The sequence below is a fragment of the Mytilus edulis genome, chromosome 7 (assembly GCF_963676685.1).
Source record: "Mytilus edulis chromosome 7, xbMytEdul2.2, whole genome shotgun sequence".
Classification (NCBI taxonomy): domain Eukaryota; kingdom Metazoa; phylum Mollusca; class Bivalvia; order Mytilida; family Mytilidae; genus Mytilus; species Mytilus edulis.
In genome coordinates, this window is record NC_092350.1 from 50,607,362 (window position 1) to 50,679,450 (window position 72,089).

The 72,089-nt window shown below is 32.2% G+C and overlaps 1 protein-coding gene and 3 long non-coding RNA genes across 5 annotated transcripts; all 4 read right to left on the reverse strand.

The window, feature by feature from the left end:
* Nucleotides 1–1,632: 1,632 nt before the first annotated feature.
* On the reverse strand, nt 1,633–9,370 carry LOC139482900 (sulfotransferase 1C4-like). Its single transcript, XM_071266929.1, has 6 exons — nt 9,289–9,370; nt 7,802–8,008; nt 6,936–7,259; nt 5,499–5,599; nt 3,539–3,701; nt 1,633–1,936 (listed from the first exon to the last, which is right to left on the reverse strand). Exons 2-6 carry the CDS (start codon nt 7,992–7,994, stop codon nt 1,827–1,829), a joined length of 891 nt encoding a protein of 296 aa, XP_071123030.1. The 5' UTR covers nt 7,995–8,008; nt 9,289–9,370; the 3' UTR covers nt 1,633–1,826.
* Nucleotides 9,371–13,534: 4,164 nt separating this feature from the next.
* On the reverse strand, nt 13,535–15,516 carry LOC139482901 (uncharacterized). Of its 2 annotated transcripts, none has more exons than XR_011654995.1 (5): nt 15,420–15,516; nt 15,047–15,190; nt 14,537–14,696; nt 13,994–14,042; nt 13,535–13,608 (listed from the first exon to the last, which is right to left on the reverse strand). It is a non-coding gene; the product is annotated as an uncharacterized lncRNA (long non-coding RNA). The 2 variants fall into 2 exon arrangements; XR_011654996.1 differs by having other exon boundaries at nt 15,342–15,426.
* Nucleotides 15,517–18,453: 2,937 nt separating this feature from the next.
* LOC139482902 (uncharacterized) lies at nt 18,454–20,110 on the reverse strand. The gene is made up of 3 exons (XR_011654997.1): nt 19,957–20,110; nt 19,125–19,284; nt 18,454–18,509 (listed from the first exon to the last, which is right to left on the reverse strand). It is a non-coding gene; the product is annotated as an uncharacterized lncRNA (long non-coding RNA).
* Nucleotides 20,111–42,853: 22,743 nt separating this feature from the next.
* On the reverse strand, nt 42,854–49,360 carry LOC139481727 (uncharacterized). Its single transcript, XR_011654671.1, has 5 exons — nt 49,262–49,360; nt 45,381–45,542; nt 44,272–44,431; nt 43,622–43,670; nt 42,854–42,952 (listed from the first exon to the last, which is right to left on the reverse strand). It is a non-coding gene; the product is annotated as an uncharacterized lncRNA (long non-coding RNA).
* Nucleotides 49,361–72,089: the final 22,729 nt, after the last annotated feature.

Below are 72,089 nucleotides of genomic sequence, written 5' to 3' on the forward strand. Positions count from 1 at the left end.
TCCGCCCTGTCGGGTGAATTTTACAACGTTTGTTTACGCAATAAGTGGTAGTATGTAGTGACCATAATGTATTACTATGTATTGATGAATTACATACATTTAACTTTCTCAAAAAAAACCTTGAGTCTTTTATTAAAATTTTGTCTGCCATACATGTAATTTTCAAAAACTTTTTGTATACGAACTATTATAAACCAGCAAACGTGTCGAGTTGTTATTTATCGTTATACAATTTAAATTGAACATTTTATTTTGCTTAATCTATAACAATAATCCACTTTCCTCCTATCTTGAAATTGAAGCATATATATTTTTCATAAAGGAACTAGTATTGAAAATACAGGTACAGCCGAATAAGAAAAACTTTACTTTAGTGTATTTAAATATTTATAAAAAAGTTCTGGGGGAAACGACAATTGACAGCCAGCATCAGATTATTTAGTTATGCCTCAAATTTGTTCGTGTCATAATGTACATTCGGCATTATGTGTCTGCTAACTCATACTACTGTGGATTCATTAATATTCGTTGGATACCAATTTTCGTGGATTTCGTGGGGACAGAGGAACCACGAATTTAAATGATCAACGAAATACAGATTTTCTAAAAGAATGTATGCATAATTTGCCAAAACAACGAATTTACATATCCACGAATATGCAAGTTTTCATTAATCCACGAAAATTGGTACCCACGAAAATAAATGAATCCACAGTATTGCTGATTAATAACACTTTATAAGCTTTATAATAAAGAAATAGTATTGCATATTATGAAACAGACAACCGTGAATATGATCTAAACAATATTTTGTATTGTTTTATTTATTTGTTTACCCCTTAATAGTTGAAATAATAATAATCCATATGTTTATAATTTCTTAAGAATGTTTTTATTTTACAGGGGGTTCATTAAAGCAGAATTTCGTTTCACAAAAATATTGTATAGTTATTTTCTAATTTCCATTATAAAAATGGTAAAATATTTTGTATTCTTTGGATGTGATGTATTTTTGTTATGAAACATACCCAAAAACAGTAAAAATGTATGTTTTTGCATTTGGCTAAAGCTTTAATGTCTTGTTTGGTCATACACCTCTGCACCTACTGTAAGTCGGTTTTTATAATTTTCAGTCTTGGCTTTATTACAATCAGCATTGAACGTTCCTTGTGAGAATACTCCAAGAAAACTGCTTCGAATGAAGTACTTGATATTTTTTTGTTTTCAAATTTTCCATGTCTGCCAACGTAAACTATCATTACTTATATCCACGTCATTAGAGTTCTGCTATATATAAATACATTGTCTCATTGATAATCATACCTCATAAATAAATAATAGATTAACCGTTTACAAAACTTTGAATGTTTGAAATACTTAGGATTTCTACCTATAGAATAAATATTCTTAGCTGTATCTGACAAAACTTTTAGGAATTTTGGTCCTCGATGCTCTTTAACTTCGTACTTTATTTGACCTTTCTAACGTGTTTCGATTCGAGAGTCACTGATGTCTTTTGTAGACGAACCTCACGCCTGGCGTAAATACAAAAAATCAACCCGCTATTTATGATAAGTTTATTTGTATATGAATATGAACAAACATGACAATAATACATGTTATATAATGGGAATGATCGAATCCAACACCATTTGATAACAACATTGTTTTTAACATACTCGAATATATGCCGGACATTTTTTATACACATTTTCTTTCAATACATAATTGGCTTTGAAAGCACGATCGTGTGATCCTTATAAAACAAGTTAAGTATTTTATAAAGTTTATTACAGACTGAAATGAAACACATTCCTTAGATCCTTCTATACAAAGGTCAACTTGAGATTACTGTCTTTCATTTTCTTATTGAACTGAATATCAAATTTTTCATTCTGTGCAACTGTGAAATAGTTTTTCCAGTCTCCTATTTCTCCTGAAAAGGTAGTTGAAATTATTATTTTTAATTTACTGGTGCGTTATAATTTGGCCATTGTTCAAGGTCGTGCCTTCTGGCACTATTAAGGACCTTGTAGGTAGAAATATACTTGTACAGCGACAGATTTTCAATAAGTGTAGGATGCTAGGATTTCAACTGTTTCAAAAGCATGTTTGTAGCAATATCAAATATTGTATATTTTGTTTTTTTTACTCGTTGTGTGTCTGTTATATAGGTACAATGTACAAATATAGGTAAAAACGAATCAGATATTTAGTAATTTCGCTGATAGTAACATATCTTATTAACAACATTTAAATTAATGAATGATCTCCGCCATACAATGTTTTGATTCCTGATGTGCCAGATGGTTTGAATCTGTTTTTAAATATAAAACCGTCGGTAGTATTAGTTTTTGTAATTACACATTTTTAGGTATAAGCACATTAGATGCAGACATATGAGGCCGTACAAGAATTTAAATAGCGGTGATTGATTTTATTTTCGTTGAAATTTTTTTCCGATGTGAATGAAGTAAAACCGGTATACAAGATTACAGTCAGTTGTTGTGCTTAACAGAATACTAGATAAATGCCAAATCAAATTATAGTGGTGTTTGTCTATTGTTCTATACTGTGTGTATAGGTTTAGACGCCTCATTTTCGTCCCGTCACTAGTATGCCTTAGTAGCGTGATTGAACCGAAATGTTAGAGGCCATGTGATACATTCCCGGCTGCTTTAAACATTTTCAAAACATTGCTGCTTCTTCGCATTAAATCCTTCATTTAGGAGAAAGTTCAAGATAATTCCATCCAGAATCAAAATAATATTTCATGTTAGGAAAACATGTATTTGAATCAGGTGTATTGGCCCTGAATTTGTGGTCATACAGTTATATATTTAAAATGTGACACAGTTTCTCAGTCTATTCAACATGTGGAACACTAGTTATCTCACAGCAAAACGTTTTGTACAGTTATGTTTGTAATGTCTACAACTAACCGTTAAACACCAATCAGAAGCCACCTCATACATAATATTATTTATTCTTGTCATTGAACAACTTCCTCTTAGTCCTTCATAATTTTAATTCTCCTCATTAAATCACTTTCAGCAAATGAATTTCGTAAACACTCTTATATGTTATGCATATTTACCAATGAGTTATCAGAACTGCCTATTAATGACTTTTGAAATCATCACAATAAACAAATTTATTTTCAGTTGATAAGGAATCTTGATACGATTTATTAACACGATTTTATGAGGGTCTGGATTGGGGGGTTTATTATTCTATAAACATTTAATTTTCACCCCTTTTTTCTCTAATCTTTAAAAAAATAACCCCTTTTTTCTCTAATCTTAAAAAAATTGACCCCTTTTTTCTCTAATCTTCTTTTTTTTGCCCGTTATTCTCTAATCTACATTTGTTAAGGGCATTATTCTTTAATCATTTAACCCCATCCAAACCCTCTTTTATAGTTTTAATGAAAACTAATGTTTTTGATGGAAATCGCAAATGTACAAAACAACCAAAAAAAAAAAGAAAAAAAGAAAAGAAAAACGTTATTTTAACGAATATATTATATATCTCTGACCTTTTCTATAGATAAATCCTTTGCCATCAAAAACTTGGGTGATGTCAAACTTTTTTTCTTGCATATTTTTAAATGACGTTGCCTTAGCTACTTCTTCAATATGTGTCGCTGAACATTCTACACCAAGAAAGTCTGCAAGTTTCTTTATTTCTTTTACAGGATCCTGCAATAAGGCAAGTAAATCTTCATTTCAAAGCGTTCTAGTACTGAGTTTCTTGTTATAATCTTCTTAATGATTTTTTTCCCAAACTATATTCATTATTCTATAATTTTTCTAAATATATTTATTATTCTATCATTGTCTATATATTTCCCAAATTTATGTATTATTCGATATATTTCCTTTTTACTTTAGCATCTTTTGAATGGGACTATGTTACTCAAGATTAACCAATGTTCGTTTAGCATTGGAAGACAAAATTACTTCCCTTTATGGTAATGTTTAGACAAATATCGTGGCAGAATCAGGGAAACGTCAAAGTTCCTACATGTGTCTGAATGAAATATTCTAACAAAGATTAAATAAATCTTTATTGTCAAAACTCTTTATTATTGGCGCGTGCTAAAAAGAAAACGACTTGTTCAGTATACCCGTGTATATAATGCAGTTTCAAATTTCAATGAAGGGATCCATGTATACTTTTCTAATTATTTATTCAGGGATTTCATAAAGACACATACCACTGTCAAATGTTCTCTTTTCATTCGTACATACACATATATGGTGTTGTTTCAAAAGGGAACCGAAACCATATTCTAATTGTTAACGGTAATGTTGTTTAAAGAGCACATCAATTTAGATCCATGTAAACTTATTGGTCATTTTAAAATGTTTTTGTAAAGTGTATACAATTACCATGATTGGCATAAGCTTTTTGGCAAGTTATCTGAATTAGTATGTGCATTGATTTTCCTAAAAAATCTAAAATTTAAAATCCCTGAAGCAAATTTGACCTTAGATGAATATATTTCGTTCTTATGTTGTACTGTTATACCACTGTCCCAGGTTAGGGGGAGGTTTCGGATCCCTCTAACATGTTTAACCCCGCCACATTATTTATGTATGTGCCTGTCCCAAGTCAGGAGCCTGTAATTCAGTGGTTGTCGTTTGTTCATGTGTTACATATTTGTTTTTCGTTCATTATTTTACATAAATAAGGCCGTTAGTTTTCTCGTTTGAATTGTTTTACATTGTCTTATCGGGGCCTTTTATAGCTGACTATGCGGTATGGGCTTTGCTCATTGTTGAAGGCCGTACGGTAACCTATAGTTGTCTGTGTCATTTTGGTCTTTTGTGGATAGTTGGCAATCATACCACATCTTCTTTTTTTATTGGCCTTTCACGTTACCATTTGTTCACTTATTTAAATGTGCTAGCCTTCCAGATAAAGGTAAATCTGGATAAGCTTTACGGACGCACGAAGTAATACAAGCATTTATTGTTATACTTTAATAAACACGTTTGGGCAAATATCTTATAAACCCGTTCTGATGGTACACTACTGTGCAAGGTTAGGGGATTATAAACAAGTCGAACCCTGCCAAATTATCCTATGAGTCAAGTCATGTGTTTGAAAGTCGGTAATTGTCATTGGTTCAGATTTTTTGTATATAATTATCGTAAATTAGATCCTCGATAATTTAGTTACACATGATGATAGAAATATCATCGGCTTCCTTTTGTTATTGATACAGATAATATACTTCTTGATTTCCATGATTATTTATACATATTAATCCACCTAGGGAAGTCATTTGGTAACACCCCCCCCCCAACCCCCCCAAAAAAGCACAAAAAAAAAAAACAACAAAAAAACAACCAGCACCACTAAATACACATCAATGTATTCTCACGACGATTCTCAAAATGTCAGGTTGAAAGATGACATTTCTTTTAAGTTATTTATAGTACAGTTTTGACAGAAATCAAATTATACATTTGTCGCACAGCTATAATTACCTGTTTCATATCTTCATAATAACAGGTATAAATCATTCCTGAAAAATCCTTCTCTGCTTGTTCCATTTCCAACTCATAGTCGTACCATGCACCATATAACACTGTGAGTAATAAAACATGCACAATTTATTCATTGGTTACATTTGTAATGTTAAAACTTCAATTAAGTACACGCTAAAACAAATTAAATGAAGTTGTATCCACAGTAAACCTTCGAATACTATGAAAGGATTTGTACTACGAAATCAAACATACTCAGTTTACTGTCCACACGGTCATTTTGATTAAAACCTGATCAAGCTTAAGGTAAGGCTTTCGTCCCTGTTTAGTATGTATGAAACGTCTTTGCATTTCTCTTGATGTGAATAAGTATATGCATTTGAATTTAAATGCTTACCAACATAGTGCTGTAAGATAATTCCTCAACTGAATACTCATAGTTTCTTTGTGCAAACCAGTATTCATCAACATAATAAACAAGAACATTATGAAGCGGTTAGTTACTGATAAGTTAAAATACCGAGCTCCGATGTTAATTCAAAAAGTCCATAAACCTTAATGTATCAAACTGAAAAACGCAGCTACATGTATATAAAACAAGTGTTATGATACGAATAGAAAACAAGTGCACCATTTTTTACTTATTACAGAAATTTACAGAAGTAAAAAGTAAAAATCACAAAAAACTGAACTCAGAGGAAAATCAAATCGGAAAGTCCTTAATCACATGGCAAAATCAAATGACAAAACACATAAAAAACGAATGGACAACAACTGTCATATTCCTGACTTAGTACAGACATTTTTTAAATTTAGAAATTATGGATTAAATCTATTTATATAGATTTATAAACCTCAAAAATGTAAGTGTCTTGCTTATGGTCAAGTTATATTGACTATGTTGGGTGATTAATTGCAAACGTGAAACTTGAATCCAGAAGCCAAAAATCTGTATATGCATCTATACCTAACATTCAAACACAACCGACTTAAAAATTATAACAAACGTGCAAATAAATCATAATAGACGTCACGAAAAACAGAACTTAAGTCTATGGCAAACACAAATATCTTGCTTCTTACAAAAAATGCACATGATTAGATATAGGAAGATGTTATATGAGTACCAATGAGATAACTTTACATCCAAGTAACAATTTATGAAAGTAAACCCTTATAGGTCAAGGTACGAAGCCTTCAACATAGAGCCTTGGCTCAAACCGAAGAGCTGCCTAGGCCCTAAATATTTGTAAACCCATTCAAACGGGAAAACAAACGTTCTTATTTCTGTAAAAAAAACGAGAAACACTTATGAACCACATAAACAGATACAACCCCTGAACATCAGATTCCTGACTTAAGAAATGTGAAAACAATTGCAGCGAGATTGAAAGTTCAAATTGTACCAAACCTCCTCCCATTTTTTGTTATACTTACATTTGCCAGCCATCCATAAATCAAAGAAATCATTCCAGGAACCATTGAAATTTGTGAATTTATCTTTTGAAGCGTGATGATAAAATGAAACACATACGTCTTTTGGATTACGAACAATGTGGACTATTTTGTTCTTCTTCTCGATGTGTTGTTTAGGTAAGTATTTGAAGCTACAATGCGTGTCAAGTATTCTTGGTGACGGAATACTGTCTAAAGATGACAAATCACCTATACCCTCCAACATCGAGTTAGATTTGGCACCCTTTTCCAACTCAGTAGTGTTTCTTAGTAACATTTGCATTATTTCGTAAATCCAGTGAGTACCTATAAGTAAGAAACGCAAGACTTGAAAACACCATTTAATTTGATTTTTTTATCTTTATTCCAAACAAATGAATATCGCTTAATATTTACGATTCTATTCGTAAAATTGTTGTATTCTTGGTTTTTTTTTGTATCACGAGAAGAATCTCTTTTATTTGAAATGCTAAATAACAAAAAAAAAAAAAACACAAACAAATAAAACGACCAAACTGAATGGCCAGCATTCATACTGTTTCATGATGGGAAATATGTTATTAGTGTCAGCAATTTATCGCAACTTGAACACATAATATCACTCAATATGTTGTATCTTATAAACATTGATATATATATATGCCTTCTTTTCTCTGGTGCATCATGTACTTTTTCTACAAATTGTTAATACTTTTGGGATACTAGTAAATAAATTACTCATACAGCATAGATTACTAGTAGAGGTGAAACTTGTAAGACTTCCTCAGCACTTAATTTTAACTTTTGTATTAGTAGTCCATTTTCTGTGTGTTGTTTATAAATGTTATAATATTTGTGCTGATTATTACCTGATTTACAATGCGTAGCTAAAAGGATGTCTGATTCTCTTGATTTGAAATCCATAATATCTTGTATCGCTTTCTCTGCTCCCTTTTCTCTGAATGGAATAAATGAAGGATAGCTGATTCCGTCCCACTCCGGCTGGGGAACTGGTTCTAATTTCTCCATTATTGTTTTCATGTCCTCTAATTTCATCTCCATTTGATATATGGTGGCTATACAATTCAACAGTAATGATCAATACTAAAATTTACAAAAAATAGAGTTTTTTCTCTTTTTTAATCTTATTGACGTTTGGCTTGAAAATACGTAGTTTTTGTATTATTAAAATGAGCTGTTAAAAAATGTTACAAATGATTATCAATAAAGTAATGTATCTCCCTCATGCAAAGCTCTGATTCCTTTCACGGATTTGGCTATACTTTTTGGACCTTTTAGATTATAGCTCTTCATCTTTTATATAAGTTTTGGATTTCATATATTTTGGTCACGAGCATCACTGAAGAGACATTTATTGTCGAAATGCGCATCTGGTGCAGGAAAATTGGTACCGTTAATGTTATTACAGAGAAAAAACAACATATAAACCGCAGATCAACAGAAATAAACAAGGTTTTAAATAAAACTTGAAATCAACTGGAATTAAGCTTACTCTATGCATGCATGGACGAAGGCAACTAACGTTAACTTAGCCTATGCTGGCATAGACTAACACTTAAACTATCTTTAAATAGACATGTGAAATTATTCAATTATTCAAGCATACTTTTGACTAAGTTAACGATACTTGCCTTCGTCCTTGCGTGTTTGTAGTAAGCTTAGTTGCCAACTGTTCATGTTTACATACCATGCAAAAGTTTAGTCATACTATCAAGTGTTTGAAATTATTTTTTTTTAACGTAAATCATAATGCACAACATGTCTTTTAATCGCAATACAGAGGTTGAATATATAAATACAACTATGAAGAAAACCATGATAGTTACATTAAATAAAAAAATGATTTCACTAAAATAATAAAATTAAGCTGTAAAAAGCAATGCAGATTTTTAAACATGATGTTTATTTCCAGTTTTATTTTATACCTTGTTCATAATGCTAATCTAAATAAAATCATCTGTAAGTTTTCACTACAGTGAGTGGAAATAAACCGATCAAGATTAACGGTATATATTGGGGGTCCTTTTTTTCTGTATTCCTTAATGTTAATGTCATCGGTTCGAATCCTTATACTCTTTGTCCACTGATCTCTGCTAAAACTTATACCCATGACATATTTTCACCTATTTGCATTTCATTTGGTCTATATGCTTTAGTCCTATTTATTAACGTATTTTCGTAAATTCATCATAAAACAGTTATTGTTCACCTGTTTTGGAACATCAAATTTGCACAGTCTATTATAGTTAATAACATAAACACCAATTCTAAATACCAAAAATAATTTAGACTTGTAAGAAAAATGTGTTAAAACTCATGATTAAGCAACACTCACCGTATATGTACTGTATATCCGACGAATACAATTGATCAAATTTATTTAAAGATACATTTTATACTTTCTTTATCGATCCACCTTACGCAATGATAACAGAAACGGGTTTAAAATCTAGTACAAAAACTTTATTGTTTTTATGAATGTCACATAGTTCTAAATATTTTAAATGTATGGTGTTTGAATTTGTTTAATCATGAGTTAAATTTTAGAAACTGATTTTAAATTCTAAAAAGGGACGAAATATACCAGAGACACAGTGAAACTCATTAAAAGAAAATAAACTGTAAACGCCATGGCTTAAAATTAAAAAGACAAACAGACAAACAATGTTACAGACTAAATATAGAAAACTAAAGACTTAGCAACACGAACCCCACCAAAACCTAGGGGTGGTCTCAGGTGCTCCGGAAGACGGTAGCATTCACATGTTTCATAGCAATTATTTCTTTTTAACTGTTTCATTGGTATTTTCAAATCTGAAATAAAATCAATTGTATCAAAATATCAATCAAATGGAAAAATACGTTTTGAAATGGCTAGTTACTTTTATGGATGAAAATTGAATAAAATGGTGAGGTAACAGAATTAACAACTGACAACGTCATTGTCAAAATATCTAAGAACAGCTTGAAAAACACTTCATGACACATTCACAGAAAACTAATGTTTAAGCAACATAACTTCCTCGAAAATGTGTTCTTTTGGCAAATTATACTAACAATCCTAATATTGTTTTTAATTGCAAATTACTTTTATACAACTGTTTAAAAATTAACATTATTTAGCCATGTTTTCATTTGTAAGCTTTATATATTTAGGTTAAAACATGGTATTTTGTAACATGTAAAATAATGAATATTGGATCTTTCAAAATGTGTGTTTAAAGTGTTTTTATGTGGTTCATTAGGTTGAACGATCACTTCAAAGTTAAGTCAAGGTAAAACATAGTGTGTGCCACTCATTGGACTTAGATAACAGTTATAATTGTTTGTCATCGTAACATTCTAGATATAAATCCATTAATTGGTCACAGGTACACGAAATAATAAAAAAAATGTTATCGTCTCTATAGATATAGGAAGATGTGGTGTGAGTGCCAATGAGACAACCCTCCATCCAAATAACAATTTAAAAAATATTTAGAACAACTAGACAAATAATGAAGTAACGAAATTTCCTGGTTGTTAATGTGCATGTTTAAAAATCATTTTGTCTTGTGAAAGTTTACAGTGGAAGACATTTTCCGTTATAGTCGGTAACATGATCACAAAACACTATTCAAATTTTAAACCAATCTTTAAATATGTGTCACTATGTTTGTGAGATCGCTATACGCGATAGGCAAAAATGATAGGATGACAAGAGAACATAATACAAAAAGTATAATCAAGCAACGCTATCATGATTGTTTACAAATACTAGATTTGTTGTGTACGATATAAAAAAAATGCTTTAGGAATAAAAATAAACTCCGAGGAAAATTTAAAACGGAAAGTTACAAGTCAAATTATCAAATCAGAATCTCAATCACACCTATCGAATGGATAACAACTGTCATATTCCTGACTTGATACAGGCATTTTCTTATGGATATAAAGGTGGTTTTTACCAAGTGATATAGAACTCTTTATAAGTTCAACATCAGAGAAGTTCTTGACTAACATATACAAAACTACATAGTAGGTCAATCATAAGAATTTGAAAACTATTTTAAAGTGAAACTAAACAAAAATAGTTTAAAAGACATTTGTACTAAATAGAAGTTTTAACAACTAAAATAATATAAGACAAAGTTAAATATATACATTTTTGTTTACAGACGCATACGATGATGTTGATGTTCAAAGACATTTTTGTGTCAATCAGAGTGGATTTTACTAACAAAGACCAATACATATTGAGTACACTGAAACCTGTTTTAACAGGCCACTCAAGGGTGAGAAAAAGTTTATCTCATAAGACAGGGGGTCTTTTAATATAGTCAATATAGATTGAACTTATACATGTGTTATATAAAATACACTCCAGAGGGATATAACATTAATGGTCTTATGACACAGGTTTTTGCTTAATGCAGGTAGTCTCTTGAGCACCTTTTGACTTATTGTTTATATTTTGCCTGCCTCACTTGTTTTTAAAATAAATCGGAGAATGTGACCAACTAACTTGCAAATATTTTTTTACTTAACAGGTTTCCTCATTATAAAAAGTCACGCTAATATCAAACAAAACAAGTCGTCTGCATGCAACTGGTCAGTTATTTTATATTCAGGTTACAGCGTAATTAAGGTGTTGATGTAAATCGAATAAAGCTACCTAGACCAAACAAATAGAATATGCAATGAGAAGAATGATGGCAAAACCTCAAAATTAAAAGAAAACCCCTCATCTTTGAAAAGTTTGTTAAGGGTGGCTTTTAGTCACAGTCAAATGCTGATATTTCCAGTCCTTTAAAGTTTCTCCGATTTCCGTTGATATTTCTATTTCAACGAATGTAGATGTTTATATTGAATTATTATGACATTTTTGTAGTGTCTCCACGAACGTTTGCCATCATTTTTTTCTTAGTCGGCACATTTCCATCCTAATTGCTAGTTTTTACCGTTATCCCTAAATGAACAAATAAGCATATGTTACTAAACAAAAGATACATTTAAATATCTTCATTTACTTCATGAAGATAGTTTTGTGATTACATAGGGTGGGGTAGGCAAAAACGACCCTTAGAGAGCCTTGTCTTTTTGTATAAATAACCTCCTAAATCTATTTTTTGTATAATGCATTGCAGTTTAAGATATCTATAGCATTGCGAATTGATAAGTTCTTAATTACTAATTTATTTCTCGCTTAAACCAGGTATGATGTTAACGTTTTATCCTACATCTAATCAATACAACAAGACTGACGACCAGCTGACCTGTTTATCTGAACAATTTTATAGCATTTCAACTCGTCAAAAATATTAAATTTAGACATAAGAATAAACACTTTTCAGTCATGTTTTGAGATAATCTGGGATTAAAACATAATAGAACTGTTTCAACAAGTGTTGACTTATGCATAAATACAAATGACAACAAAACAATATAAGTCAACGACAGAAAGCCAGACGCAAAAAAACAAACAAACAAATCAGCGATACACAACATTTAAACCACCCAAATACTGACAATACGAAATCACATAAAAAACACATGTTTCTAATAATTCTTTTGACTCTAAGTACCCGTATACTTTTCACAGTTTCTTATTTGACGTGAAATTGTCTTCATTGTATTTTTTCTGTTTACGTCATTTGTTATAATCAATAAAGTTATAGATTTGTTCTTAATTGGCACCTCATCTTTGTTTTATCTTTTCTTTATTCTTCTAACTATTTTTTGTCATTTAAATAAGTCATTTCTATACGCTATACACGTGTTTTATTTTATGAAACTTATAATGGAATTGTGTTGGTTGTTGTTACAGTCTAGGTCAAGGTCAATCTAGCAAGCATTGGTGGCCTTGTACTGTTTTCTGCTCTTTATTCGGGTTGTCGTCTCTTTGGCAAATTCTCCATTTCCGTTTTCAATTTTAATGGTTTGGGAACTCATTTTCTCATGGGACCAAAGCTTATCATTTATGACTGTACAAAGCACGTATGCACATTCAAAGTTACTATACACATTTCGCTTTTTGCAATAACGTACACATATAAAGGCTTTTCAATGTTCACAAATCGACTTATCTAAAACAAATTCGGCTCACAAATCAAAGCCGCTGGAAGCACACCAACTATAAGAGGAACAAAAAAAACAAATGTAACAACAGAAACACTGAACTGCTACAAAAACTAACTTCAACAATAAAATAAAAATGAGAATGGAAATGGGGAATGTTTCAAAGAGACAACAACCCGAAAATAGAACAGACAACAGCAGAACGTTACCAACAGGTATTCAATACAGCGAGAAATTCCCGAACATTGAAACCGACTATGTGATAACAACTGCCATTGTTTTTACTTTTTGTTTTATTAATTTGTTCATGAATCATTCCTTTGGTAGTATCGTTTGTCTCACGCTGGAAAACTTGACAGCTAGCTATGTGGTATGGGTTTTGTTTATTCTTGAATGTTTTACTATGATCTATAATTGTCTCATTGATAATCATACAATATTTTACCAATAGTGATACGTGATCAATATTAGAAATTCAAATCATATCCCTTAATTTATATTTCACTTTAAAAATCAACAATACAAACATTTGCTATGTTTTATTTTAATTAATAGCTGGACATCTGTATGGGTCCTGGTCTAAATCAGAAGTATTTATCTGAAATGAAAACAGATATTATAGTTTCACAAACAATATTTGTTCTAATAAATAGGTACATTTCCTATTTACATACAACAAATATTTGTTTATACAAACATACGGCATCAACCAGATTGCACAAGGTAAACCAACACTCACAATAAAAAATCATGTGTTAATATTAATGTCCCTGTTTATCAAATCTAAACGATTATCCTCAAGGTGTATCTGTATATGCTTTGTATGTCATTATCGAGTTTGGTATATCAATATATATGACTATTTTTAACTTTAAAGTTTCAACATTAAATGTCTCACATTATACTATCACAAAGCTTGTTATCCATCATAGCTTATTTAAGACGTCACAGTATAATTAGCAAATATTTATAAAATTACCTACCAGCACTGTCTGGCAGCATTCAGCTCTTTATCATTGAGAACTCCATCTCCTATTTTTTTTTTAAATAAAAATGTCTTAAATTACTTACAATAAATTGTGTAAAAAAAGATAGTAATAGGGAAATTAATTCCGAAAATATTTCATTTATTTCAAATTTGTATAACACATTAAAAATCCACCATTGCAGCTTGATGAGCAGCGATATAAATTACCCTTACAATACTACTAACGATGCTTAACCTCAAACTTGAATCAAAACGAATATCTTCTAAAACCAAAAAGCAAAGCAATTCAAAGGACGCGAAAGTATATAGACACACTTGTTCTAAAGGCTTTTAGATTCGAATCTTGCTTAGTTGAAAAATAGTGGTTCTATTTTATAATGTATTTAGAAATATTTTTTGTCATTTTTGTACTGCATTATACATGTTATATTTCATTACCTGTCGAGGCCTTACAATCCTTAAATCGACCGGAAGTTAAACCCACAATTTTAAAACAATCAGTAAAACATTCGGATACTATTATATTGCTATAACTTACCATTTTCATCAATAACAACAAACAACTCTCTTACACCAGTATTTTCTACGTGTTGATTGAGTGCCTCAGCAAACTCTTCGATGCTTATAACATCGTTGTTGTCCAAGTCGTAGTTAATAAGATTACACGGCACATCAAAGGAGTATGGTTTTTCCTTAGTCTGAAAGTTTAATTAGTACGCAAATCAGATTAATGTCAGAATCTCAGAAGGGAAATTATCTCCCTTTATTTTCATGTATTTTTTATGTTTCAAAACCTAACGATATAACATTGGAAGTATGAAACCCATGTCGAACAACCCAGGCTGTTAAAAACAAGTTTAATCTGGGCTTGTCACAATCATAACAATAATTTTGTTGGAAGATAATTGAACATTTATAATTCAATAATACTCGTCTGATGATGATACTAATAATGATGATGATAATGATGATGATGTAAAGGAAAACAAAAAGAAAAACTTGTATAGATCAACATGTATTGATCTGTTATGAATTTCATTTTAGATACCTCGATCGAACGACGCCCTCTTCTTCTCCTGTATCGAATCTTAATTCTAATCCTCACCCGCCAGCCGGCTGTGCATAGATGGAATAGCAACAGAAGTGCGACAAGTCCTATTATCAGTTTGGTCTTGTTCATATTTACTTTTGACTGAAATAAGACAAATGAAACTAGAATTTGATGATATTTAATTTGGTTTTTTGTATCAATGCATGTGTTCATGTAGATATATTGAGAGAGAGAAAAACACTTGTATTAAACTCTTAACAACAAAATCACAACTGAAACTTTTTTCAATTACCTGAAAACAATTTTGTTTTAAACTTTTTATTTGTCGTTTTTTAATACTTTTAACAAATGTTTTAAAAATGGCACTTACCAGAAATGTGTATATGATAAACTAACAACTAGTCAAGTATGTAGGTATATTAGTTTGTGGTAAAATTGCATCATAACAACATATACTATAATGTTACAAAATAATTGCGAGATGAAACTTAAAACCATGTTTCGCTTATCTATAATATAATGTATATTGAAATCTAGTGACGGCTTTTCAAAATCGATCTTGCAACTGCATTCAATGAGCATTTTATTCAATGTTTTATAGTACGGTGTTTTTTTTTATATTTCGCCAAAATATTTGCTCATTTCTACGTAGCAACCAATATGTTCAAATTGTCGTAAATACAATCCCGTCCCCTTTCCCCCGAATTTAAACCTACCGAGTGAGACATATAAGAATCAACACCGGAATGATATTAATATTAGCAACATGGCGGGTGATATATATGGCGGAGGATCTGTTTACCCTTCCAGTGCAACTTAGATCACCCCTATCTTTTGTTGATGTTCAAGTTGATAAGTCTTCAGTATTCCATGTTGAGTTTATGTTATTTCTGTTTGTTTTTATCTGCTTTAAATGGCGTTGTCAGTTGATCTTTTTTACATGACGTTGTCAGTTTATTTTCGCTTTATGAGTTTGAATGTCACTTTGGGTCTTTCGCGTCTTATGCGTTTTCAAATTTTAATACATTATCGGCAACCAGATATATACACGTGAGCGTTCCTGATAAAAGTTAATCATACTTCTGATTTCTATGTTGCGTTTTATGTTATGAATGTTTTTGCGTGTAGTTGTGCTGTACTTCTGTCACTTGGTGTTTATCGATATTTGTTTACATTGTCATAAAGCAGGCGGTTTGGTATGCCATTTAGGTCATCCGATACAGTTTTGATCCCGTATTTAAGTTTTGATGATAATTTCCATAAACTCGTTTTCAAGTTAAATACGCTTGAATGATAAAAATCAGGCGAAAACTGTATCTTTTCCGATATGTCACAGATTGACGTCGCTAAAATAACATTTTACGTTAACAACGTCATCACCTCCCCTGTAACTGTATCGTATGCCCTTAAACCCAATTCAAACCTTCATCCTTTTTTTTAAATGTCCTGTACCAAGACAGGAATATGGCAGTTGTTATCAGACAGTGCGTTTATGCGTGTGTTGGTGTTTTTGTTGCACTTTGGTTTTCGTATACATGTAAGTGGCATTGCCGTTTGTTTTTTGTTTCACTTCAGTATTTCTGTCATTTCTTTTGTTTTCCTCGGTTTTGGTTTGTAATCCTGATTTGTTTTTTCTCATTCGATTTATGACTACTGAATATCGGTGTATATACTAACATTGCTTTTATTGACCAAAATAAAGGCAGCGGTAGTATATATACACGTACCTCTCTTAAGAAGTCATAAATCGATTTAGAGAAAGCAAATCCGGATTACAAACTTAAACCGATGAAAATACATAAAACTATAAGAGGAAAACACCGAAACAACAGAAGCACTGAAGTGAAACAAAAGGAAAAAAAACTGAATGATTCAATTTTATCGATATTTTAATATTGACGACTGTACCCCTATTTTTGACATTTTTACCTATTATGTCTTTTTGTGTTGTTTACGCATCGTTGTCAATATCATGGAATTTGATACGACTGTCATACAAGTAAGAGGTTTAGCTAGCTATAAAATATTCATTAAAAAGTTCCAAAAATGAATGTACGGCATTTAAAGGGTTCCTATGATGTTAAACAACATCATATCTAAATTAAGCTTATAAATTAAGTTTATCTCATTTGGTAAACAGTACAGAGCACAAAAAGAACTGTTGTAAATGCCTGCCATTTAATATCTTATCATTATTCAAAACAACTACACCAGATGATTGCGAGATTCTTCATGGTACAATTTGCTCCGAATAATTGTCATGTGAATTATGAAGTTCCTGTGATGCACTTCCTTGTAGCGGTTGCTATATTGCGATCATAAGAATTAATTTGATAATAAAAAAAAAACTTGATATGAGGGAATAAATGTTGATACCATCTGCATTGACTGATAAAAGTTCAAAATATTTGTTCTCTTTCTTTTTTTACTTCATCATCTAAATTTGGTTTTTAGTTCAAATTATATTTTTTGTAACTTATGGTGTTATGTCAAATTTTGATTTTGTGACGCCTGGTAAAAGAGAGCCGTTTTTTCGCTGGACCAAATCTCATAATTTCAGACTGTGTAATGTATGCACGACCTCAAAATGACTAATAAATCGGCATTTAACAAAATTTAGTACTAGAACACTGTAACCATTTATACCTTTACGTGACACTAAAAAATGAACAATTTCAACTTTTGCAATGCTTTAATAGAATTTAAATTGTCAGAAGAAAAATAGAGTAACGGGAAATCTTCGTGGGTACTGCATCATATTTATTCATCTGAAATAAAAACAAAAATATGTAATTTACCTAACAATGGCTTCTCCAAAAAATAAAAATAATACTTATGAACAAACAATAAAAACATGTAAGACCAGAAGAAATAAACAAGAGATTGCACAAAGTTAACCAATACTTTTAATAATTTACTAATGTTATGACAAAAGCTTGTATGGTATATTTAAACGTGACTTTTGTTTAAACAAGTACAATGTAGCAGTTAATATGCATGATTCAACGATTTATGTCACATACGTTAGTTGTATCATTTGTTACGTTTTTTTGGCTTTTTTTCGAGCGTTACTGATGAGATATTTGTTGACGAAACAAGAGTCTGCCGTCCAGATTTAAAGCAATGCTTCTTTGATAAATTATTTATACCCATCTATATGGAATAGTGCCATGCACGGATAAGTCCTATTAGCTTTTCAAAACTGTATATTGTACAAGGATTATATTGTTAATTGTTTGGGGTGTTGAATTTTAACTTTCGCTGAAATACAAACATTTAGTAATGCTTTTCTTCTTCTTTTCAAATAAAAAAAACCTTGTCGCAACAGTAAAATGAACTTTCTTAGTAATGAATGTCTTTATAGTAACAGTTATAATTCTTTAACAAATATAACATGTATAAAATATCTATCAACACTCCTTAGCCGCATTCAGTTCTGTAGCATCGAGAACTCCGTCTCCTATTTTTCGAAAATAGATTATTATTTTGATAACAATCATGAAAGTAACACAAGAATGTATTTCTGAATATATTTTATTAAATTTAAATTTGTTATACACACTACAAGCCCTTCAAGAAAGTGTGACAATCAGCGATAAACAAATGAAAAAGATGAACAGATCAATCTGTTACACAAATTTCTTAACATAATGTTTTCAATGTCTTCAAGCCTATTTGATGCCGTCTAATGAAATCTGAATTCTGGTAAAAACTCAAAGGACAAGAATTAGCACTTTAAATACCTACCAGTTGTATTTCAGACACACCTATTTTCTCTTATATCCCAATTGGGGCTATGCTTATTTTTGTTGTTTGATTATTATAACTTTTACTGATTGTTTATGTAATGCACTTTATTTGAAATATGTAGAGGTTGTATAATCGCAATGGAGACCTCGTAAATAAAAAATCTAAGGAAATATAAATATGAAAATATGTTTATGTATAATGATTTTTTTTTCATTCTGTATTGCATCGTTTCCCATTACGATTTTATGCTGTCACATGAATAGTCATAAATATGTTTAGTAGACAACAATCAGAAATACTCTCTCATACATTTACAACAACTCACCGTTTTTATCGATTACAACAAACAACTCTCTTACACCAGTGTTTTCTTCGTGTTGTCGTAGTGCCTCGGCAAATTCTTCGATACTAATCACATCGTTGTTGTCAATGTCGTAGTTAATAAGATTACATGGAACGTCAAAAGAGTATTCGGTTCCCTTACTCTAAAAAACAAAAACAATATACAAACGTCATTTTCATCCAATCAAAAAGTAGTTATAAATAGTAGAATATGCATGTATAGCATTCGTCCTTGATATTCAATCAAACTACACCAATTTAAATCAAAACTAACTTTGTTGGAAGATGATCAACTTAAATAACTATAAAGTTTACATGATTACATATCCAAAAACCAACATTTTCATTAACCAAAAAACAAAATATATGAGCATAGGGAGTCCGTTTGGCTGTGCAGGATGATTATGCACTCAGTCATATCAACCTCACTTGAATACATGCATTAAAATTTATAACTGGTCTTTATCAAACGTTCGACCTATCAATTGAAATTGTCTCTGCAATCGACTGCGACCGTCTCGCTTTTTACATTCCGAGATTCAACCAATACATATTTTACAAAGTAAATTAAATGCTTTGTTACATTTTTATGACAGATTCTAAAGGATAACATTAAATTGAGTTAAATTAAACTTTATTGTAGGAGCCTTGAATTGGTTGATATGCATGAAACTAATTTATATAAGATTTGTTCCGAATGGACGGATTTTTCTACACGTCCTACGATAAACTATTGCTACGATTGTATATCTTAACTTAAGCGGTTTTATGCGTATCAACCCAGTGTTAAGAAAGTGACATGTAAAAACAAGTACCTCAATAGAACGCCGCTTTTTGTCCTTGCTAACCCGAATCTTCAGTCTAATACGAACTCGCCAGCCGGCTGTGCAAATATTGAATAGCAACAAGAGTCCGATAAATCCAATTAGATATTTGGTCTTGTTCATACTGCTTACTGCTTACTGAAATAAAAATAGTGAGATGGAAAACACAGCAAGTTGAAAGAATAATTTAAAAATTTCGTTTATACCTTAAATAATATAATTATTACATGTATAACAGAGAACATGAAACCATTTTATAAATTTATAATTTATTTTATATAACAAAATATAGCTTGTTTTGGTTATTCGTATTCTTATAAACAACATAAGAAATATAATTTGTGTACTTACCAGTAATATTTATATGCTATATAAAAATTGCACCAACGTCTAGGCAAGTTGAAATGGAATGAGAACTAAGATCAAATATATTGACATAGTTTCATCAGAAATAGACAGTAGGTTACAAATAATTGCGTGGTTAGAAATTTGAACCATTTCATAGAATGAAATTCAAAACAGTGTGGCTGTGGCCATTGATTGACACATTAAATTCATCCATTGACTGGGACAATTTAGATGAACGTTTGTATGTAACGACCACTGATCATTGTGTACTTTTTAAAGACACTTAACTATGGGGTCACCAAAGGTTCTCAACACCCCAATAAAGTAATTCGAAAAAATTAATCAGAAATAACACGATGTTTTGATTTATACCAATTATATAAATCAAAACATAAAGGTTATTCCTGATTATTTTTTCGAATTACTTTTTTATTAAAGGCGTTAAGAAACCTTTGGTGACCCCACAGTTTAAATGTCTATCGTAGGTACGTCGTGAACAGTGGTCGTTACAGACAAACGTTCACGTAAATTGTCCCAGTCAATGGATGAATTTAATGTGTCAATCAATGGCCACAGCCACACTGTTTTGAATTTCATACTATTTGAAATTAAATACATGTACTAAAACGCGTGTCATTCAACTTTCTTTTGTTTTTATTTTTGTTTTGTTGTACTCTTGTACTCTCTTAACCCTTTAATACAAAATAATTTGAGGTGTATTCTCGACGTGCGTAGTCTGGAAGAGGAATCTACAACTATCGTCATTCGCATGCTAGTTTAACTCTAAGTTATTGAAAAAAATCTTCATATTTAAGAATTGCTTAAGTCTTTTTCCTTCTCCATGAAGGTTTATTTGATGTTCAAACAATCGAGAATAATGGGCGAAAAATAAAGAAAAACAAGAGAAAACAAAACACAACAGAACAGAATAGAGAATAACGCGGTGTTTAAGGGGGCTCGTGGGTCGAAATCATATTTTTTATTTAATATAGGATTTCGCTATATTTTTCTGTAAATGAACTTTATCTTATCCTGAATAGAAAAATAGAATAAAACATGGGGTCACCGTTCATTTACGCTCACAAGCTGCTTTCGCAAAAAGCATACATTTTTGTAAAGGTTCCATATTTCTGTTGAACTAATAGGAGAAATAGAAGTAATATCGAAATAAAAAAGGAACTTAATTACAGAAATCGCTCAAATTATACAATAGTTTAGTTTAAGTTCAGCTTATTTGAAAATTATATTAAAAAAATATATGTCAGCGATGAGTTAAAAAAGATATTTCAATTTTATTTTATTCCAAAAAATGGCATTTTTGCACCAATTGGAGATAATTTGGAGCTTTTTCAATAATATCACATTTTAAAAGTCATCTGGGGCCCACACGAATAGATTTTTTTGGAATTATTTTTGTACCATATGATAAAGTAACAATTACTAAATGTAATAGATATAATTTGTAATGAAAAACAAATGTTTATTTTTTTTCTGAAATTTTTATACCCTCGAGCCTCCTTAAATATATATGAAAAAAAATATATGAAAGGAACAAAATACAAAAATAATCAAAGAATACAGAACTGAAGGATCCCTATGCATACCCCTTCCACAACATGTATCTTAGATCAAAACAAACTGAACTACACTGTAAGTATAAACCGTGGAAATGTAAAAAATTATAAATGTTGAAGAGTGAAATAGAACAAAGCGAAATCTGAAAACTCTGTAAAAGACAGATCTAAAGAACCGATAAATTATTGACTTCTGAAATATGTACACCTTAAAGTTGTAATAGGGAGTGTAGATTACTATACCTTTAAAAGATATATTTACAAGTTTTCAACATCAAGTGGTCGAGTAAATGTTTTTTCATTCAATCGTTCAAATATTCGAATATAATAACATCCCGTTCATCAACCTTTCATTCCGATCTCTACGTTTTCGCAGTCGGGACACGAGGGTCACCAACTTGTTTGCCTTGTTGATGTGTACCAATTTCAAATGTTTTGAATGCAAATATTTCATGGCCATTGTTAACGTCATTTTAGTCCTTTCACAATATAAAGCAGTCTCAATTCAAAAATCACCAGCTCTTCAAAGCTAATTTCCGTGAAAGAAAAAGTACTTTTATCAATGTTTATCCTGCTGAGTCGCTGTTTCAATAATTCCTTATCTTTCTTGGCATTAAACTTTTTACTTTTCACTTTTTCTTCACAGCTGTCAACGCTTATACGGATTTTATTTTTAAAGAAAACGAGCAAACCCCATATGCTTGAACTGACGTATGAAACGATGTATTCAGCAGGACTTAAATTCATTCATATTTGAGTAAAATATAGAAATAAAGTCAAACTAAGAAGACTGATTCCCATTGTTCTTATTAAAAGCATGAGTTTTCGTTTAGTGTTCTGTTTTAAAAAATCTTTTAGAATTTCAAAAAGCTTTTTCTGGACGATAAGAATTAAATATAGTCAAACTAGCGTTAAAATCGTGCATATCACTTAAAGGTATTGCTGTTGATCTACCATACTTTGTCATAATAACACCAAAATAATCGAAATACAAAATCAGTATAATCACACTTGTACACCTTTAAACAATAGTAAGATTAACTTGATTTGCATTTTTTTTTTCTTTTTTTTTTATTCAACAATATATTGCTTGCTGTTAACAATTTACTTCACTAGTCCAGCATTCTAGTGAAGGGTATCTTTATTTTAACAATAAATCCAGGATTTCTCTCTGTTTAACAATTTGCAATTTTGTCTTTCCAAACAAAATGCTTTCAGATAATACATATGCTTTTTAAGAAAAATAGTTTGTGTTCCTGTTTTGCAAAAGCTATTTCTCGTTCGTGAAATCACAAACAAATCATACTAGATATGAAGGTACATTGTGTGCAGACATTATCTGTACAACTGATACTCCCAGGACAAGTAAGACACGTTGAAGGGGATAACTAGGACAGTAGTCCATCTGCCAAATTGAAACCTCGGAGCATATGGAGTTAGATTTTGTGTTTATTTTGGTAAATTACATTGTTGCTTGACAATTATCATGATTATAGAAATAATGAACTTGTTGTTTATCCTTTCAATTTTATGATTTATTTCCAATGTTTCTATTTCTAGCGAGTAGACCAAGGATACAAAGTCATTCACTCTTTATAGGTGAAAGCCAATCAACTGGTATGTTCAAATAATGTCCGATTTGCTGATTGATTGAATCGCATATACGATGTTTCGATAGAAGAGCTGACATCACTCGAATTTTGATAACTAGATTTTCGACATATTTGTTCGGTTCAAACAGTAAACGAGATTTAATTAGTCTATTTCAGTGTTCTAAATCTTTAACCTTCTTTCCCAGCATTTAAAATTTTAGCGCTGTTGTATTTTTAATTTTTTTCCTTGCTCATTTTCTTTCTGTTAAACTGTTGTTCCACGCCATGATGTAATGATATTTTTGAGAAAATTGATGATATTTAAACTAAACTAAATTCTGTCGATAAGTTTAAATGTAAAATTAGATCAATAATAATGTACAATAATGCCTTTATATGAAATTTTTTGGAGGAAATAATGATAATAATAGTACGCATCATTGCATTTGGTAAGAACTCATTCATGAAATATCCATTATGGAAATATAACATACAAGTATACAGTTTATTGATAAACCAATATATCAGAAAATTGATTCATAGGCTTCAAAAGTATAAAATATCCATCATGAATTTATCACAAAATATTTTCATGTAAATATTGCGTGTCACTAAACATCTAAAACATGTTTTTGTTGGAACTTCCCGTAAAACAATTCAAATAGATATGTTTGAAAATGTTTTTTATTTTCAAATATAACATTTTAAAACTGTTTTGTATTATACTTATCACTGACCTATATTTTAAACATTTGACATATTATATAATTTTAAGTAATTTTCTATAATCTTTAACACTATAACGACAGTCCCTCGACATTGATAGATTTATATTGTAGTTGTGTCCGTATTTTTGATAATCAACCTACATCAGTATCCTCATAAATAGCATAAATATTCAAATAATCAAAAGAAGCCCCTTATTCAGAACATTTTCATAGTTGTTAATGTCTGTGTCATTTTGGACCTTTGTGGATAGTAGTCTCATTGGCAATCATACCACATCTTCTTTTTTATATTTGTCAACAGCTAGTCTTGATATGGGAACCACATGTGCTCCTCTGTAGTTACCTGTTTAGTTCCTGTAACCAAATGAACAAAAACCAAAAATATCATTATCTTTTGATTAACCTTTTTTATTGGCAATGAGAAAACACCCCACGAGAGTTCAAAATGACATTAAAATTAAGAACTATAGTCGTCGCATAGCCTTCAATAATGAACAAAGTTGATACTGCATATGCAACCATAAATGACCCCAAAAGGACAAATGTAAAATAATTCAAACGAAGAAACTTGCATATTCAAAATATTCAAGTGTATGTTAGTTGTTTGCTTCCATTGTAACAACCTGGTGCATACATGTATATTATACTGGAGACAAGCAGGTTTTTGTTATTGTCATGTTTGTGTTTTAAGGTAACACGATACCGAATGACGTTACGCCACAAGTTATCGTTCCTGACGTAATGGAATAACGTTCACATGCACGTACAAGCCAATGCAGCAGGTTTTGCATTCACAAAGTGATAAAATAATAAATAAAAAAAAATTTGTAACTATGTGACATTTTTAACGGTAACTTTTTCTAGATGCAGACTGCCGAGAGTTTGATGCAATATATAACGGTTAACTTAGTTGCTTTATCGTTTTCCGGCAATTCTTCTGCTTATTGTGAACCTCTAAAAATGTATACATTACTTTTAAATATTCTACATGTACATGTTCGCCGTATCCACATGAAATTTAGTTTTCAAGGCAGAAATCTAATCTGTAGAAACGTAGGATGATGCGTAAAAATCACGGGAAAATTGTCATCTATCAATTCGTGTTAAAATGGTCGTCAAAAACACCGTTCGGGCAAAACGGAAAAAGGAAATTTATCTGGATGAGAATACAAATAGAACTAGGCGAAAATGCACAATACAAGCAGACTTTGAAACTCATACAGATATAGTTTGTTAGTATGTAATGTGAAGAAGGTAGTTTAACTTGGTTATTTTGCCGAATAACTTTCTCTGTGTTTCAAGTGTAAACCGTCTCTGAAATTCATCAGTCTGTACAGAGTAAATCCGATATAGTTTCGGAAACATTTTGAAAATAAAGTGCTTGATTTGTAATCCTATAGACAAAGTATACGCGGAATAGACAGCAACATCGGAGTGAAGCCTGAAAAAGTTAACGGTAGGCTGAGAAAGATATGGGAACTTGATTCGACAAAAATGAAATAAAAATAAAATGGTCCCGTTACAGTCTGATTAAAGCCAGCCCCAAGTGTCCACTTGCGTCTACAAACGCAAGTTGATAGTCGGGACTGGATCTTGTCAGACTGGTTCTGTTACATTTTTTTATCTCGAAATTTACAAAAAGACGACTGACTAATAATTTTTAAAACGTCAGAAAGAGACTGGAATAGCTAGATTTTGTAATCCTTTAGATTTTATATTCGTGTTAATTTACGGTTGCATGGGTATTCGGTGGTAGTGTGTTTTTTTTGTGTGATTTGAGTTGGTAATAATGTAGATGTAAAAGTTCGGAGACAAAACGACTGAAAGAAAATTAACAGAGTTTCCTTTTAAATTCAGGCCCTGACGAGCATATTGCTCACACACTAGGCGTCGGGAAAATCCCGAGGAGTTTCACAGTATGCAACTTTCATGCAGATCTATATACATGTAAAAAAGAACTATATGTATTTCTTTGTGTGGATAAATATATATATGTACATTGTAATATTAGTATAAAATGTATTTGTACGAGCTTTAGAAACACGATGAAAAGCGAGACTCGCCGAGCTTTCCACTAGTGTCGTAGTGAGTACAAATACATTTTATATTTCTGACAATGTACATAAGTTCTCGTCCTAAACATGCATAAAATAATGGCCACTGGAGGTTTTGCAACCAGCAATCAATCCAACAATTAACGACCGTCACTTGAAACTTAAGTTATTTAAAATTTAGATCATTGCCTCTAAATTTTTCAAAGAGATCGACAAAGTTTACAAACATTTACGCACAAAGAAAAATATCTACGTTACCGCTTGCTCAATATGGAAGTGTGGTAACATGAGACTTTATTTGTAAAAGTACAAATACAAATAAAACAAAAAAATATATGGAACATATTATTTGTACAACAGTTGACAGTTAGAATGATAATTGGAGATATGGGATATGCAATTAATAAGAAAGCAAAATCTTGACATTTAACGAAATCAAAACCAAAGACATCAAGCAAATTGCCTATTGGACGAGTATCTTTTTATTTCAAATTTGTAGTTTTAGTAAACGTTGGTCCTCTAAATTGGAAAGTTTTGATAAACATGTGTAGTATACTTATCACAGTAACATTTCAGTCTCTTAGTACATATTTGTTTAAGTCTTAAAATTTTGTTCTTCTGGAGAAAATTCAAACCATAATGAGATAAGGAGGTGCGGTAAAATTGCCAATTAATCAACTTTCCACCAAGAACAAAATGACGGAAATATAAGCTTGCTTACATTGCTATTTCATTTTAGATCTCCAAATTACCATTCCATTATATGAACTGGATATTCAAAATTATGTTTTGTCACCAAACTCCTAATAGAGCACGTATCATCATATTGTTTCACCCATGTCCGTTCGACCGTCAATCCCACACTTGGTAGTCTTTTTGCTTCAGGTTTAAATTATGTACCAGGTGTAACTATTCATATTAAAGGTGCGCATATCGTCTGGGTTTTTCTTTATTTTGTTCATGACAGGTTGCTGGATTAGACATTTTGATAAATTATAAAGGCACGCAGAGTACAGACGTCGGCTTACATATGGAATTTCAAGCTGGAACTTTTATAATTCGCTGTTTATTTTACTTATAAAGAATGCATATTTGATCTCAAGATTTGTTTTGTAAATAATTTTCCACAAATTAAATTTTAGAATAAAGATATTTGGATAATCTTATTTTAAAAATTTACGTGAATTTAAAGTGTACCAAATTCAAGTTTCAAGTATATGCTCGTTTGGTCTGAAAATCAGACGAGATTAATGTTAATTCATGTGAGTGAAATTTCCATGTGCAGGACGAAATAAATTATATCAGTAAAATCTCATATTGCATTATTAGGAAATTTACGAAACCCAACACTGGGGGAATGAAAATAAAATAAACACCATTCAGATCCCGACACATATGTTGTTTTACATATATCTGAGTAGAAGTAACGTTACATTCTGTATTCAATAACGTGACACGTTTTCTGTCAAATTCTAAGGGTATCAATCAACTTTGAAGCCATTTATCTCAAAAACAAGAAAGGTAACATATTATTTTCTATACGTGTATCGATTCAGTTTGCAATCCTTGATTTTATGTAAGTTTTTTGTTTTTCTCCGTACATTAGAACATAACCATCCATTGGAAAATCTAAAAAATAGGCATTTCCCCTATATACCTAATATGTAAATTTGTCGCCAAAATTGACGTTTTCCTATCAAAATACCAAGAAAAAAAAAATGGTGATCCCATTTTTTTATTAGATATTCCGATGTAACTCGATTCAAAGAACACCTGTGCCAAAATGTTTGGAAATCGGGAGATATGCCATTTGGTATCGTGTTACCTAAATTACAACGAACTGTATATAATATAATATTGGCAAGCTCAAAATCGCCCAGAGTTAAAAATTAAACAAATAGATATAAGAAGACGTGATTTGAGTGTCAATGAGACAACACTCAAAGTCACAATTTGTAAAAGTAAACCATAAAAAAATAGTAATCAATAGTATTACACAATTCTCTGAATATTATTGAATAGTCAAATATGATCTGAATTGGTTATGAAAACAGACCAAGTATCCTTGAATTTCTGAATTAAATTGAGACAGATTTATGATTTACACCGAATTAAGAAAAACATTAAAATGAACAATAGAAAGTACAAAAGTTATCGTAAAGTACAACATACCACACCGTCCTCAGACACTCGACTATTCCGAACAAATACATATAAAAACAAACTGCAAATTGTGTGTATGTGCCTGTCCGACGTCAGGAGCCTGTATTTCAGTGGTCGTAGTTTGTTGTTGTGTTACATATTTGTTTATCTTTCATTTTATACCCCCTTCTTTATAAAAAGTGGGGTATACTGTTTTACCTCTGTCTGTCCATACGTCCATCCTTTTCTTCGTTTATTTGTGATTTTGGGACCTTTTATAGCTGACTAGGCGGTATAGCCTTCGCTCATTGTTGAAGACCTATAGCTTTTAATTTCTGTGTTATTTGGTCTCTAGTGGAGGGTTGTCTTATTCTTATTCATACAATATCTTCTTTTTTTGTATAGATAAACAACAACGGCTAACACATTGCGCAGATAGTTTGAGCACAAACTAGTGTAAAGTTGGTTTTACTTGTGTTGGCATATTATATTTTACGGATGTTCAATGAAGATACTTGACACTTAAAATAAATTCAATGTGATATATCATACCAAAACTGAAGCTACATTTGTAGTTGCTCCTTGAAGGCAAGCTTCGGTTGTCATTATATCGTCGTTATGATACTTCGAGTTTAGTATCTAGTTTTAATGTTTAAAACCTGAAGTATGTATCGAAATAAATATCTTTTTATCATTGTTCCTGTCCAGTATGCATAAGAAAAACATGAAAAAGTCTACCCGCTGTCAAATTTACTCCTGTAACATTGTAACAAGATTTTAAAATAAATTTGAAAAAATTGAAGAATGCTGATGTGATTTTAGATGTGACTAAAGTATCATGACTAAATGCACTTCTAAATTGGCTTTAATGATTGTTTGTTATTTTATGTGGGGAGTTCTATATTGTGATGTAGGCCGAATTGTGACACCTTGATTATTGCTCAGCTTCGGGTTTCAGTCTCATTGACGTATACCTCGCACGACTTTTAAAAATATAAATAACACATTTTATACAGAATAGACCTACATCTTTTGAAGAATGTCCGTACTAAATGAATATCATTAATACGACACGAACTTTACAGAACATATAGTCTTTTCATTCTGAAAAAAGACAGAATCACGACATGTATTACAATCAAAATTTATTAAGATCAAACAAAATTAAGAAAATATTCTTTTGCAGAAGTAAGATCATGGCTTTTGTCATTTAACAACCCATGAACAAAAGTCTTTGAGGACCGTAAATTGGATGCGAATTCAAAATACAAATCAAATAATCAAAACCACTATGTAATGAAAAGTCAATTTCAAATAAAACTAAAAGGAACAGAATATTAGGTAATGATTATTAAGTATTGTGCAGAAATGAAGTTTGACAACAGATGTCTAAATCCATACAAGAGAAACAACGTTTGGGGAGGATATGGAGACTAAATGAATGAATGTTTTAAATTGATAAAAAGATAATAAAGTGATGAATCAAGTTCATAGGTATTGACGCAGCCTTAAAAGCCCGCCACTTAACAAGTTCAAAAATATATATTTCTAAATTACCGCAAACCGATTTTTTAGAATTGAAAGAGTCGTAACTATGTTATATACATTTTGAAATCGTTGTTGCGATATTTGGTTTGGAATCTGTTTTTTTTATCAGATGTTTTTCATTTAAACTTTTTCGAAAAACTAAGGATTTTCTCATCCCAGGAATAGATTACCTTAGCCGTATTTGGCCCAACTTTTTGGAATTTTGGATTCTCAATGCTCTTCAACTTCGTACTTGTTTGGCTTGATAAATATTCTGATATGAGCGTCACTGATGAGTCTTATGTAGACGACACGCGCGTCTGGCGTACAAAATTATAATCCTGGTACCTTTGATAACTATTTCATTGAACTGAAGAAAAAGAGATAGTACAAGTTTATATGCCATAGCAATTATATTAATCATACTGCATGTACTGTGCTCTATTCTTTGAAAATTCAAAAGACCAATAATAAGGATAATTATAATAATAATACTATTGATAGATGTCTATTTACTCTTTTTTATTTGTAATATTCATGTGATGCAAATTTAAAATATCATTTTATTGAAATAATTATTTCCATGATACTGATTCCTAGGGCTCCAAAAATATTTATTATTGATTTATAACAAAAACCGTACATGTAAACATTGCGTGTCACTTAACATCAAGAACACATTTTTAAAGGCGTTCGATGTAAAAAATTCTTAATAGATATACTAAAATGTACATGTATGTATTAACGGGTTTTGAATATCATTCTACAACGTATCTTCTGTCCATAATAATTTGCATGTGTCAACAACCTTTATTTCAAAAACAAATCAATATATAACATTAACCTTGGTTTTATTTCAATATTGAAGAATATAATCAAAACAGTTCTTCGAAACTTATAGATTAAGTATTTTCTTCGTTTGATTTTTTCAGTCAATACTTATCAATTTTACAAAGAAATCATACATCTTCAAATCATTAATGGAATTATCTTATAAACAACCAAATATGGACGTGTTTTCCAGCAGCAGGTATTGATATGGAAACTATATGTGCTCCTCTTTCATTATACTTCCTCCTTTTATAAATTAGTTGTATTAATAGTTTTCAAAGGTACCACGATTATAATTTAGTACGCCAGACGCGCGTTTCGTCTACATAAGACTCATCAGTGACGCTCATATTAAAATATTTATAAAGCCAAACAGGTACAAAATTGAAGAGCATCCAAAATTCCAAAAACGTTGTGCCAAATACAGCTGAGGTAATTTATGCCTGGGATATTATCATTATTAAAAGTTAAACAGCTTTCTGCATTTAATCTGTACATAATCTCTTTACAGTTAAGAAAGGAAGCTACTATCATCAAATTTTAACATCACATTGTTTGTCTTATTTGCCTGTCTATTTTAATTTATTGTGGTTTTGTTGCCTTTTGCATTTTCTTCTCCGGTTTACTTATATACTAGCATTTCAGAATCCATAAGTTTAGAGCTAATGAATGTTAATCAACAACACTGACTCTCATGTAATGAACCAAACAACACAATCTGTAAGCATCTAGACCAAAACAGATTCATGATCTTTCATGTTAATTTGTCTGAGAGTGCATCTATTTACGGTTAAGGATTTAGGCATCCAATGAAATTTTGTGTTTTTTTATTCTACAGACTATCAAAAATGGTGTCGGGTAACTGCGAAATATTTCTTAATGCCAGAATAAGTATCTGTTGTGCGTAAATGCTACATTGTATGCCATCTTTACGTTTCTATCCAACGGCCTGATTGTAAACATTTTTCCACTTTGCAAAACATAGTATGCTATGTATGTATTTAGAAACTACCACTTAACAACGGGATCTCTTTTGGACAGGGTCTTACGCATATACAATAAATATATAATAACATATAAAAGATATTCATAATTATGCAATTATCAGAGTTAACAATTGGTACATTATAGTATAAGACAGCTGCCATAAAAAATATAACAACTTGTTATGAACCATTGCACTCTGAGAAAAATATTTCGCCCAATTTTTTTTTTAAACTGTCCATATTGTTAAGGAATCAGTCTGATAAAAACAACTGCCTATCAATAATTATATTTTATCGTAGGACAAAGCTCTCTAGTGAGGCAGAAGCCCAGAAACATTAAAAATTCGATGTTTTGTTCATTATGTTTATTTTATCAACATTTTGTTTATAAACACTTACTCAGTATAATGAACACTTGAGTCAATCCTTATAAGCCTTGAATATTTCAAAATAAAAGAGTCATCAGAAATGATCAGTTTCATTAATCTTAATTACTGTTATATGTAATTTAGACATGACCCCATATGATATGTTTAAATATCTGACATAAGCGCCAAATGAATCTGTCAGGGCAAAGTTAAAGATTTTAATGTACTCTGATCATATTTATTCGTGCAAATTGGTCATTTAATCAAAGACAATTGTTTTTGTGTATACCTAAACACGTTGGCAAAATATGGCTTGTTGTTGTAACCAACAATCAATGTACTGAAGTACTGAACTTTGGATGATCACAGGTTCTTGTGGATGGTCAAACACACATGTCACAGAAACAGATCACATCTCTATACCTGAAACTGAGGTTAATTTACAGAGATATATTTTTCCTGATACAAGTTTGTGCGTGGATGATGAATGAATGACAGGAAATTCAACCGCACCGTAATAACTTTTATATTGTAGTGATACAAATCAGTACACCTGGGACTATCATACTAATATAATAATATTCCGTAAGCTGTAACACAATTTTTCGGTACGTGTGTATAGCTATTATCAATGATGTTTTACTTTTACAAACATATCTAACGACAACACCTTTTCATATTATTAATTTGTGTTTTAATAAAAATATTTATAGAAGTATGCATTGAAAAAAATGAATTTGAAACAAGCGATATGTAATGTTATTTTGCACTAGATAATGTTTGTACATTTCTCTGTTATGAATGTTCTTGCGTTGTTTTTGTGCTGTACTTCTGTCACGTAGTTTTAAGCGATATTTGTTTACATTGTCATAAAGAGGGCGGTTTTGTATGCCGTTCAACTCGATTCAAACCTTCATTCTTTTTCTTAAAATGTCCTGTACCAAGACAGGAATATGACAGTTGTTATCAGACAGTGCGTTTATGTATGTGTTGCTGGTTACATGACATTGTGTGTTGCATTGCCGTTTGATTTTTGTTTCACTTCAGTATTTCTGTCTTTTCTTATGTTTTCCTCTTCCAGTTTATGTGTTTCCCTCAGTTTCGGTTTGTAATCCTAATTTGTTTTTTCTCAATCGATTTATGACTATTGAATACCGGTATACTAATGTTGCTTTTATTTACCAAAGGGCAACAGTAGTATACTTGTACCGTTTGTGTTCAAACATCATATTTCGATTTAAAGAAAACAAATCCGGGTTACATACTTAAACCGACGAAAACACATCAACAATAAGAGGAAAACACTGAAACAACAGACACACTGAACTGAAGCAAAAACAAAAACAGACAAAAAACCCCGAGAATGCAACATAAATAGAAACAAACTATTAGAAAGCAACTCTCATATTCCTGACTTGGTACAGGACATTTAATGAAAAAGGAAGTTTTTCAAGTTGAACATTTCATATTCGAATGATGGTTAATTAAAATAACTAAACAAATAAGCTAGATATAAACTTTTGAAATCCCTTTCACTCTGAGTGAAACATTAATTTCTAATAAAATTAAGAAAGGAAATGGGCAATGCGTCAAAGCGACAACAACCCGACCATAGAGCAGACAACAGCCGAAGGCCACCAATGGGTCTTCAATGTAGCAAGAATTCCCGCACCCGTAGGTGTTCTTCAGCTGGCCCCTAAAAACATGCATACCAGCACAGCGTCAACGGACGCCATACCAAACTCCTAACTACAAATAAGAAACCAAAATCAACAACCACACAAGACCAACAAAGGCCAGAGGCCCCCGACCCGGGACAGGTGCAAAATTGCGGCGGGACCAAACATGTCTACGAGATCCCAACCCTCCCCCACACCCCCAGCCAATGCAGAAAAGCAAACGCACAACAACACGCACATCAAAATTTAGCTCAAGAGAAGTCCGAGACTAAATGTATGGTTTGCTGCTTGAATATACGCATGCAATATTTAACCCTAACGTTAACAAAATATCAAGCAATCAAGCTATCAATAGACATGGAATTTAATTCACTTCAAATGACTGAAGCAATGAAAGAAAACTAAAGATTCAATTTTATCGATATTTTAATGATGACTACTGTTCCCCTATTTTTGACATTTTTACCTATTATGTCTGTTTGTGTTGTTTTCTCATCGTGGTCAATATAATGAAATTTGATGCGACTGTCATACAGGTTAGAGGTTCAGCTAGCTATAAAACCAGGTTCAAGCTTCCATTTTTTATATAAGAAAATGCCTTAACCAAGTCAAGAATATGGTGTCTTCCCATTTATCCAGCTTTTTAAAATAAGTCATTCTCATTTAGCCAACTTTTATTTTTGTAAATTATTGGGTTGTTTGTTTAGTAATTATAAGGTGTTTTCTAAAATTTGACAGTAAATTTGTTCCTGTATGTTTTTATATTATTTAAAAAAATATATATAAGATAGGCTATATACTTGTTACATTTTATTTTTGAATAAAATTTAGTATATTTGAATAATAAATAGATGTTTCATAATTTATACAGAAGAAACCCACAAATCAGTAATAATTTTATATTAACATTTTATTGAGTAGATATGACGTGTTTATTACTGTTTTTTTTTTTTTTTTTTTTTAGACCTGTTGACTTTTAATTGTGGTGCTGATTCAAGGTGATTACCAAATTAAACATTGTTCGTGTTCAGCATATTTGCTCATCAATGCAAAAATCTAAACATTTTTCACAACCCAAGCCCATATCTACAAGTGTTAAAAATTAAAACTATATAACCTCAGGACATTCTTACAACTTCTCGTCCAATCAAATTGCTTGAATTTGCCTTCTATTATTCATAGTACATACTGTTTCCGAGTACTAAGTAACTACACATGAATGACCACAATGGTAAGATTTCATTGTATCGTATTCAAGATATTAGGACAAAAATTACTACTGGCTATTTTGAAATAAATTATTTGTTCCAAATTTAACTAAATAGTTTGTAATTAGTTTTCTTCAAACAGATTTTTAACATTCTACTAATCAATCTTTTGATCAAGATTTTTTTTTGACAATTTAAAGTTTCTTTCATTAAAATAAAGAGTAACAATTATTGTTCTTTATACCTTGATTAAAGTACAACTCCATCTAAAATTTGTAATCCTATATCTTCCATGCAATTACTTTGTACACAAAAAAAGTCAACCATGAATCTTTTGAAGGAAATTATTAATAAAGCAATTTGATATATTTCGTCATAAATTGGTCGATTATTGGTTGCCTAATGTTAAGTGACAAATATTTCATGCATGTAAACTATCCACTGGACTACCTATGGGTACATACCAGGGGCAGATCCAGCCACTTCAAAAGGTGTTTCAACCAAAGATATGAGAGGGGGTCCAATTTTTTGTACTGATTCAGAAGCATTTTCAATATAGTTTTACTTTTTATGTGAAATTAAAAATGTTTGCAAGAATGAAAAGCTTCCACTGCAATTTAAGCTTTTGGTCAATTTATTTTGTCATCTTACCATGTAAATAAGTACATGAATATTAAAACACTGCTTTATATCAATAAACATACTTACACTAGCAACTACGATCTTTTCATTCTAAAGTCAAGAGCCTTTTGGAGTCCCATTTTGACAATGATATTAGTAAGTAGAATTACAAAACTACTTAAATAAGCTACATCTTGTGAGAAAAAAACATGTCAATAGACTTATTACAGGATTACCCAAGTTGTAAATATGAGGTAAATTGGATAGTGTATAGAAAGGTATATAATATGAAACTAAGAGCTCGGGGCAAGCCCCTCGAAATTTCATATTATATACCTTTCTATACACTAACCGACACGTACTCAGCATTCTTTCCAAAACATGTGAATGAATGAATGAATGCTCTATTCTTATAAAGAATATTTTTTAGTTAAGCTCATGTTGTAGTATATATATAAATATATAGCCATTCAATCCGAAATTTCATTATTGCACAAATGGCAAACGCACAAGTTGCAGGCTACAGATATTGAGTTAAGACCAGAAAACAGGGCAGGGATGGAGAACTTGTATACTGGAAATGTACAGAAATGGACTGCCCTGGCACAGTCAATACCACAGATAATCTAGTTACCAGATTTCCAAAAGACCACAACCACCCACCATCACATGCTGATATCAAAGCCAAGCCATTCCTGTCACACTTATCAGAGAAAGCACGCACCTGCCTTGACCCTTTACCAACACTCTATTACCGTGAAATAATACAATTCCGGTGCAGGGAATGGACGAAGACAACAGGCAGATTGTAGAAAAGATACCAACCTTTACAGCCTGTAAATCCTCACTGTACTAACGCAATTCTGAACTACCTAGGCAGCCCCTCACCAGACAAGACATTGACTCACAAGGCGAATGGAGAGAAACTTCAACAGGTACTGATCAAATATTCATATACAAATAAGAAGGTGTTGTATGATTGCCAATGAGATACATTGTTTTTGTAACTCTACTTCCAGAAATAATATTTAAGAAATAGCTTTATTTAAAGTCGGTATAAGCAACATATGATTACAAACATAAGCTCTGAAAGGCTTTTAAAACCAAGACTTTTCATTCGTTTGATGTTTTCCCTATTTTTTGCCATTTGATTAAGGACTTCGACAGCTGATTTCAATGAGTATGTAGCTAAAGGTAATGTCTTTGGTTAGCTTGCCTGCTAGCTAAATTGAGAAGTCATTAAGTGCAACATAAAAAATGAAAATAAATAGATAAATATTGATAATGATTATTTATAGATATTGATATTCATGATATTGTTGCTATAAATATTTGTTATAATTCTTTTCTTTTTTATATTTTCAGGACAAAACTTTGTACTTTCAGAGGATGGTGACACAATACTGGTTTTTGGTACTTCAGACAACCTTCGACACTCAGCCAGGCCAATACTATAATCGCCAAAGAACTTTTTAAGCTAGTCCAGTACTTTTTAAGCAGCTTATTACTACCAGACCTACGATGTACACGTAACCAGCTTTAACGACTACGTCACAGAACAGTGGGTTGACAGAGAACCAGAACGATGGAACCACTTCTCTACCGTAGGAACAAGGACAACAAACCATTTGGAAGGCTGGCACCACAAACTCAACAACCAGTTAAACAAGGATCATCATAACCTGTTCCTCATTATACAGAAGCTTCAGAATACACAGGCTACCACAGAAATTCGACTCATCCAGTACGCCGCAGGTGGAAAACGCAAGACTTGCAAGTTACAGTACCGGAAAATAAACAACACAATGACCCAACTTAAGGAGAGACTACAGCAAGGCCAGATCAACGTATATCAATACACTGATGCAGTATCCCATCTACTTAAACTAGGATGAATATCTACTGAACATTCCCTTAGTGTGTGCTATGAATATTTCTGTGCTATGTTTCTTAAACTTTAATTGTGCTTGCATTACTCATGTTAATATTTAAAAAAAAATGAATGATGTGTGTATCTAGTGGACATATTAGAGATTTCCAATAAAATGACATAAGTACCTAACTCGACGTACGCACGTAACGGGACCGGTTATTGCTAACAAATTAATTTTGTTAAATGCGTTACTCAAGTTTTAACTAAGCATTCCTAAACTATGAAATCCATTCATTATAAATTTTATCAATATCAAATATTTCTAAGATGATGAAAAACGAAAGAAATCATGATTTTTATATATCACGTGATTATTGAGATTCCCGCCTAAACTTCACTGTCATAGGACCACGTATATATACGTATCTTTACCTATCATACGATTCATTTGAGTTGTCTTTCATGGTTTTGACAATGATTTTGATTTGCAGATATACTTATCTTTGCAAAATTTAATGAACCTTTTATTATTTGATATTAGTATTGATTTTGTTTGTCGTTATCAGATAGATTCTTCTTTTCGATTTTTAATGTTTTATAATATTTAATTTCCGTGGGTATTAATTTATATAGATTTTGTCGTAATTTCAGAAAAAAAAATGAACTCAAAATGTTAATCAGAACGTGTCTCTGTTAAAGTTGATAACTGGGATTGCATCATACTTTATTAAGTATCATTTCAAACGTTTTCTTCTTCTGCACTTAATCTCCTCAATTTACAACTTCTAAAAAAAAATTCAACAGGAAAAACGTACGTCAACGGGAAGTGAATATTTAAAAAAAAAACCCATTAATACAGGTCATGTACTTTTTTAAATTTTAATAGTTGACATATACTTTTCTTTCAAATGAAAGTCAACGAACATTATAAAAAGAAAATTGTAGTTAATAATAATGTGTGTAAATAAATGTGTACACCAATTTGTTATATAGATTGTAATTTGGAAGGTGTACTTGATTAGCAAGTGATGACTAATAATCTGCATTGACCACTGTGGTTAGTAAACTATCAACTTTTATCATAGTACATAGTAATTGGCTAAAAATATCCTGTACCCAAGTATTTCTGATTAAAAGTGAATGAGAATGTCTATTTACATAGTTGTTACATTTTTGAGACAACTATAATGTAACTTCAGTCTTTACGGGAATTTTCTTTTTACTCGTATTCATCCGATTAGAAGTAGATTCTAAAGCTATCGCATATATTGATTGAGTTTCAATTTTTGTCTCGCTTTGGAGGTATATATATTTATATATATAAAAGTGACAACTATGCGACAGATCCAATGACAGGATCACCAGTGAAGGTGTTACACGACTGAAAAAAAACCATTTTATATTCATGATTATATACTTGTATATGGGATTGACTGGTAGCAGGCTAGCCTCGAATACAAATTCAATTATTTTGTTGGACCCCCTGATCGAATGACTTTAAGACTGTATTTTTCGGCTTCTCCACCAAGCATGATGCATTCACGACCAAGAGCAGGTATTGGTTTACTCGTAAAAAGACTAGTGTGTCTTGATAGTGGTTACACTCTCTTGTTACCTCGCATATGAAAATGCGACTCTTAATTGTCGGGCATATTGAAAAAGGTATATGTATCAATCATTATAATTCATTTTCATCATCCTCAATATATATGTAATATTTGTCGCTGGATATAAGACATACATCAGTATCATCATCATCATAAGTACTATAGCTTGAGGCTTAATCTTCGTCCTAAGTACATGTATTATATATAGCTGTAGGCTTCTTCGTCGTAAGTATAACGTGAGGCTTAATTCGTATCTAATATTTTAGCCAGATTATGTCGAGAACTTATTTTACGCATGCATCTCTATGATACATAGTTTTTATAAATATCCAAGTTAAAGCCAATGGAGATCGTTTATCAAATGATCATGTCACAATTAAAACAGATAGTAAGGGATTGACTCGTGAGACTGAAACGAAGCATAAAAACAGCTAGCCATTTCGAGTATTTCCAAATAAGCTCCATGTACCGAAATGATAGTATCCACAGCTGCTGAACACTATCTTAAAAGCAACTACAACTAATAAATAAAGAATAATTATCCCGTTTATAATATTGATCAACTATGTCATACTGTTACACCATTCTCCTAGTATGGATTTGACTGTCCCAAGTCAGGAACCTTTAATTCAGTGCTTATCGTTTGTTGTTGTGTTTTCGTTGATTTTTTTTAACATTAATTTGGCTGTTAGTTTTAGTTGTTTTACATTTGTCATTTTGTGGCCTCTTATAGCTGACTATGCTGTATGGACTTTTCTCATTGTTGAAAGCCCTTCGTTGGACTATAGTTGTTAAATTTTCTGTGTCATGTGGTCTCTTGTGAAGAGTTGTCTCATTGACGATCATACTACATCTTGTTTTTTGTACATCACAAATTAAGAATAAAACATTCATAGACAGTCTAGAAAAGCGAGACCGTTTGTCATGTCAAAAGTACAGAGTATCTGTAGAACCATTAGTGGTCATAACTGTTTAGCAGATTTTATGTATTGCCCATGTGTCCATTAGATTACACGTCAGTATCACATGTCTGTGTTCAGTGAGCTACTAAATCACAGGAAAAAAAATATACTGACGAGCGGAGCGATGCAAACAACAATATGGACAATTATACGCTAAAAATGATATGGATTTTAAAACTTATATTAGCGATCGAAAAGGGGCAGTACGCCCTCTACCCCTGTACCCTCGGATGCAAGTTTAGGTATACTTAAACAAAAACCTCGCCCCATAATTTGGTATAGGTAAAGACGAAAAAGTACTTTTGAAAAGTATATCATTGATATGAATTTCTGCCCACATCAAATTATCTTCAATTAAATTATAGAAAAATATTATTTTGTTTTAAAAGTCGAGTACACCTTTTACATTCGGGTGTGTTGGAATCTACTTTAAACGGTAAATCTTTTTAAAACAATAAATAGGCAACCTTCTCGCTTCGGAATTCGTTATTTTAATATTTGCATGCTAAATTTCGTCTTGGTAGTTTTTAAAATTCATAATTTGAGAAGAACTAAAATATGGGTCAAGTGAAATGACAAGAAATAGTGGGTGTGTTTGATTACGAGTTGCTAATTTACTTGTTCCATTATATTATTTGTATCAATAAAATCATTCAAAGTTTAATGACAAAATATTTAAAGAGTAAAACAATTAGTTGGGGTTGATTTTTACTGAAGGTATATTCCAGCAAACAATGCGTGTTCAAAGAGCAAAACATGCATGCAGTGTATGCTCCCCTCCGTCATGCTTCCTACGTTGAGTTAGGTCGGTTATGTCGAGTAAAGTCATTTTATTGGAAATTTCTATTATAAACTAAGAGAACATTTTGGATAAATGATCACTAAGATAACAATTACCCTACCCTTAAACATTGAGAAGGGAAAAATTCAAATCAAAACCATAAGCCAACGATCGATAAACAAAGTGTGATACTAAACAAAGGGCCAAACAAACCAGCGATAGACAAAGTCAAAACAACAAGCTCATAGTATAATTGACATACGACATCCCGTAAAAAAACAAAATGTTTCTATAATAATATTAATCGCCTTTGTTGAAATCTGAGTTCTCAGTTGGTATGTTAGTCTGTTACATTTTCTTGTGCTGATAATCTTTTTAATTGTTCTTTTTGGGTGACGTTAATTGGTTTTCGTTACCTCTTTTTTGTCAATGTCATCTGTATTGACTGATAAAACTTCAAAATCTTTGTTTTATTAATTTGTATTTTTGAAAGAGAGCCGCGTTTTTCACTAGACCAAATCTCATGATTTCAGACTATCTGGCGTATGCACGACTTAAGAATGACTAATAAATCTGCATTTAACAACATTTTGTACTAGAACATTGTTACCATTTATACCTTACGTGACACTGAACTAGAGGTTCTAAAGAGCCTGTGTCGCTCACCTCTGTCTATGTGCATAATAAACAAAGGACAAAATTGAATTCATGAACAAATTGTGTTGTGATGATGGTGATGTGTTTGTAGATGTTACTTTCCTGAACAATCTTGCTGCTTATAATTATCTCTATCTATAATGAACTTGGCCTAGTAGTTACAGTGGAATATATTTGTAAATATTTACAAAATTTATGAAAATTGTTAAAAGTTGACCATAAAGGGCAAAAAGTCCTTAAGGGGTCATTTTTGTCATGTCGATTTATTTTTTGGTCTTACTTTGCTGTTTTCAATTTATCTCTATCTATAGAAATATTCAAGATAATAACCAAAAGCTGCAAAATTTTCTTGAAATTGCCAATTCAGGGGCAACAACCCAACAACCGGTTGCCAGAATGGTCTGAAAATTTTAGGACCGATAGATCTTCACCTGATATACAATATTACCCCCATTTCAAATTTTCTCTAAATGCTTTGGGTTTAAAGATATTAGCAAAAAACTGCATTTTACCCTATGTACTAATTCTAGCCATGTCAGCCATCTTAGTTGGTGAGTGGGATCATAGGACACAGTTTTGAAACTAGATACACTAATGGTGATTGTGGACAAGTTTGGTTAAATTCGTCCTAGTTGTTTCAGAGGAGAATATTTTTGTAAAAGATTACAAATATTTACGAAAAATTAACTATAAGGGGCAATTACTTCTTAAGCTGTCAATTGACCATTTTGGTCATTTGACTTATTTGTGGATCTTACTTCGCTGACATTATTGCTGTTTACAGTTTATCTCTATCTAATATAATATTCAAGATAATAACCAAAAAAATATCAATTCAGTGACAGCAACCTAACAACGGGTTGTCAGATTCATCTGAAAATTTTAATGCAAATAGATCTTGACCTAATAAACAAGTTTACACCACGTCAAATTTGCTCTAAATGCTTTGGTTTCGAAGATATAAGACAAAATCTACATTTTAGCCTTATGTTCTATTTTTAGCCATGACGGCCACCTTGGTTGGTTGACCGGGTCGCCGGACACATTTTTAAACTAGATACCGCAATGATAATTGTGCCCATGTATGGTTAAAGGAGTAGGTCCAGTAAGACACATTTTTGGCCCCAAAATATAGCAGTTTTACAAAATTGTTAAAATATAAACTTTTAGTTATTTATTGGAAATTAGAATGGTTCTGATAAATATGGGCTGTTTTTTTATAAGGAGAGGAGAAGATTTTTGTAAAAGTTAACGACGACGAACGCCGGACGACAGACGATGGACGACGGACGCCAGGTGGTGAGAAAAGCTGACTTGGCCCTTCGGACCAGGTGAGCTAAAAATGAACAATTTAAACTTTTGAAATGCTTTAATAGAATTAAAATTGTCAGAAGAAAATAGAGTAACGGGAAATCTTCGTTAGTGCTAGTCTTCATCATATTAACTCTTCTGAAATAAAAACAAAAATATGTAATTCACAAAACAATGGCTATCCAATAAATAAATATAATACTTATGAACAAACAACAAAAAAATGTAAGACCAGAAGAAACAAAACCAATAGATTGCACAAAGTTAACCAATACTTTTGATTTTTTACTTATTTTATGACAATAGCTAGTACGGTATATTTACATTTAACGTTTGTTTAAACATGTACAATGTAGCAGTTAATATTCATGATTCAAAGATTTATGTCACATACGTAAGTTTTATCACTTGTTACATTTTTTTGCTTTCAGCGTTACTGATGAGATATTTGTTGTCGGAACACGAGTCATTCGTACCTATTTTAAGTGATGCATCTTTGATGAATTATTTATACCCATCTATATTGAAAAATGCCATGCACTGATAAGTTCTATTAACATTTCAAAACTGTATACTGTATAAGGATTTTACTGTAATTTTTTGGGGTGTTGAATGTTTAACCTACGCTGAAATACAAATATTTGGTAATCCTTTTTCTTCTTTTTTTAAATTAAACAAAACTTGTAGCAAGAGTAAATGGACTTTCTTTATCTCAAACCTTTCAACTTAGTAATGAGGGCATTCAAAAATGTCTTGATAGTAACAGTTATAATTCTCAAACAAATATAACATGTATAAAATACCTACCAACACTCCTTAGCTGCATTCATTTCTTTAGTATCGAGAACTCCATCTCCTATTTGTTCCGAAAAGAGATTTATATTGGATAAAAATCATGATAGTAATCGCAGAATGTATTTTTGAATATATTTCATTAAATTGAATTTGTTATACACACTACAAGCCCACCAAGAAAGTGTGACAAGCAGCGATAAAAAAATAAAAAAATGATGAACAGATCAATCTGCCGCAAAAGTATCTTGACATAATGTTTTCAATGTCATCAAGTCTATTGGATGCCGTCTAATGAAATCTCAATTCTGTCACAAACTCAAAGGACTAGAATTGTCACTTTAAATACCTACCAGTTGTATTTCAGACACAACTTTTTTCTCTTATATCCCAATTGGGGCTATGCTTATTTTTGTTGTTTGATTATTATAACTTTTACTGGTTGTTTATGTAATGCACTTAATTTGAAATATGTAGAGGTTGTATGATCGCAATGGAGACCTCGTAAATTAAAACCCAAAGGAAAAATGTATATACAAATATGTTTATGTGTGATGCATTTCTTTTCAGTTTGTTTTGATCCGTTGCAGGTATAGCCGCTGAATCGGAGAAATGTTCAGAAGGAAACAATCAGAAATACTTTTCATCAATTAAGTTCAACTCACCGTTGTTATCAATAACAACAAATAACTCTCTTACACCAGTGTTTTGTTCGTGGTGTCGTAGTGCCTCTGCAAATTCGTCGATACTTATCATATCGTCGTTGTCAATATCGTAATTGATAAGATTACACGGCACATCAAGGGAGATATCTGTTCCCTTAGTCTAAAAGGGAGAAAAAGGAATTACAGCAAAACTCTCATGTTCATGCAATCAAAATCTAATTGTTATTGGCAGCATGACATGAAAAGCATTCGTTGTTTATATTCAATTAAATCTCACAGAAGTTTAATCAAATATTTTTACAAGTTAAATTAAGTCGGAAGATAATCTAATGAAATATCTTTAACCATGATTGGATAACTTAAACAAGGTATGAATTACCATTCAACACCATTAGTCACAAGAATAAACGAGGAGCGTCAGTATTTGTGTGCTGGTTGAATATAGACCCATCTCTAATAGACCCTGTCTTGTCCACTCTGTCTAAACATATGCATATTGTATTGACAACTGGTGTTAAACAAAAAGTCCAATCAAATAAAAGTTGTCTCTAATGCACATCAGGCCACTGCAACCGTCTCGCTTTCTACATTCCGAGATTCCACGAACAATATCAGAAAAAGGTATAAATGTTATATCTTTACAACAGAAATTAAGGATGATCATGATTAATTAAATTGAATTAAGAAAGTTCGCTTAATTGTCATATTTTGGAATTTGAGTTAGATTTTCAGAATCCTCTTGTTTTATCCATTTGAACGCCTTAAAAAAATACCGATTGGCCCCAATTTTTCTTTTTATAAATCTTTTACATGTATAATGATAAGCCATCTGTAAAAGTCCTATATAATTTAATTATTTTTAATAGCTTTTGAGAACTTAAATTGGTCAATGATAAAGCTATGAAAAGTCAAGAGATAATATTTTCCCACCTAAATTGCAATATCTCTAAAACAACCACATTGACCTATATATATTTTTTGCTCTTTTGATTCCTTCATTAATCCCCTACCAATATAAACTAGTGTTTTGAAAAGTTAATCATTTCGAAACTGCGAAGCGAACTCCCTTAAGTAAAACATTATTGTAGGTGCCTGTAAAAGATAAGTACCAATTCCTGAGCATTCTCAGTAGAACGTCGCTTTCTGTCCCTGCTAATATGAAGCCTCAGTCTTAAACGAACTCGCCAACGGGCTGTGCAAATATTGATAAGCAGCAAGAGTCCGATAAATCCTATTACGAATTTGGTTTTATTCATACTGCGTACTTTTCACTGAAATGGAACAAATGTTATATTAGTTATACAGCAAAATGAATGAACAATTTGAAAATTTAATTTATATTTACAATAATATGAATAATATAACAAAGGGCACAAAACCATTTTATAAACTTACAATTATGTATTTCATATTACAAAATATAGCCTTTTTTTGTTATTATAATACAATATAGAGAAGGAATATATATTCTAATATGACGTGCTTCCTTCGCTTTGTAAACAACACTGTGTGAAAAATTTCAATATATCTATACTTAGCGCAGACCCAGATAAATACATAATAATGGATGTTACAATATACGTAAATCCACGTTGAACCTATTTGCAAACGCTTCGCCGACATAATAAATATACTGCAACTAGTTGTGTTTTTTCCTAAATATAAAAACACAGCTATATTTTATTCAATATCATCATCATGGAATACTTTCTCCACAATCAGGGGTTCATTAAGGGATGAAAGTAAGCTTGATATTTATGCTACGATTTTAAAAGCTATCAATATACTAATTTAAGTTGCAGTATAAAAACAATATTAAGTCAATGTCACAAAAATATAAACTTTTTTGTAACCATTGAAGTTCGTATAATATTGTATCAAAATGGAATTCTGAGGTAGGAGTCAAAATGGCAGCTCCTTCGTTACGAAATGTCAATTTTGGATTTGACGGTTGTTAACGAGAAAACATGTAAATTAAAAATCGCAAACATTGGGTTTGAGAATTTTTTTTTCTCTCTAGCAGTTATTAACAAAATTATCATTGCAAGCTAAAGATTTATGAGAATATTTGAGCTTAATCTATCAAAGGGGTAAAAACAGAACAGCCACACACACGGCATACCCACCCTCGCTTGAATATTTGAATGAACTTATTAGAATCGAAATAATTCATGGAAGTCATAGATTTGTTGTTAATTTACACATGGCCTGGGCAGTGATATTCGTTAATTTTATCCCTCCCTATCGCTCAGGATAAAATTCGAATATCACGGCCCAGGCCATGTGTAAATTTCCAATAAATCTATGGCTTTGATGCATTATTTCTTAATTTACTTACCAGTAAAGTGTATATGTTATATAAGTATTACACTAATGTCTAGGCAAGTTGAAATGGAATGAAAACTGTGATCAAATACATTGACAATTTCCATCAGAAATACACAAGAGGTAACAAATATTGCGTGGTTAAAAATATGAACCATATCATCATTGAAATTGAATACATGAACTGAAATTGTGTGTCATTCAACTTTGTTTTGTTTTCATTTTTGATTTGTTGTACTCTTGTAATCTCCAAACCCTTTGCTACAAATAAATTCATGTGTACTAGTTTTCTTGACGTGCGTAGGTTGGGAGAGGACTTTCAACCATATTCATTCGTATGCTAGTTTAACTCTAGATATTTGATACAAATCTTCATATTTAAGAGTTCTTTAGTCTTATCCTTCTCCATGAAGGTCTTTGTTGTATTTAAAGAACAGAGACTAAGGGGCAAAATGTACAGAATAAAGAGCTAGAAATACCACAGAAAAAAGGTCTCTCTCTCTCTCTCTCTATATATATATATATATAACTCGTCTAAACATCAACCCAACACTGTTAGATCTGTAAATTTGCTTTCGCAAATTTTTGGTTCTTCCCTCGCCGGGATTCGAACCCATGCTACTGTGATATCGTGACACCAAATCACCTATACTGCAGCTGTCCCGCTAGACCACACGACCACCTGGGCTCTCAAATAAAGAGCTTTCGTTGGCCGTGTGTTACCTTTCCTCGTCAGTTTTAATCTAGCGGCGTACTACAGTACATGATATATAAGGCATGAAGATGTTATTGTTACAGATCAGCTAAATTATCTATAGTAACGGATCCTACAAATGAATGTAATATAGAGTCACAGAAAATAATTATATTTATAAGTACGTCTGAGTCAGTGACAACTCTACAACAGATGTATCCATCGGATCGCCATCAATGATGGTGATACATGGCTGTGTACATAATGTATATACAACTCGTCTAAACATCAACCCAACAATGATAGATCTGTAAATTTGCTTTCGCAAATTTTTGGTTCTTCTCTCGCCGGGATTCGAACCTATGCTACTGTGATATCGTGACACCAAATCGCCTGCACTGCAGCCGTCCCGCTAGACCACACGACTACCTGGGCTCTCAAATAAAGAGCTTTCGCTGGCCGTGTGTTACCTTTCCTCGTCAGTTTTAATCTAGCGGCGTACTACAGTACATGATATATAAGGCATGAAGATGTTATTGTTACAGATCAGCTTAATTATCTATGGTAAAGGATCCTACAAATTAATGTAATATACAGTCACAGAAAATAATTATATTTATAAGTACGTCTGAGTCAGTGACAACTCTACAACAGATGTATCCATCGGATCGCCATCAATGATGGTGATACATGGCTGTGTATATAATGTATATACAACTCGTCTAAACATCAACCCAACAATGTTAGATCTGTAAATTTGCTTTCGCAAATTTAGTTCTGTAAATTTGCTTTCGCAAATTTTTTGTTCTTCCCTCGCCGGGATTCGAACCCATGCTACTGAGATATCGTGACACCAAATCGCCTGCACTGTAGCTGTCCCGCTAGACCACACGACCACCTTGGCTTCACAAGGATAAAGCTTTCGGTGGCCGTGTGTTACCTTTCCTCGTCAGTTTTAATCTAGCGGCGTACTACAGTACATGATATATAAGGCATGGCGATGTTATTGTTTCAGATCAGCTCAATTATCTATAGTTAAGGATCCTACAAATTAATGAAAGATACAGTCACAGATAGTAATAATATTAATAAGTACTTCTGAGTCAGTGGCAACTCTACAACAGATTTATCCATCAGATCATGAACAATGATGGTGATACATGGCTGTGTACATTATGTATATACAACTCGTCTAAACATCAACCCAACAATGTTAGATCTGTAAATTTGATTTCGCAAAATCGTGACACCAAATCGCCTGCACTATAGCCGTATCGCTAGACCACACGACCACCTGAGCTTCACATATATATAAAACAGAATAGAGAAGGATATAAAAAAGGAGGTAGAAAAAAAGAGAAAGGATAGAGACAAAATAATTAAAGAATAAAGAATTAAAGGATCCTCCATAAATAATCCCTCCACAACATTTATCCACGGAGGTTATAACTCCTTGATTTATCTTAGATCAATGAAAGCCGAATTATACTGTAAGTATAAACAATGTGAAAAATTAAAAACAATATTAAGTGGAGAAATGAAATATCTAAAAGGGAAATCTAAAACAAATCGGGTTATCAGATTCAATGAAAGGTCCTGAAATGAAAAATCTAAAACAATTCAAACGAAAACAAAACTAATGGTCTAATTTGTTTACCAAAAGAAGTGATTCAAAAACAAATATGCAACACATCAACCAACGACAACAACCGCAGAATTACAGGATCCTGACGTGGTATAGGCACATACATAAAGAATGTGGCGGAGTTAAACATCTCCACCTCCTAATTTGTGACAGTGGTGTATAACAGACCAACATAAGAACGGACTATACAAATCAGTTGAAAAAAAGCTTTAACTCATCCGATGAATACAAAGAACAGATCTGAGAGTACTTGCAGTTATTGACAGCTAGTTCAAAGCCACCAATAACTAATAAAAAATATAATGCATCTTAGACTAAATTCTTACCAAGATTTCTGTATATGTTGATTAAGACCGACTGAAAAGAAATACCGGTACACCACTTTTATACTGTATAACAGATTGTCATTACTGCGTCAACAGTATTGATTTCTCTTTAATGTATTTTTTTTTTTACTTCATTTGAATTTTAAAAGTGCAAGAATTAATTAATTTCTCGTCCGAAAATGCCGGGTGTTGCACTTTTGTTTTTTAAACATGCTAAATGTTTATAATAACATGAATTTCTAAATATATATTCAAACATTCTCAGATCTGTTCATTGTGTCTTTTTGTGTCGGGATGTATAAGTACCGGCCAACGTCCACTTGTATTTTTGTCCATCTGATGAGTTAAGCCTTTTTCAACTGATTTTTATAGTTCGTTCTTATGTTGTACTGTTATACCACTGTCCCAGGTTAGAGGGAGGGTTGGGATCCCGCTAACATGTTTAACCCCGCCACGTTATCTATGTATGTGCCTGTCCCAAGTCAGGAGCCTGTAATTCAGTTGTTGTTGTTAGTTTATGTGTTACATATTTGTTTTTCGTTCATTTTTTTTACATAAATAAGGCCGTTAGTTTTCTTGTTTGAATTGTTTTACATTGTCTTATCGCGGCCTTTTATAGCTGACTATGCGGTATGGGCTTTGTTCATTGTTGAAGGCCGTACGGTGACCTATAGTTGTTAATGTCTGTGTCATTTTGGTCTTTTGTGGATAGTTGTCTCATTGGCAATCATACCACATCTTCTTTTTTTATTTTAGATGAATTGCATTTATTTCAAACGTGTCAGAAACGTATCCGAAAACATGCACATATATATAGTAAGCTGACAATAATTCAGTTAAACAGGGGTGGGTATATGCAAAGTACTGTTAAAGAAAAGTTAAGAGTATATACAGTTATTTTGCTAAGGCTATGGTATTGATAAGCACGTCGTTTTATAAACTCGGGCTATTATGGTAAAATTGTTTACGGTACTGTTAAATCGAACAATAACTTACAAGTCGAGGAAACTCTTTAAACCCTAATCAAAGAAATGATTTAAATAAACGATTAACTAAAATATTAATTTTTACATCGCGATGACCTTGAGGGCATTATGATATATTGCTATCGGCTAGATTTCCATTACGTAACTTAATAAATTTCTTTGTCATTTGTTATAAATACATCTCTTTAATGAATACTGGTAAACATATTTTTGTTTAGCACATACATTAATAATATCAAAATGTTTTGTTGTTAGAAAACATATTATATATATTATCTAACGACACAACATTTTCATATTATTAGTGTGTGTATATATATATACTGTAGTACGCCGCTAGATTAAAACTGACGTGGAAAGGTAACACATGCCCACCGAAAGCTCTTTTAATGAGAGCCCAGGTGGTCGTGTGGTCTAGCGGGACGGCTGCAGTGCAGGCGATTTGGTGTCACGATATCACAGTAGCATGGGTTCGAATCCCGGCGAGGGAAGAACCAAAAATTTGCGAAAGCAAATTTACAGATCTAACATTGTTGGGTTGATGTTTAGACGAGTTATATATATATATATATATATATAGGATACTTTTTCATAACAAAAAATCCCACAACAACTCATTTCAAAGCAGGCCATCTTGGTAGTTGAATTGGTATACCATTGTTAATTTTCCGTTATTAAAAGATAATTAAATATAAAACAAGGTGATTATATATGATAGCTACGACTGATAAGTTGTAAATTACAAAATATAAACATTATAAATTGATGATAACCCTACTAGGCAATGGTCAGTGGGTCGTTCTTCTATGTACTATAAACATAGAACAAGTAATGCAGTAATTGTATGTGATACACTCTGAAGTCTGCCATTTATAATAAAATGTAGTTCAAATTGTTCGTTTCTGTGTGTGTAACATTTTTACGTTGTGTCGTTTGTTTTCTCCTATATTTGAGTGTGAATTCACATTACTATAAGACGTGTCACGGTACTTTTCTATCCCAAATTCATGTATTTGGTTTTGATGTTATATTAGTTATTCTCATCGGATTTTGTCTAATGCTTTGTCCGTTGCTATGTGTGTTACATTTGAATGTTGTGTCGTTTTTCTCCTCTTATATTTAATGCGTTTCCCTCAGTTTTAGTTTGATTCCCCGATTTTGTTTTTTGTCCATAGATTTACAATTTTTGAACAGCGGTATACTACTGTTGCCTTTATGTATCACTAGGTTACCCACGTTTAACTTTCTTTGGTAATTAATCAGATTTAAAAAAAAAAAAATTCCATACATTATTCAACCGTTCAAACAAAAACAAAAAAAATACATAAAGTATCATTGAACTTCTATATAAAGCACATACCAATATGAAGAAGCTTATTAATTCCTGAAAGAAACACTGTTCTAAAATAGGGGATCATATGCAGAGTCAATCAAAACAAGGTATACATTACAACTGATAAAAGGCAATATATGGTTAAAAATATCCTGACAAAAAAAAACTATGCCTGCAACATCTACATTAATTAAATATGTGAAGTCAATCATATTTTCTTTTCTTATTAAATGAATATAGCGTGGCTATTTATGGACTTAGTGGATATAGTGTGGCTATTTGTGGATTAAATGAATATAGTGTGGCTATATGTGGACTAAATGAATATGAAGGGAAACAAATCTTTCCTGGCAAACAAACCTTTTTCTAGATCAGGGGAATATATGTAGAATTACACACATTAATTCAAACGAAAACAAACAGGTTTCTGGGATGACTGACAGAAAGAAATTAACAATAACTGCGAAACCTTGATGTAATGCTACATCATGTTGGGCATTTCCCTTATCACTAAAACATCATATATAAAAACAACAAAATGTACTTTTTTACAAATTTTGTATTCGATTACACAATCTTAGCTGTATATATTTTTCAATGTTTTTCAATTACAGAAATCAGATTAATTCATTTACCTTTAAAGGTATTTTACTTTTATACAAGAATAGGATACTTACTATGAGAACACATGTACAATCAGCTTAAGTAGAATAACGAAGATACAGATGTTGACCAACGTGGTTGGCTACCGCTAATTTAAATCTACTGGTTGAATATTTCATTTGAGGAAATATTCACAAACAAAACTGTTTTATGAAGTTTTGTTAAACAAATATGAATTTTTACTCTAAAAATTACTGGCCACTTCAAACAATAGAGTATATTGTCATGAAACATTTAAGAGTTCATGACATTTATCCAGGAAAAATGAAGCAATATAAATTGTCTGAATGAATTTATTTTCTTTTTTATGAAATTGATATTAGTTCTCATTAAATATATGACGTGTTGTAATCATTATTAAGTATCGCGTATTGAATAAATGACGAGTGCAATCATTTTTAAGTATAGCTGCTGAAACTCAGATGACTCTGCTGCAATATTCATTTCAGATGAATACAATCATATTCAATCGAACATTTATAAGATAACTGTACTGTATTTTGAGCTCTGACGGCATTAATGGATGATAGCAACTTAAGTTTAATTTAGCTCAGCCAGTAGCGTGTATTTGCGATCATCAAATAACCCATTGATGCTTTCGGAACTTTAAATACAATATAATTGTTATCTTCATTTGAATGAAACTTACAGAAAACAACGTCAAATCACACATTTAAAATTTGTCATACATCGTTTGCACTTGCAAGCATTTCCATAGCATTAACTAGGAATTTATGTTATGGGAATTGGTGACGTTATCCAAAGAAAAAGTTACAATGTTGCAATTTAATAAACACTAATGTTAAGTATACAAAAAAAACTGATTCTTTGTTGCTGAGAAAATTAATGATTTACAAACAATATGAATTTCACTTTCCTACATAAAATGTAAAAACGAACAGATTGTTTTAGCAGAAATTAATGTACATGTACCACAACAAAAAACCCAAACCAAAACACATAGATACAGATAGAATTTTTTTCAGAATTACAGCATATTTTTTTCTTGAAGAAGAGTTAACTAAAAGGATACGGTTTTTTAAAACAGAAATGTATCATGCCTGTCTAAAAAGATTTCATGGGTATTTCTCTTGGAAACTATACATATTGAACTGGTATTTATATTTATGAAATTACTATGAAAACGGAAAGTAAGATCGTGCTACTACATTTGTATTTGCGCGCATGTTTTTCGAATATATTGCACCATAAATGTTGTAGTTTCCGAGGGAAAATGTTTCTTTTTCAGTTTGATTTAGAAATTTTTTTAAAAACATATTTAGTCAGATATCACTGGCAAAATGTAAAACCCCCATTTCACTTCTTTTACTGTTTCATATACATCAATATAACAAACACTAGCAAGTGTACTCTTTCATCAAATAGTGTAGATATAAACAATTAATATTTAACGTCATTATCAGCAAACGTGTTACGGAACATGAAACAAATCGACTTCGTTTATGTAAAACATACAAACTGTAAATATTTTTACTTTGTTACTTCCGTGACAAAATTCCAATGAATTCATTAACATTTTATTTTAGTTTTCAAGTACTTTTGTCAACGGTGCACCTGACCTACACATGTTCAAACATTGACAGTTTATGCGGGGTATTTGCCTAAATGGCAGTCAAAGTATTCCTCTTGTTTGTTATTATATTGTTAGTAGCAGGATGTATTTGAAAGGTTTCAAAGTATCAGTGGTAATTGATATTGAGTGTACCTTCTTAGTATTCATACATTGTTTGTTTTTGCAGATGGACACTGATGCGCGATACACTGCAGTCAAAACAATAATAGACTACCTACTATCAGAAAACATGCAAACATCAGCCGAAGTAGAAGTTTACCAACACGGTTGAAAACCACTAATAAAAATCTACTGGTTTAATATTTCATTTAAAAAAATACTCCCAAACAAAATTGTTTTATTAATTTTTGGTTAGATAAGTATGTTTTTTTAGTATACAATTTACTGACAACTACATGTTATGAATTTTGTAACAGTTCATTGAAATTATCCAGGTAAAAATAAAGAAATATAAATTATTGGAATGAAAAAAAAAACCCAACTGATATGAAATTGTATTATTTGTTAGACATATGACAAGTTCAAATCATTAGTAAGTATAGCTGCTGAGAGGTATATGGTTCTACTGCAGTACTTCATCATTTCAGATGAATACAAAAAAGATAATTATTATATCGATCATTTAGAAGATAACTGTATTGTATTTTAATCTCCGATGGCATTAACTGGTGATTTGATGGTTGCAAATTCAGTTTACCGGCGACTTGTAAACTTAGCAGAGCCAGTAAACGTGCATTTATATTTAGAAAAAAAGGTTTCGTTTAAATTGTAATGATATTGAAAATAAAAAGCATGTATTAATGCAATGTCCAATATATGAAGATTTACGTGATAGCTTTTTAAATCGTGCTAGTCACTTTGAGAATAGTTGTATTAGTATGCCTGATGATGATTAAACCATTAATTGTTAATCTCCCTGTACTAAAATAATAACAAAATATAAAACCAGGTGATGCTTTATGAATGCTACGATTGATAAGTTGTAAATCACAACATATGAATATATGATAGCCCCTTAAATTAATCCCGGTGTACTGGGCATACCACAATGTGGCTTTATTCTGTACTATTATCATAGAACAGTTAATGCAGTAATTGCAATTGCTACACTCGTAAGTCTGTCATTAATAAAAGAATTTAGTTCAAATGGTATCACTAGATTATCCACGCTTAACTGTCTTCGGTAAATTATTTAGGAAAATAATTCATGGCAGCCGTAGATTTATTTTCATTTAACCATGGGTTGGGCATTTATATTCGATTATTTTTTTCACAATAAATATAATTATGTAGAATTTATTTTCTAATTAAATGGTTGTAGTGCGGCTACTTGTGGACAAAATAGAGATGAAGCCTTTTCTAGACCAGGGGATGTAGAATTTAAATATAAAGTTCACGTTGAAAAAACGCGTTGAAGGACAAATATCCAAATCATAGGTAGAATATTCTAGTTTGTGGTGGTAATAGCAAATCTTGCATGTATAATTCAGTCAACACAAACAAACTAAGAAATACGATAACGTCAATATGTCATCAACACAAGTACATGCATTGACAAACATTGAAATCAAAAAAGGTAAAATTTTTCTAAGTATAACTACAACATATACATTATTCAAAAAAGAAAAGAAAACCCTAGACATTTTGTACTTTTTAACAAATTTTGCAAAATTATTAACGTTATTATTCACAAATGTGTTACAGAACATGTGATCAATTACACAATCTAAGTTGTATATATTTTTATATGTTTTTCCATGACTAATTCAATTCATAGTTCCTTAAAGGCATTTCACTTGTACTTTTATGATCTGCTACATGTACTATAAGGTATAGTTTGTTCAGAATTTTAAAAGTTCGAATTCTGAACGGCTGCTTTATGCGGGGTAATTGACTCAATGGGGTATATTTTATTTGTTAAAGTATTGATACTTGCAAGATGTATTTGAAATCTCTTAATAGTACAAAGGCTAAAAAATAGGTGTGGATACTGCCGAAATAAGTTATTGTGTTATCCTTTGAACCAAACTAGTATACATATATTTTAAACACTCCTTTTAAGACTCATTATTCAAAGAGTAAGTAGTTGTGTATAGCAAATCGTTATGGTCATTGATGAAAAAATATGTAATATATATAATAAAATTGGTCACCTGCAAATTAAAAATTATTAATACATACAACAGTTATGGTTATAAAATGATCTGAACGTTAGTAATTGTCATTTATTATATCTTGACCATCCATGTTAAAATACCTTTGTCCGAATTTCACGTATAGAGACATATTCTATATGAAGACAGAACAAACATTTTAGAAATTGATATTCTTATACAGTAGCATCAATCGTCATGCATATTTAAAATTAAATCAAAAAGCAATATTTTTTTAGATGTATATGATAGTAAGATAATAATGTCAGATACCTTTTAGGCTATGCTAAACAGATAGGATTCACAGCACGTTAGATACATAGTCAAATGCGTTTTGTTTGAATATACCTTTTCACTGTTTTGGTCTTTTGGAAAATGTTGTGTGTGCTTTATTTAAACCCTTCTACAACGAAATTTGTTTTACATGGACATGTATAAAAATTGCGGTTTTTATCCAACGCAATCATAGGTTTGGACGTAGTTTTCAATTTAGACTTGTATATGTTGTGTAATAGTTATCATTTTGTACAAATTACAATTTGTATTTTGACTTTGTACAAATTACAATTTGTATTTTGACTTTGTACAAATTACAATTTGTATTTTGACTTTGTACAAATTACAATTTGTATTTTGACTTTGTACAAATTACAATTTGTATTTTGACTTTGTACAAATTTTTATTTGTTCAAAAAGTGCTTGTACAAATTGACAAATATCACTTATAACTTGTACAATAATTTATAATATGGATTATTGAATGACAACACAGTACACCTTTGATAAAAAAAAAAATCAGCAAGGATCTTTGTTTTATAGATATGACTATGCATAAAACTTAATGGAAATCAGATGATACCATCTAAACTTTAAAAAAAACATAAAAATTATGCAGAATGGACAACGGACTTTTATAGTTATATGAAAACTAGTCAGTGGAGTACTAATATCAAATAATCAGATCCCTTGGCATTGAACTATCAACCTAGCTATTCACAAACAAAAGTGAATCGGAATAAGTTATGTAAATTCGATCTTTGATATACCGATCTCAATTATAAATCATCACTTGTTTAAAGAAGGATTTGGAAGTTTTCTTGGACTTTTTGAAATAACAAATAAGCGGCAATAGATCTCATAAGGTACTTTTCCTGAACACAAAAATGCTGTACACGATCTTTCACGATCCGAAATATCACTTGTTACAAACATTACAGTTTTTACAAAGTTTCTGAATAAAAAAAATCAAATTAACTATTTAAACAATAATGTTGAAATCTATATTATAAATTATTGTACAAGTTATAAGTGAATTTTGGTCAAGTAGTGTATAAATTGTAATTTGTACAGGCATGTTTTGTACCAATTATAATTTGTACAATATTTTTGTACAAATTATAATTTGTACAAAATGATAAGTTGTACACAACATATATATTAATATCTATATATATGATAACACGATTGTCTTGAAAGATAGACTATTCTCATCAGGTTAGATTCACAATATATTTGATATGTATATCATTTATATACACTATTTATATAGTATATATTATTTATATAGTACTACATTTCCCACCTTCTGTGTTCAGTATAACATCTTTCTCGCAAATGTATTGTTTTCTGTTTGGTATTAGATTATAATGAAGATCTCGTTTGTTTCATGTAGTTATCCGTTTATTTTTCAATTTCCAATCGCAGTCAGCAGGGTTTAAGAAATTTCGTCGTCAACGTGCTAGTCAATAGGCTTTTGCAACAAGTTCAGGTCTAACTCACCATTTTCTTCTTAAAATGTCCTGTACCAAGTCAGGAAAATGGCCATTGTTATAATATAGTTCGTTTCTATTTGCGTTGCCTTTATTTTGCAATGGTTTGTTAAACAATAAACTTTTTACTTTATAAGTTATTTGGAAAATGTAATTTGTGCTGTATTTATATCCCTCTACAAAGAAAGTTGTTTTGCATGCAGATGTTTACAAATTGCAGTTTTTATCTAACGCAAGCATCGGTTGATCATTTTTTATTAATTCAGTGTCGCGAAAATTACCAAAGGGATAGGCAAACTTATAGATTGAAAAAAATAACCAACGCCTTGGCTAAATAAGAAAAAGACAAGCAGACAAATAATAGTACGCATGCCACAACATAGAAAACTAAAGAATTAGCAACACGAACCCCATCAAAAATTTGGGATGATCTTAGGTGCTCCGGTAGGGTAAGCAGAACCTGCTCTGCATGTGGCACCCTTCTTGTTGATCATGTTATTACAAACCCGGTAAATAGTCTTTTGTAGGCCATATTCATCAAAAAGAAGGAAATTGTAGTTGCGACGTAAGTAACATATCTAAAACCATCTGTGAAACGGTTATTCCAAAACAGTCAACCAACTCGTGATGACGTTCGTAAAATTTACGAAGTGATGATTTCAACTTCACCATTTGGAACTCTTAGTTTAATAGCTGCATGCCTTGTGAGCTGCAGCCCTCTATCAAGGAAATCATGATAGGAAATACAAGCACGGGAATATCGTATCAATTGGAATGTTGCTACTTAGAAATGGAAAGTTCACAATTGAATCATCTCTTGTTGTAAAGTTTTGTTTTCAACCGACCCTCATTGTCAATTTCTAAAAGTGAGTCAAGATATGAGTCCGACTTAATTGTATCTGTAGTATCTTTATCTCTAGTTTGATGGGATAGATGGCATTAATATATAACAACAAACCAGTGTATAATGGTTTGTATCACTTTAATATAATAGTTATTACGATGAGGTTGAATTTCATGTCATTTATTCATCATCCATTTTCATTTTGTATTGTATCAATAATTACATTAGATGCATGTTTCATCATAATACTTTTAAAATTATTCTGATTGGCTAATTGCACATCACATGTTATTCCTTAAGCAGTTGTATCACACAATAAAACTTTTCATTCATGATGACACGAGGTCCCACAATAAAGTGCACAGGTAAATGAAATAAAAACTTGATAAAAGACGTGTTTTCATGATCCTATAGGTAAAAATGTAATTATAAGTATTGAATACTTTTTTTTTTGTAACTTTATAGGGTTGTAAAAGCGTTGACCGTGCGCACATTTTTAGTACAAAATGTACTTCGGTCAACGCTTTTACACCCCAATAAATTTACAAAAAAGAGCATTTAATTCTTAAATAACTGAGCTGCTTTTTTCATACTTTGGTTTTATAAACTTTTTATTTATACCATGTGTTACCCAATGTTAGATAGTAATAGCTTAAATTTGAAGATCTTTTGTTTTCAGTTTTTACTTACTTCACTTGTTCTTCCATCTTGTTTTCTTACTAGACTCGACTTATCCCGTTTTCGAGGTAGGTAGAACCCAATTCGTGTCAAAAGGTTTAGTAGGTGACGTTTTAGAATTACTCTATCAATTCGATTTAAACTAAACTAGTACTATACTGTACATTGTTTCCCCCATAGACCCAGTTTTATGGCTTTTGTTTTCTATGTAGGAATTTGTCTGACGTTATTTTTATGACCCCGCAACTGAAAGTCGGGGGCATCTTGTCTTAACCCTGTCCATCCTCCCGTCCGTCTGTCTGTCCTTTTGTCTGTCTGTCCGTCCGTCCCATTATGTGTTTTTAGTTATTCCGCATAACCTCTCCTTCATTTTGAATCCTAGGAAGTTTTTCACGTTGGTGTTTGTTTGTACATATATTGAAGGTGTGCATATGGTCAAGGTTTTGATTTGTATTTATATTTGCCCTTTTGTGAGACAGTTGAACGTTGTATTTTGTTTTTAGTATTAACTTGCATGAGAGGAGCGTTTTCAGATAACTCTTCCTACATTTAGAATGCTAGGAAGTTTTCATTTTGCTGTAAAAAAAACAAAATAAATTGCTCTGTATTTTCTCAAATCATTCATATAGAGATAAATTAACCCAAGCCAACAGAAATAAGCCTGATACAAATTTTGAGTTTGTAACTAATTTAAATTGAATTTCATGATGGACAACACCACTAAACAAGGATTAAAATAAAACTATGAGAAATACATATAAACAAAGCTTTTCCTCATAAGATGTCTCGCATATTTAAACATAATGTATTTAAGAAGATCCTAAGTGATTTTGAATACCACGATAGTACTGAAATAAGATAAAACTACAACAGGAACTATTTTGGCATTCAGGTCTTCCATAACCCCTCTATAATGGTCTTTGTGGAATGTTATATTTATAATCAAAGGATAAATAACAGCAAAGGTAAAGTGAAAATAAAGAACGTAGACTATTTCAATTTATATATATATATGTTTTGGTATTCAGGTTGTCCATAAATTGAACCACGGAATTTTTGTTACAAATAGTTCTATGGAAACCCACTAGTTTATCCTCTAAAACTAATTTATAAAATAAAGTTTAACATTTTAAAGGGTGTCTTGATTTTTTTCTGATATTGATTTGAATATTTGTTAGAAAACATGAAAATGACAAATTCAGAAATACGAGATATAGCGTCACAGTCAAAAAATATTTTTTTCCATTATTCACTTTTCAATTTGATAACTGAAACATCAGTAAACTATTTCATTATTCATTATACATTATTCATCACTTAACATTGAATAGTGAATTGTGAACTATTTCATTGTTCATTATTGAATTTTAAATTATGAAAAATGAATAATAGACGTCCTTCAGCGCACTAACATAAACCAATATTAAAAACATACAGCGTCTCAAAACTAGATCGCACAATAAAATCCAGATTTTGCGCCTAGGATATTCCTCTACATATGTTATGTTCTGGTATGTTCGGATGTGTATCTTAAAAGAAACATTTTCATTCGAGTGCAATAGTAGTTCAACTTGGCTGTATTTGACATTTGAAACCTTTCCGAATGACGGGTCCTCAACGCTCTCTAGTTTTGTAATTTATTTGGCATATTACCATTTTGATTTGAGTAGTTTCAAGACGAAAAGTGCGTGAGACACACACAATTATAAGCATGGTGCCTAATGATTTTTTTTAACATTATTTTTACAATGCAGTCTTTTTTTAAATCCATACAATTACAAAAACAAATGTAGCTTTCCGGATAGTTAACATTACGTTTAACAGCTGTTCAAATGTCCCTTGACAAATCTAATTCTATTAAACGAGAAGACCTCATTTTGTGTGTCGCTTCTCTTCCTTCCACAATAAATTAATCATCATGCCTCTGTGTCCTATAGGTAACATGCATAGTCGCATTTGTCATCCATTCTTATGATTATTCAGATTGAGTTATTTTGGGAGAAAAACGACAAAAAAAGGAGTCTGGATATTGTTCCTTCATCAGACTGACTTTTAGTCATAGATAAGACTTCCGGTTTGAAACATGCACAAATACATGGACGTCAAGTTGGTTACTTATTCCCTATTCCCTATTCGTTACCTATTCCCTATTCCCTATTCGTTACCTATTCGTTACCTATTCCCTATTCCCTATTCGTTACTTATTCGTTACCTATTCCCTATTCCCTAATCGTTACCTATTCGTTACCTATTCCCTATTCCCTATTCGCTACCTATTCGTTACCTATTCCCTATTCACTATTCGTTACCTATTCGTTACTTATTCCCTATTCCCTATCGTTACCTATTCGCTACTTATTCCCTAATCCTTATTCGTTACTTATTCGATTTTTAATATCCTTCCCCCTTTTTAATTGTTTATACTCTTATATCTGGTATAAGTTCTAAATTTGTTGAGGTAAAATGATCTTTTTATGACCTATTTATATGTGTTTGTGCTCAACCGATCCTTTTACTTTATGTTTAATTCGATACTCATTTGTTCCTTATTTGATTTTTATACGTTCTACCTTTTAACTGCTTTATGTCCGTATGTTTGAAGATGGATCTTGGTTCGAAGCGATGAAATCACCGTGTTAGCGCTTTTATAAAAAAGAAGATGTGGTATGATTGCCAATGAGACAACACCCCACAATAGACCAAAATGACACAGAAATTATCAACTATAAGTCACTGTACGACCTTCAACAATGAGCATAGCCCAAACCGTGTAGTCAACTATAAAAGGTCCAGACATGACAAGCTCAAACAATTCAAACAACAAAACTAACGGCCGTATTTCATATACAAAAAAAATAAACGGAAAACAAATATGTAACACAAAAACAAACGATAACTACTTAATTTCAGGCTCTTGTCTAGGGACAGGCACAAACTCACATAATGTGGTGGGGTTAAATATGTTAGCAGGGTGTACATCGTTTCGGAGCATGCTATTACCTTGTTTAATTCGTTCCATCACTCGCTTGTAATTCGCTTATAATACGTGTATCATACGTTGCACCTTTTAAAACATGGTTTTCAATTGTTTTGTTGTCTCTGGTGGTATATTTGGGTTCTTAGAGGTGATATAACTCTATAAGCGCATATGTACCCGTTCCAGCGCTCGGATAATACCCTGTTAAATATTCGTTACTTATTCGCTTTTAATACGTTTGTTGTACGTTGCAACTTTTAGAAAAGGATTTTCAATTGTGTTCATATCTCTGTTGGTAATAATGTGTTCTTATAGATGAAATACCCCTATTATCGCGTATGTACCCGTTCCAGCGCTCGGATAATACCCTGTTCCTTATTCGCTTTTAATGCGCGGGGTATACGTTGCACCTTGAAATAAATCGTTTTTTTAATTGTGTTCATGTCTCTGGTGGTTACAATGTGTTCTTAGAGATGAAATGACCCTATAAGAGCGCATGTACCTGTTCCAGCGCTCGGTTAATACCCTGTTACCTATTCGTTACCTATTCGTTACCTATTCACTTATAATACGTTTGTTGTATGTTGCACCTTTTAGAAAAGGATTTTCAATTGTGCCAATGTCTTTGGTGGTAGCAATGTGTTCTTAGAGATGAATTGACCCTATTAGCTCGCATGTACACGTTCCAGCGCTCGGTTAATACCCTGTTACCTATTCGTTACCTATTCGTTACCTATTCGTTACCTATTCACTTATAATACGTTTGTTGTATATTGCACCTTTTAGAAAAGGATTTTGAATTGTGCCCATGTGTCTGGTGGTAACAATGTGTTCTTAGAGATGAAATAACCATATAAGCGTGCAGATACCCGTTCCTGCGCTCGGTTAATACCCTGTTACCTATTCGTTACCTATTCGTTACTTATTCGCTTTTAATACGTTTGTTGTACGTTGCACCTCTTGGAAAAGGATTTTCACTTAAGTTCATATCTCTGGTGGTTATAATGTGTTCTTATAGATGAAAGACCACTATTAGCGCGTATGTATCCGTTCCAGCGCTCGGATAATACCCTGTTACTTATTCGTTCCTTATTCGCTTTTAATGCGCAGAATAAACGTTGCACCTTGAAATAAATGGTTTTTTAATTGTGTTCATGTCTCTGGTTGTAACAATGTGTTCTTAGAGATGAAATGACCCTATTAGCGCGTAGGTACCCGTTCCAGCGCTCGGTTAATACCCTGTTACCTATTCGTTACCTATTGGTTACCTATTCACTTATCATACGTTTGTTGTACGTTGCACCTTTTGAAAACGATTTTCAATTGTGCCCATGTCTCTGGTGGTAACAATGTGTTTTTAGAGATGAAATGACCCTATTAGCGCGTAGGTACCCGTTCCAGCGCTCGGTTAATACCCTGTTACCTATTCGTTACCTATTGGTTACCTATTCACTTATCATACGTTTGATGTACGTTGCACCTTTTAGAAAAAAAAATTCAATTGTGTCTATGTCTCTGGTGGTAACAATGTGTTCTTAGAGATGAAATGACCATATCAGCGATCATGTACCCGTTCCAGCGCTCGGTTAATACCCTGTTACCTATTCGTAACTTATTCACTTATAATACGTTTGTTGTACGTTGCACCTTTTAGAAAAGGATTTTCAATTGAGCCCATGTCTCTGGTGGTAACAATGTCTCTTCGAAATGAATTGACCCTATTAGCGCGCATGTACCCGTTCCAGCGCTCGGATGATACCCGGTTACTTATTCGTTCCTTATTCGCTTTTAATAAGCAGGGTATACGTTGCACCTTGAAATAAATCGTTTTTTAATTGTGTTTATGTCTCTGGTGGTAACAATATGTTCTTAGAGATGAAATGACCCTATAAGCGCGCATGTACACGTTCCAGCGCTCGGTTAATACCCGGTTACCTATTCGTTACCTATTCGTTACCTATTCACTTATAATACGTTTGTTGTACATTGCACCTTTTAGAAAAGGATTTTCAATTGTGCCCATGTCTCTGGTGGTAACAATGTGATCTTAGAGATGAAATGACATTGTTAGCGCGCATGTTCCCGTTCCAGCGCTCATTAATACCCTGTTACCTATTCGTCACATATTCCTTACCTATTCACTTATAATACGTTTGTTGTACGTTGCACCTTTTAGAAAAGGATTTTAATTGTGTTCATGTCTCTGGTGGTAACAATGTGTTCTTAGAGATGAAATGACCCTATTAGTGTGCATGTACCCGTCCCAGCGCTCGGCTAATACCCTGTTACCTATTCGTTACCTATTCACTTATAATACGTATGTTGTACGTTGCACCTTTTAGAAAAGGATTTTCAATTGTGTCCATGTCTCTGGTGGTAACAATGTGTTCTTAGAGATGAAATGACCCTATTAGCGCGTATGGACCCGTTCCAGCGCTCGGATAATACCCTGTTACTTATTCGTTCCTTATTCGCTTTTAATGCGCGGGGTATACGTTGCACCTTTAAATAAATCGTTTTTAATTGTGTTCATGTCTCTGGTGGTAACAATGTGTTCTTAGAGATGAAATGACCCTATTAGCGCGCATGTACCTGTTCCAGCGCTACACTGATACCCTGTTACTTATTCGTTCCTTATTCGCTTTTAAAACGTGTGTTATGCGTTGCACTTTAAAAAAGAAATATTTTTGTGTCTCTGGTGGTAACTGTCGGTTCTTAGAGGTGAAATAACCCTAATAAAACATATGTACCCGTTTCAGCGCTCGACTGATACCCTGTTACTTATTCGTTCCTTATTCGCTTTTAATACGCGTGGTATACGCTGCACCTTGGAATAAATCGACTATCTATTGCTTTTATGTCTCTGGCGGTAATTATGTGTTTTCTGAAGTGAAAAAAACCCTATAAGCGCATATGTACTCGTTTCAGCGCAACACTGATACCCTGTTACTTATTCGTTTCTTATTCGCTTATAAAATGTGTGTTATGCGTTGCACGTTAAAAAAGAAATATGTTTGTGTCTCTGCTGGTAACTGTCGGTTCTTAGAGGTGAAATAACCCTTATCGAACATATGTACCGTTTCAGCGATCGGCTGATACCCTGTTACTTATTCGTTCCTTATTCGCTTTAAATACGCGTGCTATGCGTTGCACCTTGAAATAAGAATAAGTAACAAGGTATTAGCCGAGCGCTGGAACGGGTACATACGCGCTAATAGGGTCATTTCATCTCGTAGAACACATTGTTTCCACCAGAGACATGGACACAATTAAAAATCCTTTTCTTAAAGGTGCAACGTACAACAAACGTATTAAAAGCTAATAAGTAACGAATAGGTAACGAATACGTAACAGGATATTAACCGAGCGCTGGAACGGGTACATACGAGCTTATAGAGTTATTTGGTCTCTAAAAACACATTGTTACCACCAGAGACATTTACACAATTGAAAATCCTTTTCTAAAAGGTGCAATGTACAACAAACGTATTATAAGTGAATAGGTAACGAATAGGTAACGAATAGGTAACAGGGTATTAACCGAGCGCTGGAACGGGTACATGCGCGCTAATAGGGTCATTTCATCTCTAAGAACATATTGTTACGACCAGAGACATTAACACAATTAAAAAACGATTTATTTCAAGGTGCAACGTATACCCTGCTCATTTAAAGCGAATAAGGAACGAATAAGTAACGGTATTATCCGAGCGCTGGAACGGGTACATGTGCGTTAATAGGGTCAATTCATCTCGAAGAACACATTGTTACCACCAGAGACATGGGCACAATTGAAAATCCTTTTCTAAAAGGTGCAATGTACAACAAACGTATTATAAGTGAATAGGTAACGAATAGGTAACGAATAGGTAACAGGGTATTAACCGAGCGCTGGAACGGGTACATGCGCGCTAATAGGGTCATTTCATCTCTAAGAACATATTGTTACGACCAGAGACATTAAAACAATTAAAAAACGATTTATTTCAAGGTGCAACGTATACCCTGCTCATTAAAAGCGAATAAGGAACGAATAAGTAACCGGGTATTATCCGAGCGCTGGAACGGGTACATGCGCGCTATTAGAGTTATATCATCTCGAAGAACACATTGTTACCACCAGAGACATGGGCACAAATGAAAATCCTTTTCTAAAAGGTGCAACGTACAACAAACGTATAATAAGTGAATAAGTTACGAATAGATAACAGGGTATTAACCGAGCGCTGGAACGGGTACATGATCGCTAATATGGTCATTTCATCTCTAAGAACACATTGTTACCACCAGAGACATGGACACAATTGAAAATCCTTTTCTAAAAGGTGCAACGTACAACAAACGTATGATAAGTGAATAGGTAACCAATAGGTAACGAATAGGTAACAGGGTATTAACCGAGCGCAGGAACGGGTACCTGCACGCTTATAGGGTCATTTCATCTCTAAGAACACATTGTTACCACCAGACACATGGGCACAATTGAAAATCCTTTTCTAAAAGGTGCAATATACAACAAACGTATTATAAGTGAATAGGTAACAAATAGGTAACGAATAGGTAACAGGGTATTAACCGAGCGCTGGAAAGGTGCAATATACAACAAACGTATTTTAGTGAATAGGTAACGATTAGGTAACGAATAGGTAACAGGGTGTTAACCGAGCGCTGGAACGGGTACATGATCGCTAATATGGTCATTTCATCTCTAAGAACACATTGTTACCACCAGAGACATGGACACAATTGAAAATCCTTTTCTAAAAGGTGCAACGTACAACAAAAGTATGATAAGTGAATAGGTAACCAATAGGTAACGAATAGGTAACAGGGTATTAACCGAGCGCTGGAACGGGTATCTACGCGCTAATAGGGTCATTTTATCTCTAAGAACACATTGTTACCACCAGAGACATGGACACAATTGAAAATCCTTTTCTAAAAGGTGCAACGTACAACAAACGTATGATAAGTGAATAGGTAACCAATAGGTAACGAATAGGTAACAGGGTATTAACCGAGCGCTGGAACGGGTACCTACGCGCTAATAGGGTCATTTTATCTCTAAGAACACATTGTTACCACCAGAGACATGGACACAATTGAAAATCCTTTTCTAAAAGGTGCAACGTACAACAAACGTGTGATAAGTGAATAGGTAACCAATAGGTAACGAATAGGTAACAGGGTATTAACCGAGCGCTGGAACGGGTACCTACGAGCTAATAGGATCATTTCATCTCTAAGAACACATTGTTACAACCAGAGACATGAACACAATTAAAAAACGATTTATTTAAAGGTGGAACATATACCCTGCGCATTAAAAACGAATAAGGAACGAATAAGTAGCAGGGTATTATCCGAGCGCTTGAACGGGTACATACGCGCTAATAGTGGTTTTTCATCTATAAGAACACATTATAACCACCATAGATATGAACTTAAGTGAAAATCCTTTTCTAAGAGGTGCAACGTAAAACAAACGTATTAAAAGCGAATAAGTAACGAATAGGTAACGAATAGGTAACAGGGTATTAACCGAGCGCAGGAACGGGTACCTGCACGCTTATAGGGTCATTTCATCTCTAAGAACACATTGTTACCACCAGACACATGGGCACAATTGAAAATCCTTTTCTAAAAGGTGCAATATACAACAAACGTATTATAAGTGAATAGGTAACAAATAGGTAACGAATAGGTAACAGGATATTAACCGAGCGCTGGAACGTGTACATGCGCGCTAATAGGGTCAATTCATCTCTAAGAACACATTGTTACCACCAGAGACATGGGCACAATTGAAAATCCTTTTCTAAAAAGTGAAACGTACAACAAACGTATTATAAGTGAATAGGTAACGAATAGGTAACGAATAGGTAACAGGGTATTAACCGAGCGCTGGAACGGGTACATGCGCTCTAATAGGGTCATTTCATCTCTAAGAACACATTGTTACCACCAGAGACATGAACACAATTAAAAAAACGATTTATTTCAAGGTGCAACGTATACCCCGCGCATTAAAAGCGAATAAGGAACGAATAAGTAACAGGGTATTATCCGAGCGCTGGAACGGGTACATACGCGATAATAGGGGTATTTCATCTATAAGAACACATTATTACCAACAGAGATATGAACACAATTGAAAATCCTTTTCTAAAAGGTGCAACGTACAACAAACGTATTAAAAGCGAATAAGTAACGAATATTTAACAGGGTATTATCCGAGCGCTGGAACGGGTACATATGCGCTTATAGAGTTATATCACCTCTAAGAACCCAAATATACCACCAGAGACAACAAAACAATTGAAAATCATGTTTTAAAAGGTGCAACGTATGATACACGTATTATAAGCGAATTATAAGCGAGTGATGGAACGAATTAAACAAAGTAATAGCATGCTCCGAAACGATGTACACCCTGCTAACATGTTTAACCCCACCACATTATGTTAGTATGTGCCTGTCCCTAGACAAGAACCTGAAATTAAGTAGTTATCGTTTGTTTTTGTGTTACATATTTGTTTTCCGTTTATTTTTTTTGTATATGAAATACGGCCGTTAGTTTTGTTGTTTGAATTGTTTGAGATTGTCATGTCTGGACCTTTTATAGGTGACTACACGGTTTGGGCTATGGTCATTGTTGAAGGTCGTACACTGACCTATAGTTGATAATTTCTGTGTCATTTTGGTCTATTGTGGGGTGTTGTCTCATTGGCAATCATACCACATCTTCTTTTTTATACAAGCACTAACACGGTGATTTCATCGCTTCGAACCAAGATCCATCTTCAAACATACGGACATAAAGCAGTTAAAAGGTAGAACGTATAAAAATCAAATAAGGAACAAATGAGTATCGAACATAAAGTAAAAGGATCGGTTGAGCACAAACACATATAAATAGGTCATAAAAAGATCATTTTACCTCAACAAATTTAGAACTATTACCAGATATAAGAGTATAAACAATTAAAAAGGGGGAAGGATATTAAGAATCGAATAAGTAACGAATAAGGAATAGGGAATAAGTAACGAATAGGTAACGATAGGGAATAGGGAATAAGTAACGAATAGGTAACGAATAGGGAATAGGGAATAGGTAACGAATAGGTAACGAATAGGGAATAGGGAATAGGTAACGAATAGATAACGAATAGGGAATAGGGAATAGGGAATAGGTAACGAATAGGTAACGAATAGGGAATAGGTAACGAATAGGTAACGAAAAGGGAATAGGGAATAGGTAACGAATAGGTAACGAATAGGGAATAGGGAATAGGTAACGAATAGGGAATAGGGAATAAGTAACCAACTTGACGTCCCTCACAAATACAACCAATCGCATGAAAGATAACAAAAAATGAAAAATAAATAGGCCAATCAGAGCGCTCTCCATATCATGGTGTTTATATCGCAAGAACAACAACTATTATACCTCCTGCTTATAGAGGACAATTATCTACATGTAAACTACGATTATACTACATTAATATATAAAGATTCTCTGTATTTTGTCAGGGACTTTCTATGTCAGTATAGAAGGTCCCTGATTCTGTCTACTGTTTTCTTTGAAATGCTTACTATTTACAGCTGATTTCATAATGCTTGCAAAGTAAAACTTTGTTTGGTTTGCTTGGTTTGTTTGTATAATTGTTAATACAAGCTTTGTAAATAAGATTGACATCTTTAAACAATATATATAGGCATAGTTTAACCTGTATATTGTATTTGAATTTAATTTGGTGTTATCCTAATGATTGTACAATATAAAAACCAAGCAAGCAAGCTAACCAAAGTTTTGTTCTACATGCATTAGGAAATTAGCTGTAAGGGATCATACCACTTGCTATATATTAAGATAAGTAAAACATGCTCAACTTCATCTAAAACTACCTCGACAAAATCTTTAACCTGAAACGGGACAAACGGACGAACGGACGAACGGACGGACGACCGAACGAACGAACGCACGGATGCACAGACTAGATAGAAAACATATTGCTCATAAATGTCCGGGACATACAAATTTATTGTTGAAAGGGAAAATAGTGATTTGGCAAAAATGAAAGTAAGGTAGAGATTAGAGGGAGACAGGACCTTTTTCGGGGCATCGAGATCGGGTGTTTTTAAGCTCGGGATTTCGGGATTGGTCCTTACGGGATCCGGGAATATATTTTTCGATTTTGGGATTTCAGTATATTAATTTTTTAAATTCTGCATCTCGGGATTTCTGGTTCATGACCCTTCCGACCACCTCTAAAATGTAATATAAACGATAATGCTTGTAGTAAATTAAATAAAGATAAAACTAAAAGCATCTTGTGCTTCAAAGCGAGACAACTCTTCTTGATATTAAACGTGACAAATATATACTTCATACTGTTTATAGTAAAGGAGCAAGCCTATATAAACCAATTACACAATTATCATGATAAAATCATCAAAATGAATACACAAAACAGAGGATACTGTCAGCGTACAACAAAACAAAAACATACGACAAACACAAACCCTTAAGCATATAAAGTGCAGGTGGAAGATAGGTCCGCTGCTGTATGCCCTGAGGTAATCGGTGCCCTCAGGTAATCGTGGTAATAGTGCCCATATGCGCAGTAATAATATAATCCAAAAATAGAATAAACTAAAAATACATTATTCTACTTTCTATTTAGACTGATAATACACAAGACTGGTTTTATAAAGGTTACCTCAAGTAATCTGTTGTGTTATGGAATCTAGTTCAATAAAGTCCACACGAAACTTATGTATGAAGAATGGTTTAATAAAAGTGACTTTGATATTAAACATTTTATTTATTAAGATAAGAAAAGGATTGAGCAACAAGCACATTATATAAAAGCGCTCTCTCCATATTTAATACATGAACAAGATATAATTCAATTATCAACAACTGTATTTAAAATAATGTAATATAATGAAACAAACATGCTACTTATGAGCACACACGAGCAAATATGATGTGTTAACAGTGTTACTTACTAAACGTAAAGTATATTAAAAAAATTACTCATCATTTATTCAAGTACCTTGAAACATGCAAATAGCCTTTAAAGGTCATTATGAATTAATGTTGAAGTGGAAAGGGGAGATGAATACATGGTTGTTAACTCAAAGAAAGACTATTCCAAAAGTCTTATAGTGGAAGGAATGCAACTATTGAAAAGAGCTAGTTCTAGCAAGATGCGGGTGAAAAGCGTACTTTTTATTCCTCATAGTATTAGTGGTTTATCTCGGAAGATATGACTTGACTAACTGATATAAATATGCAGGTGGCATCCCATTTAATATTTTATAGAATAGTCTAAGCTTATGTTTACTACGTCTATTATTCAGAGTTTCTAATCCTAACGCACGTCTGGCGTATTGAATTTTTAACCCGGTACCTTTTTTTTGGCTATTATTCGTGTGTTTCTCTGTCCTATATTTTCTCCTATTTATTTGTATTGTAGTCATGTCATGTAATGTTGTCATTTCAATGTTATAATTAACATGGCCATTAAAGCGGGAGGTTTGGCATGCCACAAACCAGGTTCAACCCACCATTTCTGTTCTTTAAATTCCCTGTACCAATTAACATGCAAGTAAGGAAAATGGCCATTGTTATATTATAGTTCGTTTCTGTGTGTGTTTCATTTTAAAGTTGTGTTTCTGTTGTGTTGTAGTTTTCTTATATTTGATGCGTTTACCCCAGTTTTAGTTTGTAACCTGGATTTGATTTTTCTCTATCGATTTATGAATTTCAAACAGCGGTATACTACTGTTGCCTTTATGTTTATTCAATATAAAGTTTTTGTT

Excerpts from the sequence above, each read along its gene's own strand:
- LOC139482900 (XM_071266929.1), bottom strand. The coding sequence starts at position 7,994 with ATGGAGATGAAATTAGAGGACATGAAAACAATAATGGAGAAATTAGAA. Across the intron at positions 5,600-6,935 it reads TTTATGGATGGCTGGCAAAT|TGTTATATGGTGCATGGTAC; the intron begins GTAAGTATAACA and ends TATTACTCACAG. Across the intron at positions 1,937-3,538 it reads AGGATTTATCTATAGAAAAG|GAGAAATAGGAGACTGGAAA; the intron begins GTCAGAGATATA and ends CTACCTTTTCAG.